The sequence below is a fragment of the Artibeus jamaicensis genome, unplaced genomic scaffold (assembly GCF_021234435.1).
Source record: "Artibeus jamaicensis isolate MK-2021 breed Jamaican fruit bat unplaced genomic scaffold, CSHL_Jam_final contig_3126, whole genome shotgun sequence".
Lineage (NCBI taxonomy): Eukaryota > Metazoa > Chordata > Mammalia > Chiroptera > Phyllostomidae > Artibeus > Artibeus jamaicensis.
Window position 1 is genome coordinate 17,730,737 of NW_026521723.1, and position 71,823 is coordinate 17,802,559.

The following is a 71,823-nucleotide window of genomic DNA, read 5'->3' on the forward strand; positions in this document are numbered from 1 at the left end:
TGGACAGTTCAAAAACACTGATTATCAGGATGCTCCAGGAACTCACTGGGTACTTTAACAGCATAAAAAAAAAAACAGGCAGCAATGAAGGTTGCATTATGTAAAATAAAGGAAAATCTACAGGGAACCAACAGTGATGGGAAGGAAACCAGGACTCAAATCAACAGTATGAACCAGAAGGAAGAAACATTCAACCAGAACAGAATGAAGAAATAAGAATTCAAAAAAATGAGGACAGCCTGAGGAACTCCCAGGACATTTTTAAATGTTCCAATATCCAAATCATAGGGGTGCCAGAAGGAGAAGAGGAAAAGCAAAAAACTGAAAACTTATTTGAACAAATAATGAAGGAGAACTTTCCCAATCTGGCAAAGAAAATAGACTTTCAAGAAGTCCAGGAAGCTCAGAGAGCTCCAAAGAAGTTGGAGCCAAGGAAGTACACACCAAGGCACATCACAATTACAGTACCCAAGATTAAAGATAAAGAGAGAATCTTAAAAGCAGAAAAAGAAAAGGAGGCAGTTATTTACAAAGGAGTTCCTATTAGGGTATCAGCTGATTTCTCAAAAGAAACCTACAGGCAAGAAGCGGCTGGAAAAAAGTATTCCAAGTCATGAAAGACAAGGACCTACATCCAAGATTACTCTATCCAGCAAAGCTTTCACTTAGAATGGAAGGGCAGATAAAGTGCTTCCCAGTTATCTGGAGTAAGCACTTGACTCCAGGTCAAGTTAAAGGAGTTCATCATCACCAAGCCCTTATTATATAAATGTTAAGGAGACTTATCTAAGAAAAAGTAGATAAAAAATATGAATGGTAAAATGACAACAAGCTCACAGCTATTAACAACTGAACCTAAAAAAAAATGAAAGCAAAAACAAAGTAAGCAAACAACCAGAACAGAAACAGAACCACAGAAATGGACATCACACGGAGGGTTGTAAGTGGGGGAGTAGAAGGAGGAGAAAGGGGGAATAGATACAGAGAATAAGTAGCATAACTGGTGGGTAGAAAATAGACAGGGGGAGGTTAAGAATAGTATAGGAAATGTAGAAGCCAAAAAACTTATATGTACAACCCATGGACATGAACTAAAGAGGGGGGATGTGAGTGGGAGGGGGTGTGCAGGGTGGAGGGCAATAAAGGTGGGGAATGGACAACTGTAATAACATAATCAATAAAATATATTTTTAAAAGTTCACATGGAACAATTATAAAAACGACTATGAACACAAGGGTGTGTTCACTTTGCAATAACAGCATATGTATGATTTGCACAGTTTTCTATATTTATGTTAAATTTTTTAAATGTTTGTTAAAAACAAAATACTGTCCTAAAGAGAGTCTCTGGGAATTTCAAAGAAGTAATATACAAAGTTCTCTGACGATAATGCAATTAAATTAGATACCAACAATAAAAAGATAGACAAAACAAAATCTCTTGGAGAGTGAAAAATGCATTTCTAAACTCATGAGTTAAGGAACATTATGAAATACTCAAAACTATATGACAATGACACTAATAAAAACTTGTAGAGATGTAGCTAAAGTGAAATGTGCCATATTATATCCACAAAAAGTATTTAAAAAACAAAAGTGAATGAGATAAGCATTCTGCTTAAGGAGCTTAAAAAAATCAACCTCAAGGAAAATAGAACTAACAGCATAAGAGGAAAAATTATTCACTAGAGATGATTAACAAAACAAAAATACATTCTCTGAAAAAACAAGGTAGACAACACTCTAGAAAAATGAAAAATAAATGAAGCAACAAATAAAGAGTATTAGAAACAAAAAAAGGATCATCACTACAAAGACAGCGGAGATAGAAAAAATCATAAAATGAGATTAGAATCTTGATAGGAATACTGTTGAATCTACAGATTGCTTTGGGCATTATGGACATTTTAATGAAGTTAATTCTTCCTATGATATGTGCTTCCACTTATTTGTTTCTTCTTCAATTTCTTTCCCCAGTGTCTTATAACTTTCCAAGAAGGTCTTTTACATTCTTAGGTTTACTCTTAGGTATTTTATTCTTTATTGAAGCAATTGTGAATGGGATTATTTTCTTAATTTCCCTTTTTGTTAGTTTGTTATTGGCATATAAAAATGCAACTGAAGGACTTTCGGCCAAGATGGATGCGTAGGTAGACACACTGTGCCTCCTCAACAACCAAAATAAGGACAACAATTCAGAAACAAAGTAACAACCAAAACTGAAAGAAAATTAAACTGTATGGAAGTCTGACAACCAAGGAGTTAAAATAGACACATTCATCCAGACCGGTAGGCTGGGCGCAGTCGGGCGGCGAGAGGGGTCGAGGCACTGGAAGCAGTGACACCAGGCGCATGAGGCAGCACCGGGCCCGCAAGATGGCACTGGGAAGACCCTGGGCACCCAGGCAGCAGCTGGCAGACCTTGGGTGTGGGGTGGCGATTGAGAAGCAGGGCACCATGCGCAAGGTGGCTGGCTGATGAGGTAGAGGTCCCACATTCACGCTCAGATACCTCGGGAGTGAGATGGATCTCGCAACCCAGGGTCCTGTCGCTAGGGAAAAAAGCCTCAAAACACTGATTGAAAACACTTGTGGGGGTTGAGGCACAGGCAGAGACTCCCACCCTCACAGCAAAGTTCATTGGAGAGACCCACAGGGTCCTAGAAAGCACACAAACCCACTCACATGGGAATCAGTATCAGAAAGGCCCAATTTGCTTGGAGGAAGCAGCAGGAGAGACTGAGGTGCAACAGAGAGTGGAGCAAAGCACCATTTTTTTCTCTCTGACCCCACCTCCATATACAGTGTCACAACCCAGCAATTTGGGTTACCCCACCCTGGTGAACACCTACGGCTCCACTCCTCATACATAACAGGCACAAACAGACCAAAACATTATGGCTCAAACAGAAGGACAGATCAAAGCCCCAGAGCCAATACTTCTAAGTGACAAAGAGAGAGCCAACCGTTCAAAACACTAGTGATCAGGATACTCCCTGGTTGATTTTAGTCACAAATTAGATGAAAAAATGAAGGCTACATTAAACGAAATGAAGGAAAATGCACAGGGAACCAATAGTGATGGGAAGGAAACTGGGTCTCAAATCAATGGAGTGGACCAGAAGGAAGAAAGAAACAACCGAACAGAAAATAATGAAGAAACAAGAATTCAAAAAATAAGGAGAGGTTTAGGAACCTCCAGGACATTTTTAAACATTCCAATATCCAAATTATAGGGGTACCAGAAAAAGAAGAGGAAGAGCAACAAGTGGAAAACTTATTTGAACAAATAATAAAGGAGAACTTCCCCAATCTGGCAAAGGAAATAGACGTCCAGGAAGTCCAGGAAGCTCAGAGAGTCCCAAAGAAGTTTGACCCAAAGAGGAATACACCAAGGCACATCATAATTATATTAGCCAAGATTAAAATGAAGGAGAAAATCCTAGAAGCAGCAAGAGATAAGGAGACAGTAACCTACAAAGGAGTTCCCATCAGACTGTCAGCTGATTTCTCAAAAGAGACTTTATAGGCAAGAAGGGGCTGGAAAGAAGTATTCCAAGTCATGAAAGACAAGGACCTACATCCAAGATTGCTCTCTCTATCCAGCAAAGCTTTCATTTAGAATGGAAGGACAGATAAAGTGCTTCTCAGATAAGGTCAAGTTCAAGGAGTTCATCATCACAAAGCCCTTACTATATGAAATGTTAAAGGGACTTATCTAAGAAAAAGAAGATAAAAAACATGTATACCAAAATGACAGCAAACTCACAATTACTAACAACTACACCTAAAATAAAAACAAACTTAAGAAACAACTAGAACAGGAACAGAAACACAGAAATGGAAATCACATGGAGGGTTAGCAACAGGGGACTGGGAGGAAGAGGGGGGAAGGTACAAAGAATAAGTAGCATAGACAGCAGGCAGAAAATAGACGGGGGGAGGGCAAGAATAGTATGGGAAATGTAGAAGCTAAAGAACTTATGACACATGGACATAAGCTAAAGGGGGCGAATGTGGGAGGGAGAGGGTGTGCAGGGTGGAGGGGAATGAAGGGGGGAATGGGACAACTGTAATAACATAATCAATAAAATATATTTTTAAAAATGCAACTGATTTCTGGATATTAATTTTGTGCCCTGCTACTTTGTTGAATTCATTTACCAGTTCTAGTAGTCTCTTGGTGGAGTGTTTGGGGTTCTCCATGTACACTGCAAACAAAGTCCATTTTACTTCTTCCTTTCCAATTTGGATGCCTTTGATATCTTCTTCTTGTCTGATTGTACTGGCTAGTACTTTCAGTACTATGTTGAATAAGAGAAGTGAAAGCAGGCATCCTTGTCTTATTCCCAATCTTGGGAACACTTGTAGTTTTTGTCCATTGAGTATGATGCTAGCAGTAGGTTTCTCATATATGGTCTTTGTTAGGTTAGGTATCTTCCCTCTATTCCCACTTTGCTGAGAGTTTTTACCATAAATGGGTGCTGGATTTTATGAATGCTTTTTCTGCATCTGTTGATGTGATCATGTGTTTTTTACTCATCATTTTGACTATGTGGTGAATCACATTATTTGATTTGTGGATGTTGTATCAACCTTGCATCCCCAGAATAAATCCCACTTGTTCTTGGTGCATGATGTTTTTGATGTATTGCTGTATTCGATTTGCTAATAATTTGTTGAGGATTTTAGCATCTATGTTCGTCGGGGATATTGGCCTATAATTTTCTTTCTTTGCAGTGTCATCATCTGGTTTTGGAATTAGGATGATGCTGGCCTTGTGTAGTGAGTATGGGAGTCTTCCCTCATCTTGAATTCTGTGAAATAGTTCGAGAAGGAGAGGTGTTAGTTCTTCTCAGAATGTTTGGCAAAATTCACCCATGAAGCCATCAGGTCGAGAGGTTTTGTCTGTAGGAATTTATTGACTACTGCTTCAGTTTCACTAGGTATATTCTATCTATTCAGATTCTCTGATTCTTCCTGATTTAGCTTTTGAAGATGGTAACATACCATCTTCAGAATGTTCCTAGAAGCATTCTAGGAATTTATCCATTTCGTTTAGATGTCCAATTTGTTGGAATATAGTTGTTCATAATATTTCCTTAGAATCCTTTGTAGTTCTTTGGCGTCAGTTGTTATTTTTCCTCTTTCATTTCTGATTTTATTTATTTGAGTCCTCTCTCTTCTATTCTTGATGAGTCTAGGTAAAGATTTGTCAATCTTGTTTATCTTTTTAAAGAAACAGCTCTTGGATTCATTGATCTTTCGTATCTTTAAAAAAAAACTTAATTTATCTCTGCTCTGATCTTACATATTTCCTTCCTGTACTCACATTGGGCTTTGTTTGTTTTTCCTTTTCACGTTCCTTTAAAGTGAAGTTAGATTGTTTATTTGAAATTATTTTGTGTGTTTTGAGATAGGCCTGTAATGCTATGAATTTCCCTCTTGGATTGCTTTCCCAGTGTCCCACAGACTTTGGATTGTTGTTTCCTTATTTTCCTTTGTTTCAATGTATCTTTTGATTTCTTCCTTGATCTCATGGATGACCCATTCATTGTTTAATAACATGTTATTGAGCTTCCATGTCTTTCTGTGTTTTTCAGTGTTCTTCTTGTGGTTGATTTTTAGTTTCATGGCACTGTGGTCAGAGAAGATGATTGATATGATTTCAATATTCTTAAATTTAATGAAACTTGTTTTCTGTCCGAACATATGGTCTATCCTAGAAAACGTTCTATGTGTACTTGGAAAGTATGTAAGTTCTGCTGTTTTGGGGTGAAATGCTCTGAAGATATCAATTAAATTCATTTGATTTAATGTGTTGTTTAAGGCCTGAGTCTCTGTGTTGATTTTCTGTCTGGAAGATCTATCCATTGAAGTCCATGGAGTGTTAAAACCTCTACTATAGGCATATTTCTGTTGGTCTCTCCATTTATGTCCATCAAGATTTGCTTTACATATTTAGGTGCTCTTATGTTGGGGGCATGAATGTTTAATAGGGTTGCATTCTGTTGTTGGATTGTTCCCTTTATCATTATGTAGCACTCCTATCAAGATTCCAGTGATGTATTTCACAGAACTAGAATAAATGTTTCAAAAATTTATATACAACCACAAAAGGCCCCACATTGCAACAGTGATCCTGAGAAAGAAAAACAAAGTTGGAAGAATTGTGCTACCTAATATCAAACTCTACTGTAAGGCCACAGAAACCAAAACAGCATGGTACTGCCATAAAAACAGACACACATAAATGGGACAGAATATAGAACCCAGAAATAAACCCACACCTTCATATTCAATTAATATTTGACATAGGAAGCAAGCACACATGAGATAAAGATAGTTTATTCAATAGATGGTGTTGGAAAAATTGGAGAGATATGTACAGAAAAATGAAACTAGACCACCTTCTTATGCTGCAAACAAGAATAAATTCAAAATGGATCAAAACTTAAAATGTTAGACCCAAAACCATAAAAAGCATAGAAGATAGGCAGCAAAATCTCAGACATTGCTTGTAGCAATATTTTTTCAGATATATCTCCCTAGGCAAAGGAAATAGAAGAAAAAATAAACAAATGGGGCCACCCCAAACTAAAAAGGTTTTGCACAGCAAAGGAAAACATCAGCAAAATAAAAAGACAATCTACTGAATGGGAGAACATATTCACAGATACATATATAAGGGTTGAACATCCAAAATTTATAAAGCACTTACAAAACTCAACACCAAAAATAAATCGTATTGAAAAATGGGCAAAGGACCTCAATAAACACTTTTCCAAAGATGACATACAGATGGCCAATAGACATATGAAAAGATGCTTAATATTACCAAGCATCAGAGAAATGAAAATTAAAACCACAATGAGATATCACCTCATACCTGTCATAATGGCTATCATCAACAAATCAACAAATGACAAATGCTGGAGAGGATGTGGAGAAAAGGTGAGAATGAAGATTGGCGCAGCCATTGTGGAAAGCAGTATAGAGATATCTCAAAAAATTAAAAAAGGATCTGCCTTTTGACCCAGTAATTCCTCTTCTGGGAATACACTCGAAGGAACACAAAACACTAATTTGAAAGAACATAAGCATCCCTTTGTTCATTGCAGCATTATTTACAATTGCCAAGATATGGAGGCAACCCAAGTGTCCATTGGTAGATGAGTGGATAAAACAACTATGGAACATTTACACAATGGAATATTACTTGGCCATAAAAAAGAAAAAAAATTTTTTTTTTTTTTTTTACCTTATGCAACAGTATAGATGGACATGGAGAACATTACGCTAAGTGAAATAAGCCAGTCAGAGAAAGACAAATACCATATAATTTTACTCATATGTGGAATCTAATGAACAAACCGAACAAAGACCAAAATAGAGACAGACTCATAGACAGAGAGCAGCTCGACAGCATAAAATATCCATTGATATCATGACCACTTGTGAAATTGCTGCCCACTTACACTGTTCCATCTACAAATCCTAGTGCCGCCTACACCCACCCCTATCAAAATCTTGGCCATCTACTTGGAAATACCCAACCCTAAAATACATTAGAAGTATGCTGAAAATCCTGAAGAGGTGTGGAAGTTCATGAAACTGATGACAGTAATGTTAGTTAAGTGCCAGATCCACATGCAAAGTCACTAGTAAGGGAAGGAGATCTCACAGAATTGGACCAGGTAACACATGAAAAAAAGAAAATCAGCTCTGGCTGGTGTAGCTCGGTGGATTGAGTGCAGGCCTGCAAACCAGAGGATTGCGGTTTAATTCCCAGTCAGGGCACATGCCTGGGTTGCAGGCCAGTTCCCAGTGGGGGACACACGAGAGGCAACCATACATTGATGTTCTCTCCCTCTCTCCTTCCCTTCCCCTCTAAGGATAAATAAAATAAAATCTTATAAAAATCAGTAAGAATGATAATTACACCGATGATTATAAAGGAAATCATTTAGTTTTAAAAGATTAAGAGGTGGCCTTGGAAAAAGCCCTTCAAAACTTATGAAAATATTAACCCTGCTGCAAAAATCAAATTCAAAGTGAAAGGTAATAAGCTGTATATAAATAAAGTCTCCAAAAATTAATATTTGATTTATACAAATTAGCACACATTTGTAATTGTAACCTAAAGTATATTAAATATAAGATAAATTCATTTTCATATTTTTGGTTGCATTATTTAAAAATAAAGACCCAATTAAGTCTTTTTCTTTCATTCTGTAATCCAGGCCTCTGTCTTCAATAGACTCACTCTAAGAGGACCTTTTCTGGGAAAAGGAAAAGGAAAAGAAGACCTCTTGTATTCATCTCTATAGTTTCCCAAAACACAATATTGTAAGAATTCCCCCCCCAAGAAATTGTAAAAACTTCCTCTGCCAAACCAATTCTGAATCTCCACTGGCAAAAAACAAAACAAAACAAAAACAAAAACAAAACCCAAACATAACATAATAACTTTAAGGGATTCTCATGATAATTAAGCAAATGTAGGAATAACCACCTTACTGGCAAAATGATGTTTATTTGCTCTGTATCCCTCTCTCTAAACCTTAAAGTCCTTTTTGTCAGCTGGCTCGTATTCACTGTACACCTTTCCTTTTTCTTTCACTTATTTTACGTGCCCTTCTTCCTAGATCAGTGTCTAACCTATAAACAGAGTTTTTTAAACTTTATAAATGTAGTCTTTAGAATTTTTAGAATTTATAACCTGTTCCTGCTTTTCATTTTGTTTTGTTTTCTTAATATTTTAAAACACCTTTAGAAAAACAGAACATGTTTTCTTTCTCCTTTAAAATTGAGTGTGAGTAATTTGTCTCATTTCTTTTTTCTACATTCCCTCAGACTGCATTCTCGGGAGTTCATTTTGTTCTCTATTCATTTGGACATTAAAATGCCTTGCAAAGATTACCATATTCTGTCTGTTCTTTCTTTACTTCCTGACTGTCAGCTTCTCAAAGACAAAGATCACATCCTTCATTTCCCCAGTGAGTCTAGAAGATTGACTGACTAGTGTGCAGTATGCTTCATGCTGTGGACGCTTAATAAATATTTTAAAACAGTATTAAAATGTTGAATAAATTTGACAGCAGTGCTACTCCTCACCACTTTCAAGTGCCAACACTTTCCAGGTCCCTTCTCTGCCTAGCAACCATTTTCCAAACATACCTGCATGTCCCCAGACAGTTCACCCAACCTGAAGCTCTCTTTTGATCCAGCTTTTCTTTTCTGAGTTCTGGAAATACTGTTTATATGTTTTCTCCTGAGGACTATCTGCTTGGTACCCAAGACTCTGCCATGTAACTTGAAGTTGCTTTTTTCCTTTGGATAGTAGGGGAGGGAGAAAACAATAGGGATGGAGAAGGATTCATTTTCGGTTACCTTCTTTTTTCTCTCTGAATCATCTTTCACAGTAAGACATACAATGATCCTTAGCATATTTTCATATCTTCAAGGATGTTTTTCATTCTTAGCTCCTGAAGAGTGCTATGGGATTTTAGGTAAGAGGTGTTAGTGTTTTAACCAACAATGTTTCTTCAGAAGGTTTATTCCATTTTTGTCTGACTTACTACAGTCAGGCAGGCAACACTTCTCATAACCTCATTCTCCTACTAAACATTATTTCGTGCCTATGAAAAACACTCTTCTACATTATATGGATCTAATGTGGCAACGTACAGAAAAGCTTATTCTCTTTTTCTTGGCTGGAAAATTAAATTTTGCAAAGCATTTTGGCATCTACCCATTATCTAATTTAATCCTCACAATAACTTTGCTAGGTGGACAGACTACAAGTCATTATCTCTTGAATATAGACAAGAAAACTCAGACTTAAGTGACTTGTCACACAGCTTCTATGGATCCACGCTGAAACAATACTTGACAACCAGCCCCATTTCCTGTTTCTTCCAGTTGCACACAACTCGACTTCAAGTAATAAACTCTGTCACGTCAGTACAGAAGGCTGCTAGAAAGAAACAGCGAGCGATAGATTGAAAGGGCAGTGGATAGGAAAGGTTGCAAAGCGAAGACAGCACGTTGCGCATGCGCAGGTTCCTCCCGAGGGCCCAAGCAGTAAGAAGTTGAAATGGGTCTCCGGACGCCGGCTAACGCGCAGGCGCACTTCCTCGGGCTTAAGGTCACAATAAAGACGGGGATCGCGCAGGCGCAGTTGTGGCCCTGGGTTCCAAGATGTCGATCCCTGAGTACAAGCCATCGCGTCTGGCCACTTTGCCCCCTGCCCTTGACCCAGCTGAATACGATATATCTCTGGAAACCCGAAAAGCGCAAGCCGAGAGGTTGGCCATTAGAGCCCGGCTTAAAAGGGAGTACCTGCTTCAATACAACGACCCCAGGCGCCACGGGCTCATTGTGAGTGGGGGTCAACTGGGCGGGAATCAAGGGCCAGTTTCGGACGGGATGGAGCTGGGCAGCCCAGACTGGCCGAGGGGGACTTAGTGTCTTAGACACTGGTCATCGTCCAGGCCCGTAAGGTAGAGAGCCGGCCAGCTCACTAGCCCTTTGACCTTAGTTTAGTGGTTCATAGAGTCTGGACTCAACAACTGTCTGAGTTTGAGCCCCGCTTTGATCACTTCTTGCCAGGCTAGTCTTGAGAAAGTTATGCAACTCTGCTCCTTACCCTCGGTTTTCCTATCTGAATAATGGGAATAGCAATTCCTTATGAAGAAGATTAAATGAGAAAAGACACGTGAACGGCAGTGCCAGGCTTGTAATGAATGTTCAAAAATGTGTATTTTTTTAAAAGTTGTTTTCCACCTTTCAGCGCACAGTTCATAGCAATGCTGCCCTTTCCGGATGGAAATAGTGATTCTTCACTTTTTGTTTTTAAAGACCGAAAGACCCTGCAGGTTGTTCAAGCTTTGCACTTTGGAGGCAAATTACAGCGTAAGGCAAAAGTAGGCATACAGTTGCGAGTATGCGAAACACAAGTTTATTCTTTGTTTTTTTTTAACCCGAGAATGCACACCTTTATTACATGAGCCTTTTGGTTTTTTAAACATGAGTTTTAAAGAAAGGAGGGAGGAGGATTTATTTGCCTTTCCCGGCCTTAATTTCCCTCAGCTAGACCTCCAGCTCTTTGCCTTGTAGCACATGGCCATCTGCTCAGCCACACTGGCCTGGTCTTGAAGCTTATATTATTACTTGTTATTTATTGTGTTATTTTTCATACAAACAACTGAAACCTACTTTTTCCTTACCCAGTATATGACCTTGGGCAGTTTGCCTGACCCCTCTGTTAGGGGATTGGTATTACCTTCTTTATAGAATTGTCGTGTAAGAATTGAGGTAGTCTGTGTAAAATTCCCACCACATATGCCCAGCAAACTAATAGTTATTATTTAACAAGCATACTTTTTGATACTTTTCTGTACAAGAACTGTTTAACTGTTATATCAAATATGATTAAAAATACTTTTCTCAACAGTTGCATTGGTATTTGGTAGGAATTTTTTGAAGTTTGGAGAATTGAGGAAATTTACAGTGTCCCAGGCACTGTCTAAACTTCTTCTGAATGTAATTCAAATATCACAACTATTTAGACAGTTAAGCTCCATTACTATCCCCATTTCACAGATGAGAAGACAACATCAGAAAGACAAGTAGTTCATAGAGAGTGATAACTGTTAACAAGTGATAGGGCAGAACTTGAACCTTGGTCTAAGGATCAAGTTCCTGAAGGATTTGAACAGGCCCAAAGCATCTGATTAACCAGTTGGCTATACCATCTTCTGCAAGAACCATTTATTTGAGAAGAAGGTGCAGAGGGAGACATTATTATATGCATACACAATTAGGTTTGGTGTGCTAGATAGATAGTATGATATAGTGAAAAAGAATAAGGCCTTGAGCAAGACAAAGGTGAGGTTTAAACTCTAGAGTTTCTCTTTTCCAGTTCTGTGACGAGGGCAATTTCAGTTTTGTCATGTAAACAAACTTTGCTCGGTCTGCAGCTTGGTTTAAAAAGTTACTGTGTAAGATCCAGTTTAAGTAATTTAGTCCTACCAATCATGCTCTTGTTGGTTCTCTTTAAATGTTCTCCTTCAGCTTAGTATTAATACTTTAACGCTGATCTCACTTGCTTATTTTTACCTATTTGTTAATTTGAGTGAATAATTTTGTAAAATCATTTTGGAGGTTTAACTATGTGTTCGGAGGTACAGTTGTTACTCTTACGTAGTTATTTTAATATAAACATTGAAATGGACATTTGGGATTTTTCTTAATGAAGGCAATGATTTTTTTTTTAACAACAGCCTTACCCTTTCTACCAAACTATTCTAATAGTGTGAAATGTAATATTTTGCTCTTAAAATACCAGCCAAGTCAGCTTAAAAAACTTAAAGTTCATAGTTAGCCTACTTCAGTCTTCACTTTCCTGCAGCTTATTTGTAGCCTAGAAAGACCAGTGTAGGGTAACATTATAAAGGGTCTGTAAACAAAGGACAAAGCATAATAGAGCATAGGAAATGTGTTTGCTGTCTTCAGGAATACCATGTGGGTCTGTTGGTCACACTTCAAGAAGACAGTGAGGCTGAAAACAATCCAGAAAACAACAGATAAAAATGATCAAAGAGAAAAAGTGGCTTCTCTGGCAGCATTTAAAAGATTAAGATTCTGAAATCTGAAATAAATAGAAAGCTAAAGGGTGTTATAAAAGTCTTTTAAATTCTGAAGGATTTGAACAGGCTCATCAGAGAATTATTCAGCAAATACCAGAAGTGGAAGATCTTCCCTGAAGCTGTTTAGGAATATTCAGATACCTTTAACTAAATAGTAGAGAACAAAAGGAAAGCATCGCCTGTGCTGCTGCACAAAAGTCCAAATGAGATTGTTTCTCAGTGTGGCCATGTGTAAGTACCTGCAACTTTTTGTTTTAGGAAGATCCTGCTTTGGCTCGTTGGACCTATGCAAGATCAGCAAATATCTATCCCAATTTCAGACCCACCCCTAAGACCTCACTCTTAGGAGCTTTGATGGGATTTGGGCCCCTGTTCTTCTGGTATTACGTTTTTAAAACTGACAGGGTAAGTATTATTATTAAGACCCGAAGTTTAGTATTTGTGTGATAGGTTCATCCTGTGCCGGCTGCAGCTGTTTTTCTTGATGATTGCACCAGTGCGCCTCCCATCTGGGCCCTCTACTTGTCCTTCACTTCCTCTCTTTTGTCTTTTTTCCCCCCTCTTTTATCTTACTTCTTTCCAGCAAAAGATGAAACGTAATTGGAGTTGTATATTTGCTTTTATTTATGATTTCAACTCATAGCAATATGCTTTGTTAAAAACCGCTAGAGTCTGTGGGTCTTGCAAGTTAAACGGTTGCTCTAGAATTTAAAGTAATAAATTGGTCAATTTAAATTTCTGAGACTTGAACTTAGGTTATGAAAGAGTTTTCCTATGGTATTTAGTTAGTGTAAGGAAATTATACTATGAAAATTAAGCAAGAGAATATGAAAGTAACTTAAAAAGTTAATTTTTTTCTTATTAGATGTGCAGAAGTTAAACTTTCTTATTCTGATTAATTTTTATATATTTGCAAATTTTTGTATTTAGTGTTTTTAATTCATTTGTTTTAAAAAGAGATTTTTATGGAGTTAAGTGTTAGCAAAAGATATAAATCATTTAGTGTGTTCCCTATTTGTGTGAATTCTAGTTATATTGGTCATATTTTGCAAATTAATGTTAAAACCTGAATAAAAGAAAAGCCAAAGCAGTCCGTCCTGGGACTCACTGCCACTAGAGGCCTGGGTATATGATTGCAGAAAAAGCCAAGCTTATCTTTGACACTAGACCACTTTGTTACTAGAACCCCAGACCCAGCTTCCAGGCCTCGTATTGCCATCGAGACTGGAGCCCACCTGTCTAGCTCTGCCTTAAACCAGACAATCCACTCTCTTGTTAGAACATACAGATTTTGATTATCTGATAAATACTGCTTAACAGAAAGGTAGGCACACTTACTTAGAAGGTGTTTCCATTTAGCTTTCTATGTATGCTGCTTCTTAATAGGTAATACAATTTTCCTTACTTAAATGTGGGTAAGACATTTTTCAATAGCAGTAGTTTCTTACTATTCCTTTATTTTTTCAGACTACCTTCTCCTCACTCTTACTCCACAGGTTTTAGATGGTGGGGGGTTAGAATTAGATTTGGTGTGTTTCATTTCTGATTTTTAGTGTTATATCCTGGGTTGCCAGAATGCATTGTTTTTAATATTTTTCTTTTTTCCTGTTTATTCAGGACAGGAAAGAAAAACTTATCAAGGAAGGAAAATGGGATCGAACATTTAACATCTCATATTAAATCTGGCAATGATGACTATATGTATTACTGTTTAAATAAATCTATTGGTCATTAAATAGTTTCTCTTTCTTAATATTACCTTGATTAAACAAACACTTGCTGGGCACTATAGAATCCCTACTTTGTGGGAGTTCACAGTTTAATGAAGAAACAGATGTATGTTCATTCATCATTCAGCAAATGCATGCCTGCTGTGAACCAGACACTGTGCTGTATGGTGGGAATACAAGTCAGTTAGACAAACTTGGGCTCTCTGCTTAAGGAATACACACTCTGACAACTGTTTATTCGACAATTATTATTTTGGGTCCTTATTATGTGTCTGGTACTACTAAATACCTAAGTTCTTGTCTGGCTCCAGCCCCAGTGATAATGCAGCAGAACTGTAACAACAGTGTGGTGAAAAATATCCTGAAGATTCAGGAAAGTGCTGTAGGCAAGCTGAGGGGAGAGCAGTGTCTAGGGAGATGGCATTTGATCTAGGTGCTAAGGTTCACAGGGTTGACAGGGCAAAGCAGGAGCACAAGAAGGCAAGGTGTGTTAGGTATGTCGTGATTGGGGAGCACTGCAGGATGAGAGGACAAGGTGGAAGCCGTGCTGAGAAACAAGTAAAATAGTTTAGAAAAATGGGCTTTAGAGGACAGTTATGGGCTAGAACCGTAGTTCTAGCTTAATAGTTGGAATACCAGGTCTGCATTTCCCACACTGTAGCATAGAAATAATGAAGTCTGATAACATGGTGATATAAGATATATATATTTGGTTTTTGTCCCTGTTCTGGCACATGGCTTCTAAAACCCATGAGATTTCTTAAAGGATGAGAGAAAGTTTTCTTTATTAATGAGGTACCTTTAGGACCCTACCTAAGGATGGGGGTTTGTTGCCAGGAGAGTCAGCCTTGTGATTAGAGGATCAGAACTTTCAGTCCCACCCCGCTACCTCCTTGTGTTTGTACCCCTGCTCAGCCACTGACTGGTTAAGTGAGCTGGAAAGTACTTAAATTTTCTTTGTCTCAGTTTCCTTCCCTTTAAAATGGATATACTACTAATAATATTAAACTCATTACTTAACAAGTTATTACTTATATAGTTTTTAGAACAGAAAGACACATTAAGATCTCAGTGGGTGTTTACTAATATTTTTAAACCTGATAGATGAAAACTTTAATTTGCATTTTATTTATTATTGACATCTTTTTTCATATATTTTGTTCACTTATTTTATTTGCTTGTTCAAATCCACTGCCCAATTTTTATGATGTAATATGTCTTTTTTCTTAATGATTTTAGGATTTAGAAATGATAAAGATATTAGTCCTAGATCATTGCAGTCTTCTTTTATTGGAAGTTATTCTAGTATGCCTAGGTAATGAGAAAAACACTTACACTATATCTTCGGTGCCTAATCTTTGAAAGGCAGGACCCAGAGAGGCATAGTTAGAATTTTTAAAACTTTTTATTAACATTGAGAGTTATTGCAATGTGTTTTTATGAGTTTAATTTTTAAAGATTTTTAAAAGTGATCTGGCGAGAACAGCAGTTGCCACATTGAGTGCTAAATGCTGCCATGTGTCAGACTGATACTGCCAGCTCTGGGCACTGGGCTTAGGATCCCACTGAGGTACGCTGCCTCTGTTGGTCTAAGAACTCATCAACTTGTTGCAGTCACACCCACTGGAAAGCGTTCTTCAAAGTTTCTATTATCTTCCCATCATTGCTTCTGAGTCCAGGGGTATATGATTGGCCAAACCTAGGTCATGCGCCTGAGTTCTAGCTGCAAGGGATGCTGAAAAGGCAAGTACATGGCATGTTAAGCTTTAAAGTGTGAGGCTGGTAAAGACTTTTCAAGCATAAGACAGTGGTTCACATGCTGAGCATCCAGTGAAGTGGCAAGTGTGTAACTGAGGAAGGTACCCAGGAGCCTTTATACTGATGACAGTGGGAATCACTGAAGGTATTAAGCAGGAGTAGTAACGTTACTGGATTTGCATCCCTGGAGGATGATCAGTAATCAGGCTGCGTAAGACTTTAGGCCAGAAAAGATTGTCAGTTTTTGAGACAGCCCTCAGTGCAGCAAAAAGCCACCTATGCCAATCCCAGGATGACTCATTGAGATGTGAACTTGCTGAAAGCTTTATAAAAGTCTAAATATGCTATCTCTATTAGTTCCCCTTCATGCACATGCATGAGGAGCCAGTCTTCTTAAGTCCTTATCCTTGTATGACATCTCTTCCCTCTCCGAAACAAAATTTCATTTCTAACAGGCTGGCTTGTTTAATTAATATATGTTTTTTTTTACCTGTTGTTACCTGGGGTCCTGCCTGGAGAAAAAGATTACATTCATGCCGTGGCTGAAATCCCATCGTGTTCAGTCTGATTTACTTATTTTTTAATCTTTTCTCATTCCTGTGGGCACCTGACAAGTCTACCAGTTTTGGGGAGATACAGAGGACTGATTATCTACATTCTTCAGGATTGTTCATGGGGTATTCGAAGGAATTAGAGATGTGTACAAGAAACTGACTTGATAAAAAACACACAATTAAAAATGTGGATACTTTAAAATTAGTAGAAATATAATGCTGTGAGTATTTTCAAAGATTCTGTTAGAGGACCCATTTGTACCTGTAACTGTGATGGTGATACTTCCGAAAGTGTGCCCTCTGGCTGCCTTGCTTAGACAGACTCCTTTTCCTGCTGGTGCCCTTTGTGGCCTGGAGAGACGCTGAGAAGTGTCATCTATCTGGACACCTTCCCAAGAAAATTCTGTGTGCATCTAATTGCCAAGCTTCAGGATTTCAAGGATTAGAGTCAAGTTCAAAGTCTGACCTCTGAGTGTCACAGGAGATGGATGGCTGATGAAATATCTGAGATTTTTGGAGCAAACCTGTCACCGAAGTTCAAACTCATTTCCCCCATAATCACAAGAACTATTGCCTTACCAATTTTGAGTTAATTCTTCATCACCAGTTACACTTAAACAATTCATCTCTTATTTGATAGTTAGGCTACAGAACAATCTTGGGGATGGGAAAGGAGGCAACTGGCTGAAGCTGCTCCAGATATCAATAGGAGAGACTCAGGCTACAGGATGATATGAAATCGTGGGCAGGAAAAGGTGGTACAGTTTCTTGTAACTGCATTTGCACAATTAAGCTCATCTTTTTCTTATAGTATGTGTTTTATATCAAAAACAGTTTTCTAAAGGAGGTTTTATTCATCCTTCATATAAGATGGAGACAGCATCAAAGAATATTGTTTTATATGGAGTGGCTTGGGTGAGGGAGTCGGATGTGGGGTGGTCAATTTCCCTGAAGCCATCTATGACAAGCCAGAGAGGCAACTCCTTCAAAATCACACTGCAGCAGGGGTGGCATGCAGGTGATTTGGTCCCATCAGGGCATTTGGGAAGAGACACTAATACAGGTTGCAAGGAGAACGAGCTGCTCTTGGTCTGCAGGTACCGGGGATTGGTTTCCTGGAGCAACTGGGGTACAGGAGCCTGTGTCCTATGAATAGCCATTAGGTCTCTGCCTTGATCACTTACTGAGCCCTGGTCATTTACTAAGCACTGAGGATACTAATAGGAAGAACATAACAGCTCCTTGGAGGAAATCAAAATGATGAAAATTATAGCAGTCAACACTTATTAAGCTTTTACTTGAGTTCCAGATACTAAGCTAAAGTAAGAGCTTTACACACCTCCTAACATACCTTAAAGATCCCCATCTTATGCAGATGAGATTTAGAAAAGTTAAATAAGTTGGTGGAGTCCTCTAGCTAGAAAGTGCTGAGATAGAACTTAAATCTGGGCAGCCTGACTGGGAGAGGGCATGTCTTTAACCATTCTTTGTAAGGGATAAAGGCCAGTGCTATAGGGTATCTGGTACTGAGAAAAGACATCTAATCCAGCCTGGAGGGTTTAAGTTGTAATGCCTGAAGAAGTACTATTTGGTAGTTACAAAATAGGCACAGGGAGTACAGTGAACAATATCGTAATACCTATGCTGTCAGGTGGGCCCTTGAATTACTGAAGGGAACACTAAAGTATAGGAACAGTCTGTCTGCCTGTGTCTTACACCTAAAGTGAATACAAAATAGTGTTGAATGCAAACTGTAATAAAAAACAAAACAACAAAACACCTTCAAGAGCAGGGACTCCCACTTGCACATTTAGTGTTTCTAGCACATTCACAGGTACGTCAGTGTTAGAACTGGAAAGATCTTTAAAGAGCTGCTATTCTTACAGCCTAATTCTACAGGAAAGGTTTGGACAGGAGAAATGACTTGTCCAACTCTAAGGAGCCCTGCCAATTTGAGGGTTAGGCATGCAGGTTGTAATAAGAACTGATCCGATGGCCCCGGCCCATGTGGCTTGGTCGGAGCGTCAACCAAAAGGCTGTGAGTTTGATCCCTGGTTCAGGCATATACGATGCTTCTCTCTTCCGTTGATGTTTCTCTCTCTTCCTCCCTCTCTAAAAGCAATGAAAACAATGTTCTTGGGTGAAGATAAAAAAAGAAAGAACTGCTCTGATGGCCCATATCGCCTGTTTGTGATTAGAAATGAGACTGTTGGGACGACCGAAACAGTTGCTAGCCAACCTCCTTCCCTCATACATAGTAGAGACTTGAAAAGTCATTTTAACAGGAATAGATTTGGAGAGAAATCTCTCTCCATCAAACATCTGAACGCAGATGTTTGGAGCAGTTTCAGTGTAAAGCAAGTATTAGCAGATTTGTTTCTTGGGGCCCATGAGAGTGAAGATATTAGATTCAAACTGAATGCTTCCTAGATTATTTTTGTCAAATTCTCACAGGAAATACCCATGGTGGGCACTAGCTGTTGCCCACTGATACCCCCTCTTCTCTTTCCTTTTGATAGAACCCCATTTTTTTAAGGAGACAGGTGGAATCCCCTTTATCTGCACCCTGCAATGGAATGATGTCCTGTCCAGGGCGGGGCCTGCCTTGGCCCTGAGCACCTGCATCAGCTCCAGCCACCCAGACCCAAAACTGAAAAATAATAATCTTGTTTTATTGATCTTTATTAAATGTATGTATAGCTCACATTTATTTTAATGTTTAATATAACAAGTATTTCCGGTCTTTCTTTAGACCCAAAGTTTGGTGATATTTTTGTGACCAGAAATATGTGCTGTAGGAACTTAACTTGTTTACATCATTTAGCCTACAGCAAAATTGGTTCTTTACACATTATTTTGTTTAAAATCAGCTTCCAAGAACCTACTGGTGAAGTTAAGTGGGGACTTACTGTACTCATATCCAAGCCACTATTTATTTTTATCTTTATTGTTTTTTTCCCATTACCATTTAGTTCCCTTACACCCCTTCCCCCACCAATCACTACAGTGTTGTCCATGCCCATGAGTCCTTTTCCTTTTTGCTGCATCCCTTCACCCCCTAACCTTCCCCCCCACCCCACCCAATAGCTGTCATCTGGCTCTTTATGAGTCTGTCTTTGTTTTGCTTGCTAGTTCAGTTTGTTCTTTAGATTCCACATATGAGTGAAATCATAAGGTATTTGTCTTTCTCTGACTGGTTTATTTTGCTTAGCATAATGTTCTCCAGGTACATCCATACTGTTACAAAGGGCAAAATTTCCTTTTTTATGGCTGAGTGTATTCCATCGTGTAAATGTCCCATAGTTGTTTCATCCACTCTTCTGCTAATGGACACTTGGGCTGCTTCCATGTCTTGGCAATTGTAAATAATGCTGCAATGAACATAGGGGTGTTTATGTTCTTTTGAATTAGTTTTTTGGGCTCCTTCAGATACACTCGCAGGAGTAAGATCACTGGGACAAAAGGCAGATCCATTCTTAATTTTTTGAGGTATCTCCATACTGCTTTCCACAGTGGCTGCGCCAATCTCCATGCTCACCAACAGTGCAAAAGGGTTCCCTTTTCTCCACATCCTTGCCAGCACTTGTTGTTTGTTGATTTATTGATAATGGCCATACTGACAGGTATGAGATAGCATCTCATTGTGGTTTTAATTTGCATCTCTCTGATGATTAGTGACGTTGAGCATCTTTTCATATGTCTATTAGCCATCCATATGTCCTTTTTGGAGAGGTGTCTGTTGAGGTCCTGTGACTATTTTTTAATTGGGTTGTTTGTTTTTTTGGTGTTAAGTTTTGTAAGTACTATATGAATTTTGGATATTAATTCCTTATTAGATGTTATCAGCAAATATGCTCTCCCATTCTGTGGGTTATCTTTTTATTTTGTTGGTGTTTTCCTTTGCTGTGCCAAAACTTTTAAATTTGATTTAGTTTCATTTGTTTATTTTTTTCTTCTTTCAAAGCCATTTTAGATTCTGTCTTAACTTTCACTTTAATTGAGTTATTAATATGCATTGTTAAAGTCTTAAATTGAACTTCAATATAGTTTTCTTGTTTTAAGACCTAAAAGATGGTAAAAAGGAGGCAGTACCTTTAAATTTTTCATACTTTGAACTTCTGTTATTCATTGCATTAGAAGGGTATGTGCCTTAATCTTCAGCTAAATGCTAGTTTATTTGGGGACAAGGACCTTTGCTTAACTCATCCATGTCTGCTACAGTAAGTGGTATAGTAGCTCCTTTGAGTCACTATAGCAACAATAAAAAATAATACTGAAAATAGTTAATATTTGCCTGTGCACACTCTGCCAAAAGCAGTGTGGGTGCCTTTAAAGCTTGGTCTCCTTTAACCTGCATCAAATCCCTATTAAATCCTTCTTTCAAATGAGGAAAGTGAGGCTTAGAGAGGTTAAGTCACTTGTTCAACCTCATTCAGCTATGAAAGTGTGGTCTGGACTCCTTAGTTACTATGCTTCCAAACAAATTCATGTCTAATGACCATTATATAAATCAGTATCTAATAATTATACTAAAAACAAACATATCAAGATCAAAACACCTCCAAAAAAGAAAAAAAAACTCTGAATAATAGCTACTTGCCTTTCAGTGCTTATTATGTGACACGTACTATTCTAAGCAATTTATCTACATTGGCTCATTTTATACTCACACTATCACTGTGAGGTAGGTACTGTCATCATCCACATTTTACACCTGAGGAAGCAGAAGCTCAGAGAACCTCTGTGTAGCTTGGTCAGGGTCACACAGCTAAGAAGGGATAGAGCCTGGATCTGAACCCAGGAAGCGTGGCTCTAGCACTCATGCTCTTAACCATGCAGCACACTACCTCACGAACACAAAAATAAATCTGGACATACTTCAGATTAGTGATGCAATTACTGAAGTCGATTATATAGACTTGAAGTCTAGCTGATCACTAAATATAAGACATTTAAATGTCAGCTCTCAAACTTTCTTTTTTTTAATTTTCATTTTAGTTATAAAATATCTTCCTAGAAGGACAAAGGCCCAGAAATGAAAACTCTGTCATCACTCTAGAAACCCACAACATGGAAACTGCGCATTAACTTGTAATTTCTAGACAGTTCACGTCTAGGCCTTGGGCTTCCTAACTTGCCTCTTCTTCTCCCCACGCTCCCTGGGCCCCATCTGGGCATCCTTGCTAACCTGGTGCTTTCCGGCAGGAGGCAGTGCCCCTCCCTACTGACTGTAGCCTGCTTTGCCTCCTGAGTGGTCCCTCACCATACATCCCACCCTATTCCACGTTTACCGGAACCTTGGGAGCTTTAGGGATATTTCTTCACCTCATTTCTGGAGACCCTAGGAAATCCTGGTTTGGACTAGGATCTGAGGTTGGAACGGAGGGTGTTTGGGATACTGACTTTAAGGTAATTTCTAAAACATTGGTCCTCAGTCTTGCCTATACAATTGTGATCACCTGAGCAGTTTTTTTAAAAATTATTATTTGGGTTCCATTCCCAGTGTTTCAAATTGAGTTGGTCTGAGATATACCCTGGGCGCTCGGAGCTGCCAGGAGATCTAATGTGCAGCTGAAGCTGACAACCACTGGGTAAAGAGCAGGGTGTCTCAACTTCAGAACAATCGACATTCAGCACCAGCTAATTCCTTGTAGAATAAGTTACTCCAGATAATTCCCTTGTAGAATGTTTACCTGCATCCCTAGCCTTTACCTATCAGATGCCAGTAGTACTCTCCTCAATTGTGACAATGAAAAATGCCTCTAGACTTTGCCAGATGTTGGGGGTGGGGGTTGCAAAATCTTCCCTGTTGAGGACCACTGGTCTACAGCTGTTACTAGTAGCCTTGGATGTGAGAGAAGTCTCTCAAAAAGAAAGAAAGAGAAGCCTGGCTTCTATTGCAGCCTCTCTAAGAGGAAAATATATAAAGATGCCGAGGGGACCTGGCAGAAAGCCCTCCCGTCATTGGAGGAAACCTTATCAGGGTGCCTTCCCCCCATTTTTATAAAAGTTTTTCTATTTCTAAGCAAAGAGATATATTTTGGGGGAGCCTGGCAGAGGAAGGTACAGTAAGTGCTCAGTTAACATTGTCAACAGGTTCTGCAATTGGAAGTGACACAAATAATTAAACCAATTTCACCAGAGGCTAATTGGTATAAACAAGAGCTAAGTTCCTATGGCATCTCCTCAACATTATAACAAAACAGCATCGAATGAAATGATGATATTTGAGATTAGGGAATTAAGGAAATGTTACAGATCTTTCTAGCTGATCTGAAGCACAACAAAACTAAATCTTCTTTTAATTAGTGGGAACAGCCTGGCTTGGGTGAAATACTGTGTCTGGCTGACAAGTTTCTGCCAGCAGTGGAGACCAAGTACATGGCTTTGCATGCTAAATGGATGTAAATCCAGAATTTTGCCTTAGCTTTGCTGCCAAACTGATGATAAAATGAACGTAAAGAGGTGAGAGTCTAGGTATGTATAACTGTAGGGTTAGATAGAGCTCATTAGGAAAAGGCCAAGTTTGGGAATAAAGTGTTTTAGTGGTTGTCTTTGGGTTGTTTGGGCCCCAGAGGAGAGTGGGGAAGTGAGAGGAAAGGAAGCTAACCATGTCGTGGGCACATGGAGCTTAATCTCAATGGATGTTGCAGGGAGCCAGGGTCAAATGTGAGCCTCCAAGGTACGGGGGAGAGAGTGGGTGTTTTTAATCCACTGATTGCCATTGTCACTGGTTGAGGGCTGTGTGCAGGTCAGTTCGATCCTCAGCACTTTTGCCAGGTTCCAGTTTGGGCCTCAGGCAGAGTTGCCCATGTGGTGCTGGCAACCGGAAGCACTTAGTTGGCACTGGGTGGCGATTGCTGGTGGAAGGTAGGTCGGTGGGCAACTGGCAGCGCCTGCTACAGTGATCAACTTTAAATTTTATTTTAAGGTATTAGCTTTTACTAGTTAACAATCTTGAACTTTTAATAAAGATTTCTTTATATTAAGGAACATTGGGAAGGCACACTAATCTCTGCCACCCTCAAAGATACCTTCATCTTATTGTTTGAGACCATGAAATACTGTCAGGAAACCAGCAGCCACCAGACTCCTTCTCAGCTCCTCTTCCCCTCACCCCTTATATCCAGCCCACTAACAAGTTCTTTCAGGTTTACTGCAGAACACTTGGGAATTCCTCTGCTGCCGCCTCATTAGGACAGTGTTGTCTTTTCCTGAACCATTGCAACGGCCTCCTGAGCTCCCCAAATCCACTTTCCTTTCAGTTTCTTGAACCCACAAGGCTTCTTGGAATTCTCCTCCTCCAGACCCCACTTGAAGCCAACTACACCCTTCCCATGACTTCCTTCCTTTAGGTCTGGCTCAATGTCACTTCTTCATTGAAGCCTTTCCTCTCTAGAGAAAGATGTCCTGCCTTGGCTTGTGTGTCTCAGTGGTTTGTGTGCTGGCCTGCAAATCAAAAGGTCGTTGGTTCAATTCCCAGTCAGGACACATGCCTAGGTTTGGGCCAGGTCCCCAGTAGGGAGCATGCAAGAGGCAATCACATATTGCTGTTTCTCTCCTCTCTCTCTCCTTCCCTTCCCCTCTCTCTAAAAATAAACAAATAAAAATGCTTTAAAAATCTTCCCTTCCCACCCATTATTTTCAACTCAGTATCTGTTTGTTTTCTTCTTGGTATTTTAAAAAAGATTTTATTTATTTATTTTTAGAGAGAGGGGAAGGGAGGGAGAAAGAGAGGGAGAGAAATATCAGTGTGTGGTTGCCTCTTATGTGGCCCCCTCTGGGGACCTGGCCTGCAATTCAGGTATGTGCACTGACTGGGAATTGAACCAACGACCCTTTGGTTTACAGGCCTGTGCTCAGGCTGTAGGCTTTGAGCTGGTATAGCTCAATCCACTGAGCTATACCAGCCAGGGCTCCTCTTGGCATGTTTCACAATTTGTAAATGTGTTGTTTATCTCACATGTCTCACCCTCTAGAATGTAACCTCTGTAAGAGTAAGGAACATACAGGTCTGTCAGCTTGACCATCATAGCCTTCATAGGCTTGCCATATTTATTTAGCAAATAAAAATACAGGCTTCCCAGTTAAATTTGAATTCCAGAGAAATCCTGAATAGTTGTTTTAGTATAAGTATGTCCAAAGGACATATTCAATTATTCAGAGTTTATTTGAAATTCAAATTTTACTGGGAATCTTGTATTTTATTTGGCAACCCTAGTTTCTGGGCCCTGATACATTGGCTGACACTCACTACATATTGTTGAATAAAAATCTGGTAGCAGCATATCAAAACTGCTACTATGGCAACAAAGTGGGGGCAATGCGCTAAACCTACAGAACTAAAGCGACAAATACCACTTCCCATTCCTTTCTGTTCTGATGTGACTGTCTCCTCATCCCAGGAGAATCCCATCAACTCACCTAAAGTCCCGGGCAGCCCAGTGTTCTGGGGGGGACGGGCCAGGGGAAGGGAGGTGCTAGGAGCAGCTTTCCTGCCCAGCGCTGCCTCTGTTTTGTTGTGATCTGAGTACAGGGGCCTTCGGGCTTCTTTGGCCCAGATCTCCCCAGACTGTCAGTCAGCTCACTGAGGGAAGAGACAACTTCTTTCTTTTCAGTCATTCATCCCCAGTACCTCACTCTGTAGCTGGACTCATAGTAAGAACTCAAATCACGGCTACCTAATGGACTGATAAGTGAGAGAATAGTAGGGTTACTAACTGTCCTGCTTGTGTTAAGACTGAGGGAGTTTTCTGGGATGTGGGGCTTTCAGTGTGAAAAAGAGGCCAGTTGGTACCCTCAGTGAATGATGCTCACTCAGTGGCTGGGCTTCTTTCATTATCATTATATGGTCTGCTACATGACAGCTGGCTGACCTGGATGCCCATCTGTTTAAGGATGACATTAGATGTTTGAAGCCCTGCTGACCCAGTTTGCTTCCGTATGCTTGAACTGACTCCTGATGCCTTTGCCTTGGCTTCAGCCTAAACTCATGGTCTTTATGTTGGCCTGTCCTTCCTTGTGATGTTGTTTTTTTGGTCTGTGGTAGATGTCCTGAACCCGCGCTTCTAGAATAAAGGCACTCAGGTGGACTGTGCTTCTAGAATAAAGGCTAAGCATACGCAGATGGATCTCGGTCCAGTTGCATGGACTCTAGTCCTGGCTATTACAGGTTCGCTGTATGAAGTGCTGATTATGACCAGTTGCCACTTCCATACAATGCCAGCAAGTATTTATTGAATAATTAAGCTGACAGACATATAAATTTCCAAATACATTTCTACAAATGTTTCAATCACTTGACAGTAAAAAAGTGAGTTCTCATTTTAACCCGCCTCCTCCCCTAATAGTGCCTGAAGTCATGAGATTTTAAAGGAACAACTATGGTAGCAACGCTCCAGTCTCAGTTAGCTCCTGCTGGGTTCCTGGAATTGGGTGTGAAGCGGCTCTTGAGAGGCTCCCAGCACTTGTAGTAGTTCTCATCCAAACCAGGAGAGGTCTTGAGCCCCCACTTAGTGACGGCCATATTTAGAGAAGACTCAAACATAAATGCCTGTAGGGAATGACAAGAAAGAAGAGGTGAGGAGGATAACATAACGCATTTGATTAGACGTCTAGGGAGAAGATGGGAGCGGGTAGATCTTTGGATAATAAATCATGTGTGCTGGCATGGCAAGGGGAGCAGGCCCACACCCTGGGTTCTGGCTCTGACCGTAGGGTCTTCCACTTATCGGTGGAAGATACCTTGTGCAAGACCCTAAACTTCTCAGGGCCTCAAGTTTCATTCTATGAAATGAAATCAGGCACGTAAGCCTCGCATTGTCCTTGCAGCATTATGGGGCTAAATTTGCTAGATCCCAGGGCAGAGGTGGGAGAGTCCTAGTAATACTCATCCTCTCAGGGGCAGTCACTTACTGTGGCTACGTCCTGGAGAGGGAGGCCACAGCCCTCCCTTTGGGAGGTGAAAACTAAGTGTCAGAGCTGGGAATTGGCTTATCCGAAGTGATGGTAACAAGAAGTGGCAGAGCTGGGATTTGAGTCTTTCTCTTTCAGGACTCTGACCAAGAAATAAGCTGGGAAAAGGAAAAGGAGGTAAAGAGAGAGTGGGAAGGAAGAGGGGAGTAGGAGGCAGGAATGGCTGTAGCCGTTTTAGAAACCCTGTTCCCGAGGGCGTGGAGGGCGGATGCCCTGCTGTGCCCGGGAGGTCTTTGAGGTCTTTGTCTGCAGCAGTGAGCTTGTGTTAAGCGCTGTGTGCATTGTAGACATTCCGGCTTCACTGAGTACCAATTTTCCCACAGCAGTGGAGATGAGTGTCCCTGCCCAACTGCCCACGACAGGCTTGCTGTGAGGACTGGACAAGATCATGTGCAAGTGCCCTCCACGTTATAAAGCACTATACCGATATTCAGGTTGTTATCATGGCCATTATTGTTGTCTCTTTGCTGACAGCTTCTCAGGAGACTGGCTGTCTGACTGGAGTAGGAAAACCCCATCCCAGCTGAGCTATGAAGTATTGTATGAAGTTAATTCATTGCAAACTGAAACATGGATGAGACATGTAGATGGGCTTGGATTCAAATTATCTAAAGGGAAACGGTGAGGGAGGCCCAAAGTCAGGGCTGCATGAAGTGCTGGGCCCTCCACCACCAGGTAGCACGGGCTTCCTGGCTGCGCAGGGCTGTCCAGCTCCCAAGCCCCCACACAGAAGAGCTCTTTCTCATTAGTGCTCTGAGCCCTAGGCATTACCCAAAGTCTTGCTCTCATAAAAACAGCTCTGGCCTGTGCCTCGCTGTGGCAGAACATTGCTCTCTGGCCACACTGACTATCCCAAAGGTTACTGAGTAGTAACTGTGGAGTAGCCTGTGCATCCCCATGAGCCTTCAGAGGCAATAGCTTAACTAAGGTTCTCAAGCCATGTCTCTACAAGAGCTCCGTAGAAGCCCTTGCAAGGGCAATGCAGCTGACGTGAAACAGATGGGACTCTTCTCAGCCTTCCCCTATAAACCAGCCCTCCCAACTCTGGCCCCAGGATTTGGACTGAAAGCAAACTGCACTAGACAGAGGGGCAGACAATGCTCTGTGCTTAGTTAGTTTGCAAACTGGGCATGGAGTCAGGTGGGTCTGTGCTATTGATTTTAAAGTCAGGTAGCATTGAAGGCATTTGTTTAAAAATGTAATGCAAATTTGCATATAATTTAGTATAAAATTACTCCTGGTGGTTCATAAACTCTACCTCCAAGAATGCAAAAATAAAATAAAATCAAGTACCACAGCCGTCTGCAATTGTGTTCAGCCTTGATGTTTACAGCCTGACACAGGAGGAATACAAAACAGGTTTTAAATCCCATTGGTTTCATCCCAGGCCAAAGGAGAGCAGAAGAAAATGAGCAAAGAACAGAGAACTGCTGCTCACAGTCCTGACTGCAGTGATGCAAACCCTTCCAGACCCTCCTTGGTTTGACATCCCGTAGGAAGTAACATCCTGCATCCTCTGCTACTGTGGCTCTAGATGAGGATCACGTCAGAAAGCAGGAACCGACTCAGACAAAGCATGTACACACAGGGCTACATGCCGGTAATCAAAGACCCTTCTTCCCATAGTATTAATAATAGCCCCTCCCTTACATTCAAACGGTGCTGGGCGGTCTGTGAGGTTAAATTATGGCCCCCTGCTGGCTTGGTTACCATACCCAATCTACAGATGGGGAAAATGAAGCAGAGAAGTTAAGTGACTTAGTCAAAGTCACACAGAAACTAAGAACTGGGATTTGAACCCAGGCCTGACTCCAAGTTCAAACTCTTTCTACACTCACTACATTAGGAGTCTAGTAAACACGCAGGGGTGTGTGAATACACACATGGGAATAGACACACAGACACACACTCTCCTCTCCTGACTCCTCCTCTGTGACTTAGAAAAAGTGAAAAATAAACAGTTCTCTCAATAAGACTGGGGAGTCCAGAGGCCACCAGGGCCTGGCATTGAACTTGCTCACCATGGTGCCATCAGCAATCCTCTCAGGTGCCAGCTTGGCTTTGCTGGCCTTCTCGAAGCAGTCGGCATCGGGCCCATGGGGAGTCATGGCACTGTGTAGGCTGCCTCCTCCTGGCAGGAAGCTGCCTTGCTTTGCCTCATAGTGGCCTTTGATGAGCCCCATGAATTCACTCATGCAGTTCCCTGCGAAGGTTGAAGCAGTATTATTTTTATTATCCAAGGCAGACCCGTAAACATTAAGACCCTTCAAACATTATTTCTGCGGAATGACAAGAAGATAAGATTATCTGATACATTTTATTAAGATTAACAAAGAATACAGATTGACAAAAAGCAACCCTAAAACATTCATTAGTGTGGAATTCTTGGTACGCTCTACTCCCTGGACGTGTGGATTAGCAGAGGTCTTCTATTCTACTGCCTGAAAGAACTTAGGCTATATCTAAAGAAAATCAGACCTCAGAAAAGAATTTTTTAATTAAAATGCAAATTATCATAAAGAGCCAATGTAGTCCACCATTTAGTCTTAACGAGCATCATATCAAAAGTATCTTCTTCTGTGATTGGATGCCTCCTCACACAGCCCCATGGTAGGACACATGTCACCACTTCTGTCACCATGTCATGGTCCAGAAGACCGAAGTGGGTGCGTGGGTGGGTGGGTGGGTGTCAACAGAGGGGGATGTAATAGATGCTCTATTCCAACAAATACTGTATTCTATATTCTATATCTGAATCTGATATCATCTTATTCTTCCAACCTTGAAAATGGCTGTTAGATTCATTCTTTTCTATTTCCATTGACCCTATCCTCATAGAATTCTAAGATCTTGAAATTGGAAGGGATCCTAACTTCTACTCAATACAGAAGAATTTTCTGTATCGTTGCTGGCAGATTATCTCCTGTGCTCTGCTGGCAATGCTTCCTGTGAATGCAAGCTCGCTACTCAAAAGAGCTGCCTGAGCTCTCAAGTACCCAAGGCCTCTACTTAACAAAGCTCAGGGTGTTAAAGAGATCTCTCATATTAAATGGAAATTTGCTGTCACATAAATTAAATACATTGGTCCTAGTTGTGTTTTCTCGAATAACACAAAATTTGACAAAAATCATGTTGTTAAGTCTTTCAAAAGTATATTTCTAGTGAAATAAAACTTTTTGTTAGAATAGCAACACATTTAGAGCAAGAATTAAAGTAATGGAACACCTGGGTAAATTTAAGTGACTTTCCATTCATCCACCTGCCTACTCATCCACCCTCCCACCCCCGCATCCATCTGTCTATTCATCCATCAAATATATATATAATTGGACACTGTGCTAAGTACTGATGGAGATGCATAAGAAGCATCCTGTCTAAAATTACTCATATTCTGTTCCAAGACAGGGCTAAGAGTACAAACCATGAACACAGAAGAAAGATATGGCAGTGGCAAAGCCACACATTTGACATTATTAATGCCCCACCCCTCTTCCTTGCTTGTGAAGTACGGCCAGACGGTAAACTGAGCAGCCATATCCACCCTGCCCGACAACCAAATGATGCTGCAGGCCCCTGCAAAAAGGTATGGCCCAGGTCATAGCTCCACATGTTTCCCCATGAAGCAGAAGCAGAGGAAGAGACCTGTCTGTGAGCATCAAGTGTTTCTATTTTAAAAGCTCATGACTTAAATATGTAGCTACACCCCTCATGCTAGTGTGTGTCCTCAGGGTCACCTTCATGGCCTAATTTTAAGAAGAGAGCAACACAGAGCTCAGCTTTGATTTAAATATGAGTTTAGGTAGCAATGGGCTTGGTGATGACACTTCTATATCATTTTCTGTGATTCAAAGGGCTGTGGGGTGTAGACCTTGCCTTTCTGAGTGGTACCGAAACCACTTGACCAAGGCACAAGAAGATAATTGGAGGCAGTATTTCTGCACAAACAATTCTCCACTTCTCTTCTAAAGAGAAGATGGTACTTCTCTTTGTCACATCAAAGTAGCAATGATTTCGATTCTTGCTAAAGCAATATTTTAAATACCACCAGTAAAAAATCATTTCTAATTTGAGGTTCTGTGGTTTTGCCAACTAACTTGGGGCAACCATACATTTCCTGAGATCTGTCTATCCAGGGCCCAATTTATCTGAGACTCTTTAAAAAAGTTATTAAGAAGCATTTCACAAGGCCATTCGTTTCAGGCATTCTGAATGACAACCCGAGGTCAAGGAGTGGGTTGAGAGCTGTGGCGCAGTAGCAGCCTTGCCCAAGTCAGACTTCTCTGTCACCCCCTCCCGCCGTCTCCTCACGTGCGATCCGTACACCCTCCTCTCCCACCCACATCAGAATTCCTTGACTTATAAAATGCAAAATGCAAATTCTGAGATTCCACCTCAATACTGACTAATTAAATTCTCTGGAACTACACACTGAAAAAAAAAAGGCATTCTAAGTGATTTTCATGTCCCCCAATGTTCTCAAACTGGGTCCCTGGAACAGCAGCATCAGCTTCATGTAGGAACTTGTAATAAATGCAAACTGTTGGGCCCTACCCTGAACCTTCGGAAGCAGGAAGCATGAGGGCGGGCCCAGGGACATGTGTTTTAATGAGCCCAACGGCATGCCATTCCTTCAGGCAGGGAAAGGAACCTGAATATAAGAACTCTGTGAGACAGTGAATGACGAGGACTAGCTCATGAGGCACAGGCTCTCAGCCAGAGCAGCTCTCTTTCCTGGACCACAGGTTCTCTAGAGACTAATTTACGGGAGAACAGTGATGGACTTGACATTCTTCAGAAAGGACATAGTTTGTTACCACTTTACTCACGAAGCCTCTGGGGTCTTTGCAGTGGTAACTAATTGTATCCTTTTCTCAATCATCATGGAGTCACCTGAAAAGGTGCTGGGATCTGACGATGAAGTGGCCTCTGTCCTGTGGACCTCCACATATGCCTAAATTATCCCTTCAGTGCATCTTTCCATCCTGGTGAGCCCTGGCACCCAGGGGCTGGTGTTATGAGAGGAGTCTCACACACACAGATCTGAGATTAGTTAAGGAAAGGATTTTTAAAAAATTTTTTAGATTTTATTTATTTATTTTTTGAGAGGGGAAGGGAGGGAGAAAGAGAGGGGAGAGAAACATTGACAATGAGAGAGAAACATCAATTGGCCACCTTTCAAATGTACCCTGATTGGGAATCAAACCAGAGAACCTTCCCTTTGGGGGATGAGGCCCAAATCCACTGAGCCACACTAGTCAGGGTGACAAGGATTTGTTTTTAAGAATGTTTCAGCTCAGCATTTTTCCAGAACTCTATGTACAAAAATGTACTCTCCAGGAGGTGGAATTGTACACTGACCTTTAGGTTGCATTTTCAGCTAGCTACTGCACAATTAAAAATGCCAACCTCACTAGGTACAGCTATGAGGTAGCTTATTCTTGTGATGAATTCAGTTATTAAGTCAGTATTTATTAGGTGAGTATTGTGCACCAACCCTGTGCTGGCCACCTCAGTCCGTGGTCATGAACGTCCGCTCAGGCGTCAGATTGCCTGCGATTAAATGCTGACTCTACCACTTAACTAGCTGTGTGGCTTTGAGCAAGTCCCTAACCCTTCTTGTCTCAGTTCCATCCTCTGGGGAAAAAAGGGGATAAAGATACTACCTATCTCTGATAACTGTTACGAAGACTAAATGTTAATACTTTTATAGAACTTAGAGTCATAAAAAAGCCAATAATTGTTAGCTGTTAGTAATAGTAATATTAAGAAAGTGGATTTCATAAAATTGTGCTTTAAACAACAAACACTTCACAGAAACTGCTTCCAGAATAGGGTCCATCCCCTAGTGTGGACTGGCATCGGCTTTACCCTGCCAAAACCACTGAAGAAGGCACATACTCCTGGTTCATGCACCAGATCTAAGTAAACAACAAATTAACCAGCATTCCCCCTCCCCCAAAAGAAATATCTGAAACATAAAGACATTTCTCCCCTTCAGCCCTGAATGGAGGGTGCTGGGGGGTGGATGGGTCGAGTGACAAAGAAGAGAGGAAGAATTCGTGGACATGAACGACAGTGTGTTGGTTGTGGGGGAGGGCTTGCGGGTAAGTGGAGGTGGAAGAGGAAATAGGCGGGATAAATAGTGATGGGAAAAAAATTTGAAAAAAAACCCCAACTTTGTGCTTCATACTTTATCAGGCTTTCTACCTCTCTTCAGGGCAGGAGGAACTGGGCTTCAGCAATTACAAAGTGTTTTCTCCTCAGAGTCAATACAGTGCTGTCTAAGCGGCTAAAAGACTGGGGAGCAGCCTGATCCGGAGCCTCACTCAGGAGGCAGGATCTGGAACTCCAGCCAGGGCAGGGCACCCAGAAACACCTCCGGCTGTGTTCCCAATGGGCAGCGCTCACTGTTTTGCTGTCTGTTTGGTTCTCAAATGTGGCTTGGCAAAGGAGAGACTTACTGTGGTAATAAGGAGGCCTGAAGGTCTTATCAGCAACCCCCCATCGAGGAGGAAAGATGACAAAATCAGCGATGGCCACTCCAGGGCGGAGAGACTTGGCAGTTAATACTGTGAAAATGGATGGGTCCTGTGAAAGTACAAGGAGACACTGAACACGCGAGGAAAGGGAGGTGACCGGACAATCTCACACACACACACACACACACACACACACACACACACACACACGAGGGGGCTTTCAAGAGACACTAATTTCTGATCAAATCCCACAGGCCGGGCTCAGAAGCCTGGGCTTGTCAGGGAGGAGCAGTAATCACTCCTCTGACTTCCCCTCTTGCTGTGCTCGAAGCAAAATGAATTAACACCAGCAAAGAGGATTCTGAGCTGCTTTTTTATCCCGCTGAGCCCATTTCACATAAGCACTACCCCGTGGGCCTGAGGGGCAGTGGTGCCTGCCTCCCACATTCTTTTGCTTTCTGACCCTTGTTTGACTCTCAGATTTAAAACACACCACCTACGTCATTAGTCTGGGTGGTGGTGGTATCGAAGGGAGTAGGTCGGGGCCACTATAACGATTTTTGAAGAACTTTACAATCCTTTCCGTGGAAAGGTTCAGGTGCAATTTAATTAAAATCAATGATCCATGTTTGCTTTTGGATGCCACTGCTAAGGTCTGAATTCAAAGATGATTGAAATCTATTCCCCTCCCCTTTAGCATTATTGGTGGAGGGGTGAGGAAGGCGGACTGGAGGATTAGTAGAACAGGTGCATGAACAACTGATCACAGCAAGGGTCCGAGGGCAATCTAGCTGTGTCAACAGAGGTCCAAGGGCGTGCAGAGAAGGGGTGCCTACCTCTACCCAAGAGGATCAGGGAAGGCTTTAAAGAGGAGGTGACATTTGAGATAGGTTTTGAAGGATGAAAGGAGAAAGAGAAAAAGAGAGAAAAGGAGGAAGGAAGGAAAGGAGAAAGGAAGGAAGGAAAGCAAAAGGTATTTTAAGCACAAAAAAAAAAAAAAACCAGGAAAGAGATTAAAATGCACACAGGTTTTATTAAGGGGCAAGAAAGCTAAAGCCCAGGTGCACTGGCAGAAGAGAGAGAGGCAAGAGGAGGCACTGGAAAAACTAGTCCATGGCCAGCTGACAAATACCACACTCCGGAGCTCAGACGTAATCTTGAGCCACAGGGAGCCTGCAAAGCTTTGCTAATGCGGTGGTAGAATGATCAGACCTGAATTATTTGGGACAAGAGCTACTGCAGCAGTGCAGAGGGGAGGAAGCCTGAATAAATGCAAGTCAACAAATCAACCCTCTTTGCTATGAGAGTTAACATTTCTTTGTCTGTCATGAGAAATGATTTAAAACTGTTTAAGGACAGTGAGGCTCCAATAATGCTGTATCAGTGTCTCAGGGTCCTTTTCCATGCAGTTTTGGGCTCGATGCCTCATTTTCTTTTCCCTTCGATTTTATGCAGTGTTGCTGCTCTTCAGAAATGTAGTTTGGTTCACTCAGAGATACGCTGAACTGGCTCAGAGTAATCTTTCTGTCTTTGGTTCCCCTCCTTCGCTCTAATTACCCCTCTAACTTGTGCATTAAAGCTGCAAAATGAACTTTTCCCCAGGGCACCAGGGGAAAAGTTCATTTTTATCAAGAATGTGGGGCCTCAGGGGCCTGTACTGTAGTCCTGGCATGTCTTCGGGGCCCCTTAATTGAGTGAAAAATACGACCAAGTTCATACTCTAGAACTTCTTTGGTTTAAATTCAAGCACCGAACATTATGAGTAACTTTATAAGCGAGCCGTCTGCTCCACTGCTGCTGGAAACAGCCAGAGCGGAGGCGCCGCAGCCGTCTCCAGAGCAAGTCAGCCCTTGGTATTTGAGGGCAAGATGGAGAACATCCCAAATCCAGAAATGTTCCTTTCTTATTGCTCCATCACTAACACTAGCAGCTGGTTTTCTTTTGGGGATAGACTTTCCATGAAGAAAATAAGTTTTTAGCCATCTATGGTGACTGCTGTATGCAGAGAATGGAGCTGCGTTCCCAGGTGAGTGTGGAGTGTCTGGCCTGGCTTCCTCAACAGCTTGTTATTCTCCCCTTCACCAAAGCCTTGCTGCAGATGATTCAAATTCCTGTAAGCACAATGACAAATGACTATATTGCAGGTTTCCAAGGGTGACACTGGAAATGTTAAATCTGTGAATCTTAGGGGTCTACTGTAAACCCTTCTCAACCACAGGTGGCCTGCTTCTCCAAGGACCCTCCAGGGTCCAGACTTACTGCGTGGTCAAAGGCCACTGCGTTGATGACCATGAAGTTCTCCAAGTTGTACTTGTAGGGGGTGTAGTTCCCATGCCAGGCGATGACATTGAATGGGGAGACGTCCTGATTGCAAAAGAAGCAGAAAAGGGCCATTGTAGCACCTAATGCTTTTGTAGCTGTGATTCCAGTTTGTGCTTGGCATTACTCTCTCTTTTTGGATTTGATTTTGTTCTCGTAATTTAATAATACCATCCTTTGGGAGAAGTATAACCCCGAACCATTCTGTGGTTGCTTCATACTCCCTCAAAGTATCCCTCGTTTATCCACTAGCCCTGCTTTTTTAGTTCATAAGCTGCAGGTGCCTCTGGTCACATGTGCAGAAACATAAGCATGGCGCATTCTCTAAGCAGTGCCTTTTCAACAATTTTTAACACAACTGTGAGAATCTGTGGATGACAGCAATTGTCAGACCATCTGGGCCACCCTCTGGGTTTTCTGGTGCAAAGGGCAGGCACTAGCTATGGCTGTTTTCCAGGTAATTGCTGCCTAAAGGAGCTTCCAGGAGACACAGTGCCTGGGTGGAGTGCGGGAGGGTGAGAAGGTCTGTAAGAGTTCCAACCCCAGGGACTGGAAATTTCAGAGCAGTGCTACGGTGGTGCTTCTTGAGCCTGCCCTGGGGTAGGAGAGGATCAGTGTTCCATCATAGGAAGGGTGCCCTGCGGCAGATATGAGTCTGTGCTGGAAACGGCATCCAGTTCAGAATGTTCTAAGGATTTTACTGGAGGGACTACTCACAGAGGTGTGACTGGTGTTAAGCGAACTGACTAGAAGTGGGTAATGTGGTGTCTGAGCCTACGAACAGTGGGAAGACATTGCCATTCCTAGGCCTGTGGGACATGGGAAGGAAATGTTACAGGATTCCAGTAAGAGCTCAGAACCATGAAGAAGGTCTGCCCGGTGGTGGGCTGGTAAATATTTTACAACCAGCAATCTGGGAAAAATATAAAAACTCCGATTTCTGGGGTATCAATACTCTTACCATGATCATTTTTAAGCTACTGATGTGATATTGTTAATATACCACATCAAGCCAAGCCAGCATAAACTGGCTCCAACACGCCTCTGGGGCTGCTCAGCACCAGCTGAGATTGTGGAAGGCTGCAGATCCAAACAGGGAGGAAACTTGAAGAAAAACCCCAACTTGTCTTTCCTCTGCCCTGCAGTTTCCTGTGAGGACCTCCCACTAGTGGGACCCGACCCCAAGCCAGCTGGCAGGGAAGCCTGCGGGACACTGTCCATGTGGTGATCGGGCTCCCAGGACACAGATCATGGCAGAGAAGGGAGAATGGATCCCTGGCGGCTCACACAGAGGAAAACCAGCCCGGGGGCCACTCAGAAAGTGGAAACTCCTGGGGCTGCCGGCTGCCTCTCGTATGATGGTTCTCCATCAGTTGCATGTCAACAGTGATAAGGGGAACATGCTTGTAATGAATGCAGATTTCTGCACCCCATCTACAGAGATGATCGTTTTTGCCAGGCTGGAGTAGTATCTAAGGAACTGCATTTTAAAGAAGCCTCCCTGATGATTTGATTCAAATGGCCTCTGAACCACACTTTTAAGAAATCCGGACGCAGAGGGTATGAGCGTAACAATGTATCAATGAGGGTGACCGTTAACCCTCAGGGGCTAATTTTAAGTGCCAAACTAGTTGGCCTCTGCTGGTTAGCCCGTCTTCTAGATGCTGTCCAGTAACATGTCTTGGCAAAATAGGTGAGCAGTAAGTCAAATGGGCAAAAAATAGAGCAAACAAACAATGGTAAGCAGAAGAGATCTTTGGATCATGCTTGTTACATAATTACTCTATACTAATACATTATGCAATCAGTATATTAAGGAATAATATATACTAATTATATGCTATGTATTATATAAAATATGAATCATGCACTCTATATTATATAAAATATATACTAATATTAATATATTATACATTACATATTATGTTACAATTATTTTTGTTGTTATTATCTATGCCTTCGCTTATCTCCTGAGTTTTACCAGGCTGGTGGAGTAAACCAGATCAAGCTAATTCTACTTGTTTTGTGTGAGCCATTGCTAGTATTTTAAATATGGTGGCCAGTGATGTATGCAAATCTTGGATGATCTGCTTGTTAACTCATTTCCCTTTTTAGAACATATTAATCTGTCTGCAGATTATGTTATCGCTTGGGTTTTCATTACTTGGTGAGAGGAGAGAACATGACCGACAGATAAGGTTCTACCATTTACTGTGACATTTGGTAAATTACTTGTCATTATCTGGCTTGTTTTCATGGCTACGAACAGGGCAAATAGGACTTTATTTGTAGTGCCTTAGTGGTGTAGTAAAGATGAAAGAATACAATATGTATAAAATATTTAACACGGGCCTTGGCAATTAGTAGGTGCTCAATAACTATTCATTCCCTCCCCTGTGTACTGACCGCCCCCCCTTACCTGTTTGGCAGCAAACAGTTTTCCTTGGTATTTATTAATCACAGTGTAACCACCTGGCACTTGGCGATCTTCATACCAGGCAACAGGTATCAAGAAATCACGAGGATTGGCCAAGCCATTGGCTCCTAGAATACAATGACCCATAGTTTTTTAGACACTTTCGAAGTCACATAGGAAAGAGGTTCATCGCTGCACAAGGAGACAGGGCTTTCTTCTACACCAAGAGCAGCTCTACAATTCACTTGCACCATCCGAGGGCTCACCAGAGACCCAGAGTGGTGCCTTTTTAAGAGCAGCCAAAGAACTTGATCAGGAAAAAACAACCATGAAAGTCATGTTCCCCGTCACCAACATCATCTCCCAAAGTGGTAGCGAATATGGTTTCTAAAGCCACTTTACATCCACTATCTCATCACTGCAGGAGAGGGGAGGAGAGAGAAGGAAGAGGCTAGAAAAGAGGAAAGGGGAACAGCTAATAGAAATACTAGACCATTTCATTTCCAAGAAAACCAGGGCTCACCTGCAGTCCTTGATCTATAAGGACTGAGAAAGAAAGGGGTAAGTACTGTTGCCACAGGCAATGCCTCTATGCCTCACACAGAACTCAGATTCAACCCAGGTCTGTAAGACTGCTCTCCAGCCTGACAAATCCATCAGGGAGAAAAGTATTCAGGACTTCCCTGCTTGCCTTTGTTTTGCAAGTGTTCCCTCCAGGGAAGGAAAACAAATTAAAAGACCCAAAATGAAAAGTGTAAGTGCAAAAACATAATTTAACTCTGAGAGGAGAAACGCGGGGAGTGTTTTATCATTTCCAGTTCCTAGGGTTAAAAAAAATAAGCCCCCAGCTGGTTAGAAAATCACATGTATTTTCCAGAGGGTGCAAGTTCCACAGAACCTGGAAGCTCCGTGGACTGTACAGCAGCAGGAAGCCAGACCAGAGTGGGAAGGGCGGGTGGTGAGCAGGACAGACGGCCCGCCAGGACTCCAGCTGCCTCTCTGTGGCCTCCCACCCTCCTCTGATTATTAGGATCCTCCCAGGGGAGTGACCAGAAGGCAAACACCGGCTTGTTCCTGTTTTGCTCTAAAAAAGCTGGTAAGGAGGAAGAGAAGAATTGGGAGGTGCGGTTGCCACCTTCAGCAAACACGCCCAAGATGAAACCAAGGGCCAAATTTCTCGGCCACTCTTTTCACTCCAAGAGATGTTTTGAGGACAACGCCTCCTACCACCTTCAATTCTCTCCTGCTTGTTCAGCCTCCAGCTTGCCAGAAGAATCAGGAGTGGGGGAATCTTAGTTCACTTTTGAAAGTTTTAATCTGCCTCAGGAGGCTGTGGTTTCTAGCTTCTTCATAGTACTGTGTGATGTACCTTTTGGGACTGTTAAGTGTTTGGATTTTGTGGAGTGTGTTCAGTAGGACTGTGAGGTTCATAGACTATATGCCTGTCGGTCTGTTTCTCCTTTCCATAGGAGCGTAGCACCTGACATTTTTATGGCTTCCCCACTATATTCTCTACACACAAGTCATTGACTTAAGAAAATGATATCGTTTCTATTCCCAAAGCTCATTCCCTCTTGTGTGCTTTTGCTTAAGCTGTTCTCTTTCTTCTTTATTTTTCCTCAACTTTTCATCAAGAATTAGCGAAATCTCGTCTCTTCTGGGAAGCTGTTCCTTGTGACCAGGCCAATAGTATCCTAATCTTCTACATCCTATGGGGTGTACACAGCTCTCCAGTGGTCTATATATTCTTCTAGAGAGAAATTTATATGGGTTATACTGGGTCACTTTCTGTTACGCATGTCATGTGCCTGTGGGAAGATGCTGTGTTATTCTTGATGAGCTTCTGTCACTACCCTCAGCACAGCATGGGAGGTGAGACAAGCTGATGGATGAACACCCAGATGAGCTAATAAATAAAGACTTCATTTCTCAGTAGGGTCAACCATACTACATGGAGCCTCTGAATTTAGAGGTTTGGAAAGAAAGTCTGGCATTGCTCAGGGAGTTCTAATGGGTTTCTAAAATTCCCAACTACTCTTGGTCTTAGAGAAGAAGTTGTCTAGAGGAAAGTTAAAGTTTGAGTGAGATAATGAGGGAGAAGGATGTTGAACTCTCATGCAATTATTCATGTCCTGTATCTCAAGCCAGGCTTAGAGGCTTGTAGTGACGATTTACCAATTGGTCCCAGGTCGGGCAACTCGAAGTGGATGCCATAGACCTCCAGGATGTACCCCCTGGTCTCCTCGAAGACATCTACGCTGAACCGCATTCCTCTCTGGAATAGGAAGCAGAAACTTGTGTGCACTCCCAAATAATACCTGTGGCAATAAAGAAGCCCCAGAGGCACAGCCAACTCCCACATGCTAGGTTTGAGAGACAACCAACTCAGATTAGTTGGTTGACTCAGATGAGTCAGAAAAAAAAAATTAAATCCTAAACATGTCTGTGCCAAAACAAACTCTAGTCTATCCTTTTATTTGGTTCAGAGATAACAGTGCCCAGATTTGGCCACATTTGTAAGAAATCCATCTTCACTGCCCCCCCGCCCACATCCAGGGCCTTATCCAGAGTGTGTACAGCTATTTAGGAAAGTGAGCTGACATTGCTCTTTGCTTTGGGATTGTGTGCTATTTTAAAACAATGCAGGCACCCAAGCCTGCTTACCCTTCTGCACAGGAAGCCTTCTGTGTAACTCAAACTCTCCTCCGCCCCCATTGCCTAGTCATAACAGAGAAATTCTAGAGTTGGAAATAGCAGCAGCTGCAACATCTGATTGCTTCCAAATTAGAGAGAGGCAGGGAGAAGGGGATGCATTGCTCACCTGAATGACGCAGATCTCATTGGGCTGCACAAGCATCTTGCCAAACTCAGTGTAAATGAGAAGTTTCCCTTTCTGGGGAACTAACAAAAGACAGGGCAGCAGTATTTTCATGCAAGAACCACTTCATGAGGAGTAAAAAGTTTAAGGACTGCATTTACTTTTTCATTCCCAATGAAAAGAGCTTTAATGAATTTCATAGGGAAAAATGTATGACATCTTAGGTTACCTATTTTATTATCTAGAAGAATGTGAGTGAAAAAACTGAGTCTTTTTTTTATTGTCAGGTAATGAGCTTGTATATGCACAATTCTGTGGATTGACCAAAAAACGGCAGCTGAAATAGGGTAGGAAATCACCTATTTCTGATACTTCCAGCAGAAGGCTGTCATTTGCATGTCTAATGTTTATCCCAAACTGTTTACTCCAAAATATTGGCACTAAAATCATCAGAGGGAATGGGCAGACCAGTGAAATCTCAAAGAGACGTTCCATTTTTGGTGCTCTCATGAAAATCTGTATTTAAATTGCAGATATAAATGACAGTCTTTTCTTGGGAGAGTATGTAGGCAAATAGAGTTATCTTAATAAGTTAATCACATCTTGGTATTACTTTTCTTTTTTTTTTTTTTTTTTAGCTGCTCAGATCTACCGTATTAGAAGGACCCTACAGAAATGGGCAAAGTCAGAGACCAGAACATAGAATAGGGCCTTTGAGGTATAGTAGGAATCTTTTCCAGACCATCAATTGTCTTTAGACCTTAGTCTGTAGATTCCACTAAATAAGACAGATTGAAGGATGAAGGAACACAATGTGTATAAAATTAAAAAGCAGCTTGTGACTAGGGCTAAATTCACAGTGAAGGGGTCTGAACTCTTCAAAACTCACCAATCAAGAAGTCCCCATCTGAATTGTAAAGGCATCTGAAACATACAGAATCATTCCTGCGATTTTCAGTGTTAACACCATCAAGACAAATTAATTTACTGCACAAATGATTGTTCAGTACCCACTCTGTGCCAGGTTTATGCTAGGTATGAAATGGTGTACAAAATGACCCAGTCTCTGCCGTCATGAAGCTTCCAGTCTAGTAGGAAGTCAGACAGCAAACAAACATTTACACAACGGTATCATCGTAAACTGTAATGGCACCGTCAAAGTCAAGTCTAGGAGAATGAAAGAATAATGAACATGATCTAGCTTGAGGAGTCAGCAAAAGCTTCCTTGAAAAAGGTACATTTGACCTGTGGTCTGAAGGAATCATCTAGGCAAAGGTTTCAGGAGGGAGGAGAACATTCCCGGCAGGAGAGTAGTGCAAATGTTTGGAGACAGGAGGACTCACGGCAGGTTTGAAGAACTGGGTGTGGCTCAAATGGAGAAGAAGAAGTAGACACAGGGGACAACTCCTGTGCCTTGTGATCTTGGACTTGTTCATGGCTCAGTTAAGTTAAATGACTCGTCCAAGGTCACACAGCCAGAAATAGTGGAGTTGCCTCTGGACACAATGGTCTGGTTCAAAAATCATTATGACATTCTGATTCCTAAAGAAAAGGCAGGGATGCTATTCACATATTGAAGATCACTTATTTATTTATGATTTTATTTATTTATTTTTAGAGAGGGGAAGGGAGGGAGAAAGAGAGGGAAAGTAACATCAATGTTTGGTTGCCCCTCATGTGCCCCCTACTGGGGACCTGGCCCACAACCCAGGCATGTACTCTGACTTGGAATGGAATAGGCAACTCTTTGGTTCACAGGCTAGTGCTCAATCTGCTAAGCCACACCAGCCAGGGTGAAGCTCCTGTATTTAGAAACCTTAAGCTTATACAAAGTCTGTCAGCTTGACCTACCAAGTGGTTCTAATGACCACTGACAGACAGTCCTCACGCAGTGTGACTTTGGGCTCAAGAAAAGCCCTGGGAACCTTAGAAATTAAGAATATTCTACCCCAAACTGGTTTAAAGTCAAAATGCCTCTTGGACTACTGCTTCCCAGTGTCCCATCATCCCTTTTTTATTTGCATTGTTATGTGACATTCTTTTGTTTTTTTTTTAAATAAGGAAATAGTCTTGCCTTTTTAAAATTTATCTTAGAGGGGAAGGGAAGAAGAAAGGGAGAGAAATATCAGTGTATGGTTGCCTCTCGTGCATCCCCTCCTGGGAACTGGCCTGCAACCCAGGCATGTGCACTGACTGGGAATCGAACCACAGTTCTTTGGTTCATAGGCCCGTGCTCAATCCACTGAGCTACACCAGCCAGGGCTTGTTCTTTGACATTCTTGTTTATGCCACAGGAGTAGATCAAGGTAGAACTACTCACTTATTGTCATTATTAATAGATGCATACCAACATTGCTCTGGGAGGAAAAACAAGAACAAAAATAACAACCCAGAATGTACCCTCTGGTCAGCAGCTTTTGGGGGGCGGGGATGTCCTGCCTGAGCACTGAGCCACTTACCTGTCCTTCATGGAGGTGTTGCAGAGGAATATGTGGATGGCAAGCCCATTGTTAGACCTGATGTCTCCAGCTCCACACAAGGTGTGCAGGCCCTGGGAGAGACCCGCCGGAGAGGGAAGGGTGAACGTGAACAGTGAGGAAAAGGCCATCATTCCTCCTGTTCACGAGGGCCATGAGACAAAGTCCTAGTACTAGCATCTTCCCTTTGGGACCAGTGGGACATTCCAGATCCAAACTGCCTCTGGGGAGCCCAGAGTTTATTGATTTATGTTTGGTGGGTGGCAGCTCACCCCAGTTGCCAGTCATGGCCCTAGATCTGAATTGTCTTAATGGCTGCATTTAGGTGAACCTGCAAAGTATCAATTCATTACTTGGCATTATATCATTTTCTACTTATGATCAACCTGAAGGAGAGTTTCTATTGGACGTAAAATCAGGTATCCAGGTAGTGGCATTAGGGACCAGTTAATGCCTCTCAAATACACCATACCATGTGGGCAGCCCTCTATTAATGAACAGGGTCAGCCCTGATCTCTCCAGAACAAGGCAAAGGGAGTGCTTTGACCAACTATAATCCTCTGCTGACCACTCACCATCCAAGAAACCAGAACATACAGGCCTTCTAAAACAGCCCTCAGGCCCAGACCAGCAGACTGAGAGCCCAAAAAGAGAGAGTTCTGCTCATCCAGATATCCATAATTCACACAGGGTGGGGACTTCTTCTTGCATTTGAAGGTTGGGGTTCTATTTAGATGAGTCTACACAGGATTTGGAGTACTTCGTATGGATAAGGAGTTCAACATGATCCAAACAATTGGACCTGCGGCTGAACTCTCCCTAAATAAACCACAGACTGAGGTCGGTCTGCAGAATCTTCCACTAGCTTTCTTGGGCCCCACCTCTTTATAGCTCCTCTCCTGTTCCCCTACACACTCCTTGCTCTGAGCACAGATATTCCTATACTCTCAGCACCTATTACTACCAAGCAAAACTTCTAATTAGTGTTGTACTAACTAGAGTTGCCAGCCTGAGTTGATCCTATTCTAGCCCAGAGATCCATTTCAGGGAGTTCCCGAATTTAGACAAGAAAAATGATATATTTATTTTCACTAATCTCTGATGGAAATTTATCATTTCCTTCAATTAATGTGAACATAAGCAACAAACTACAGGAGTATTAGAAGTTTTTGTAACCTTGACATTGATAGAAACCAGGGATATTTTTATATCACATTATAGTTGTTATAGATATCCCCAAATGTAATTTTTGCTCATACTTCTAATCAGCAGAGCTATCAGACTTTCTCATAGATTTTGTGATTTAGAGCATTAATAAGGAAGCATACATGTTACTATAAACCAAACCAAATTTGTTGTTTGAATATTTTTATCATTGCATTTCAATATAATCATCTTCTTTGTAATTTTATGGCATTTGATTTATGCATTTAAGAACAAAGGCTTCATCAGACTATGAAAAGAATCTTTGTTCCAAAAATAAAGGAACCCAGGAAAGTAAAAGTTCAATTTCCATTGGCTTTTCGGAGACATAGTAAATAGCTCACCAGTGCCCTTTGGTGTCAGGGGTGAGATGGCACCTAGAAGTAAGACATCCCTCCACAGCCAAAAGCAGAGGCAGATGGCACTGTGTCAGGTACCTGCTTCTAACGCTGCTTCTGCTTGGCACTCAGCCCACAAACAGCTGGATCACTCACCACAGAAGAGAGGAGAACAAGCAGTGGGCAGGTGTAGGTAGTATTGACTTACACTCACGAAGTCCACCTTCTTCTGAGATGCTTTTGGAATCTCAAATGGTTTCCACCTAAGCTGGAAAAAAATACGTAAACAGGAAAATGATTTTGCAAGGGAAAACTATAGACTTTCTATATAAAAAGCATTGATTACACAGAAAAAGGACAGCTGCTCCCTGTGAGACTCTACTTGTGTGTTTGTTATTTTAGATTTAATAATTATCTATCATTTTCTTAAAGGGGCTCAGCTGGGTTCTCTGTGTGTGTGTTTAACCCATATGCATGCATACACACACACACACACATACACAGAGTTTTTGTCATTAACACTTTAAAACAATTCAGAAAAACGATCATTGCTTCATATTTCAGAGACTGTTTCTTTTAACATTTTGCTCAGGCACTTCAGGGAGTTTTGACTGATGCTGCTTTTAATGCTATTTATAATCAGCTCCCTTTGCTGGCCTGCCAGCCTCTCTGTGTGACACTGCAGGGCAAGGTTCTACTTCTGCTTCCAGTCCTTGGAGTTTTGAATTATTTCTTGAAGAGAAAGAAAAAGCACCCAGCTGAGACTGAATCTGGTAAATGCAGTACCGGTTTCAATTTTTTTTTTTACCAAACCCCATGTTTGTCCCCAGGCTGCCTGACAGTTTAGTTTAAATCACAACAATCTTTAATTTAATAATGAAATGATGCAAGGAAGTGGGGAGAAAAATCAGCAAGTCTATTCTCTACTCAAAGAGTCAGCCTGATGCTTATTAATCAACCTGGCAGCTGGCCTGACCCGGCCAGGCTGGCAGCTGATAAACCCAGCAGCCTCAGGACAGACCATGGAGTGGCCTACGACCCAAAGACTGGCGCCACTGGCTGCCCCATCAAGGCTGGCTAGCTAGGGCCTCCATTAAATAATCGGGATCAGATCATTCTGTCTTTCAAAGAGGCAGTCTGGCAGGGGGAAGTGAGCAGCAAGTGGGAACAGCAGCACTGGGATTTTTCTGCCTCTTTAATATACACAGTCAGGTAGCAGCCTTTACTTCTTGAAAGCAACACAGATGATCACATTCTGGGACTAATGTTGACTTGAAAAAACATTGTTGAAATCATGCTTCAGAACAAAGGAAAAGGTTAGGTCTAATGAATTAAGGATGATGTTTCTTGGGGCGGGAGGAGGAACCTTAGAGCAAGGACCTAGGAAAGGATTTCTCAACCTTGGTGCTATTGGCATTTTGCATTGAATAGGTCTTCGTTCTGGGGTCAGTCCTGTGCATTGTAAGGATTTTAGCATCATCCCTGACTTCTATTCACTAGATGCCAATAATGCCCTCTCAAGCTGTAACAACCCAAAATGTTCCTGTTGTCAAATGCCACCTGGGGGACAAATTTCCCCTGGTTGAGAACCATTGACCTAGGAGGGTATTCCCTGACATCAGGAAGGGCCGCCGCTAAGCATTGCTGGGTTTTTGAGGGGAGGTTCTGGTCTATTACTAGGTATTACCTGCTACTTTCCTTTATAACCAGCAACCCAGAGTGTGTGACCCAGGAAAAGTGTCAGGAAGATAATACTACCTAGAATCTTGGTTCCAAGAAGAGTCACCATTCTGGATTTCCCAATGGAAGAGATTTAAGTATCAGATCAATGGCTGCCTGAACAACCTTATAGGCCTATCCAGAGATTCTGAACTCTGTTTATCCATGAGAATCACATGCACAGTCTTTGAGGCCCATGACCACATTAAGTCAGAATCTGTGAAGGTGGGGCCCAGGCATCAGTATTTTATAAAAGCTTTTCTAATGTGCAGCTACAGGTTAAGGATCAGCACACCCAACCCAGAGATTCTGATTCTTGTATTGCTGAACCATGTTCAGAAAAGTGCACTCAGTCAACCAATGAACCAATCAACTAACAAATCAATCAACTAAAGTGTGGCATCTTGGGCCAGATGTGGCAGTGACATGCTAATTACCAAATAGCAAAAATATTTAAATAATATAAGTCTAATGATTTATAAAACTAAAGTAAAAGAGCAAGAAAATGAGGGGGAAAAAAGAGAGAGGAGGAGGAGGAAGAGGAGGAGGAGAAGAAGAAAAGAAAGGAAGAAAGAAAAGAAAGAAAGGAAGGAAGGAGGGAAGGAAGGAAGGAAGGAAGGAAGGAAGGAAGGAAGGAAGGAAGGAAGGAGGGAGGGAGGGAAGGAAGGAGGGAGGGAAGGAAGGAAGGGAGAGAGAAAGGAAGGAGGGGGGTGAGAAGGAAGGGGAGGGGGACAATACAGGGGAGGGGGTCCCAGTAATAAAGGCAGCACTGCCTGGTTTGTTGCACTGATACAACCCCTTTTTCAGATATTCCTGAAATTAAAATACCTGTTATAAGTAGATATAAAGTTCTGGCCTCTAGAAAATGGATTCATCTTCTTAGAGAGGGAAAGATTGAACCAGAGAGGCTGATGGGTTGAGTTGGTTAAGTTTTTAGTTCTTCAAAGTCTTCTGGAGCACATCAGACTTTAAGCCACGAGGAAAGAGAGCCTGAGGTAGCAGGTGAAAGGGAACCTGCACGATGAGAATAGAGAGTATGCCTTCAATAGGGATCACATCCTAGATGAGGCAGTGGCCTCAAAGAACTTTTCTGGAGCTTGGTGTGAGATCTTGCTGAATGTAAGGAGGAAGAACTGAGGAAAGATAAACAGGAAGAGTCCATGGAGTGAAGGATAAAGTCGTCTGCTAAATCCAGATGTGCAGCTTAATTACATGCTGTGGAGCAGCTACTGTCTGATTCACTGCCAGCACAAGGTAGGCTGTGCATTGGACTGAGCCAAGAGACCTAAATTCTGCTACTGTCTCTGTTCCCATTTACTCTGTGAGCTTAGGCAAGTCATTTTCTCTTCCTGGACTGTGTTTTTTCTTACATGTAACAATGGGGTGCTGGAGTGTTGGGAACCACTCTGCCTGGTTTCAGGAGTTGTAACTGCCCCCCATGGCTAAGGCTGAGTGAGCAACCTCCAGAATGAGAGCCACTAAGGAGACAAAGCTTGTCTCTGACAGCAACACTGCTTCTGCTTCATCCCCTGCCCTCAACGCTTGGTGAGTTAGTCAAAGATGGGTACAACCCCTCATGTGGGGGCAACCTAAGCCAGACACGATCACTTGGGAGGCCCTCAAGGAAGGACTGGGGGGACTGCAACAAAGGGGAGTGATGGACTCTCGCCCCCCGGATATTCTGACATAGTCCGAGCCCCCGTTTCCATCTGGGAGAAGCGCTTCCTGGCTCTAATCCACTTAAGTCTGAAAATTTATGATGGAGGAGGCAGTACAGCCCCTTGCTGGCTAGAGTGGGATCTGGGGTGATGGGGCATAAGATAGAATTCACAAAGTCCTGTGTAGCCTGCTTTGCTAAGAGTGTTTTCATTCACATGATAAGGGTCGGAGCAGGAAATGAGTATGTCTCCCAAAGTTTTTGCAGCCCTCTTACCTGACAGACACTGACTCAGACTAAGCCCTCGGATTTCTTTAAAATGTTATCTACTGTTTGATCCTTGCCACCTGACATTGATTGATGAGCTTTACCTGTGATTAAATGAGGATGGTCTGCCAGATGCATTCCTAACCCAGAGTGTGGGAGAAAAGGTAGTAAAATGGTATATTAGCAACCCAGGCGAAACTCAAGGACAAAGTGAAGAAAGGATCCTTAGGTTGGTTGTACAAATTGTGTTCTAGGCTATGGCCCTGAACAGCAGGAGGAAAAAGAGGCAGGAGCTGAAAACCCAACCTTGTGTCTTGGCAGGGCACTGTGTGGCAGGGCTGGTGGTTGGAGCGGGCACTGACTTTTCCCAATATGCTCACAGGCAATATACAGGCCAGTGGAAAACTGGGAAGGATGGGTACTTCATGCATTAAACTTCGCACAAGTGGAAGTTGAGACAAAATATCCTGGTTTCAAAATGGCTGTGAGGTGGATGACATTTGAAGTTGTTAATTCACATCTCCTCCCACTCTGAATGACTCCTTTTCTGTTCTTGATGGGGGAGAGCGAGTAGCATTCAAACAGTACTTAATCCTCTGAGATTTCCGTAACTAGGGAAGAGATGGAGCAGAGCAGGAAGACTATGAATTATTCTGGTTCTTTCTACAAAAACACCTAAACACTTAGGGGAAGAAGATTTGTAGGTACAGACAAATTGTCTTGGTAAGCCAAGGGGAGGCAGCAGATTTTCTTGGGCTTTGGAAAGGGGATGGAGGGAGTAAAAGAGACTGATTGTTTTGTGTGGACTTTGGTACAGAGCAGGGTTCTTGAAGCTGTGACCTGGCAACTCCCAGAAGGAGGGAATGGCTGTGTGGCATGTCCAGGACGACAGGACCACAAGTGGTCTTGCACATGATTCCACGACCAAACCTGGCATAACAGCAACAGAACAAGGGTGTCTCAACACTATCCAGTGCATAGGACCAACCAGCAAGGCCCAACTCCCACTCCTACTTTAGCATCCTTTACCACCAACAATTCCCAGCCAAGATGAAGATGAAATTGTTTTCTGCTGGTTTGGCAGACAGGACCTCAGAATAAAAAATAATGTAAAATGAAAAAACAAGTTTATCTAAAAATAAATTTTGCAATTCATAGGTAGTACCACTGCCTTCAGGTAAATATATCAAATGGCTGTGGGCCAGGTGCTATTTGAAGCACCTTCTCACCAGCTCTGTTACATACTCTTCATAACAGCACTGCACAGCAGGTTACCATACCAATTCACAGGGAAGATACCATGGCTCAAAGACACAGCAGGCACTAGAGGCACAGGGAAGCAAGCCTAGGTCTGTTTTTCTGCCTGCACTATACTATACACATTATCAGTGAGATCTACCTAAACTCAGGGACAAAGGGAGTACTAAGGAGTTCTCAGAAGGAAAACATATGTATAGCCTAGTCCATTATAGTATTGAGTCAGTCTCATTACTGAAAGCAGGGCACATAAATGCTAATGCCCCGAGGAAAAGCCCTCTGGTCACTCAAACAAAAGGAGGAAACTTAGGCAAGAAATGGAAGTTCCTAGGTCTGCAGAGAATGTGACAGCAATCTGTCACCACAATAAATTTACAGAATCCAGCTATAACAACAAGTCTTTCATCTGTATATCAGAAACCCTTTTCCAGATATGAGTACTGAATGTGTTTTCTATGTTCTGTGATAAGTTTAGATTAAAGCAAACAAACCAACCTATGGGTATGTAGATATTTTCACTAGCTTATATAATTTTCATTCATCTGACTCACCTTGGCACTCCTGCCAAGTCTGAACCACTTCTGTGACTACCTAGATGCCATTAGGCTAGAAAACACAAGTTTATACACACACGTGCATTTACACAATTACTGAAATCCAAAATTCCCATCCAAGTTTGAAGAAAAACAACAGATAGTTTAATATTTATTTTTAAAAAAACTGTCTAATGTCTCAAAGACCCAGGCTTGACTTAAATATTTATATTCAAGGCTTTGGATAGATAGTACGTTCCAATTCACAGAATTCAGTTACCTGGTTAGGATCAGGATCAACTTCATCCCAGCTGTTAGTGACATGGCCTTGGTCAATGGACTCAAAGGGCTTGTGAGAAACTGAAGGGAGAATCCTATACAGCCAACTGGGAGGAAACAAGGACACATGTCTTAGGGAGATGTTATGAGTGAGATACACACCGGGTCAGAAAGTACCACTGATATGGGAAGCTTTGAAGAACCTTTGTTTACCCTTTATTTGCCCAGGCCCCAGGCGCCCTGGGGAGAATGATGGGGCTGTCTGGGATAAGTAAACAATGGTGCATTAGTTAGGGCTGAGATTAGCACCCCTGCTGTTAAAAACTAACCTTCAAATTTAGCCTTTGTACTTTACTCTCGCCTGGTAGCTAGGACTAACTTCTGCATTCCTGCTTCTGTATCTTACTTTACTACCCCAAAGGCTATATTAACCTTTGTTCAGGGCTCAGAATTTGGAGACTGACTCCTCTGGGCCCGTGAACGTTAATAAACCTCGACGTACTCCAGAAACCCTCGGTGTCTGGTTGCTTCATTTTCCTGCAACGCCACCAGGAAGATTCTCAGGTCAACAATGATCTGTGGGCTTTAAAAGCAATGACACAGCATCACTTCTTAACAACCACTGCCCCCCATAACCTGGCCTCTTCTGGCCTTTCCACCCTACCCATTACCCTTCATATTAAGGCTCTGGCTATTGGTTATTCCCATACTGACAAAGAATGAACAATTGTCTTTCCCAATGACAACTATAAAGGAAAAGGAAGTACTTTGAAGGTTATATGTATTTAAAAAATCCATAGAAAAATATTAGCATATATATGTTATTGGATACCAATCCTTGCTCTGGAAGGTGATGACAATGAATCCTTCATAGATTGAGAAGATATGGCTGGTTTCTTTGTTTTATTTTCGAAACATAAATCAGTTTTCTACTTCAAAATTATAAACATAATATATGTTTATATTATGGTAAATATAATTCAAATGGTAAAAATAACTCAAGTATTTCAAAAAGTTCTGAAAGGTAAATGGCTTTCTCCTCTAGTTTCTTCAGGACCAGTCCTCAGAGGCACCAGAGCTCAACAGTTTTCTTGTATATTTTCTCAGATATGTCCAATCTGTATATGAGCAGAACCGCTAAGTCATTGTACAACTTTATCCTCAAAACAAAAATATGTGAAAGTGCCTAACCACCCAGCTCTTCACAAATATGGCATACTATTGATAATTTTTCCATTGCAGGCAAAACATGTTTCATTTTGATTTTGAATTTTCTTTATTATGAGTAAGGGTGAGAATCTGTATGTTAATCGGACCTTTGTGATTTTTCTATGAATTACTTGTACAAGTCCTTTACAATTTTTCTCTTGGGTTACTTGTCTCTTTGATATTAATTTGTAAGAGGTTTAGGAAATTAACACTGCTGTACTCCAAAATGATAAGACCATCTGTCCTTATTTTCTTATAGATTTTTTCTTCCTTCCTCCCTCCCTTCCCTCCTGAGTTTTACTATCTGTATATATCAAGGTCTGAGCCAAAGATCTTCCTCAGGCTTCAGAAGGAAAAGAAGACTCTGATAAAGAAACCTTAAAGGACACCAGGAGGACAACCCTCCAGAAGTTGAGAGGGAGACTAAAACACAGTAAAAGGGACTCAAGTCTTTTCAGAGGCCATTGCCCTGACAGAGTACAGAAGGAAGAGGAATACTAGTTCTGACAATTGAAAACCAGAGAAGCTTGAACCCATAGACTGTCCCTTTAAGCACTAGGACACTCTACATCAGAGGGTGAAGCTGGCCTGATTGCACACTGAACCATTTGAGAGATAAAAAGGCTACATTTGTTCAGTTTCCATTTGATTTCTCCAGCTTTAGATAATATGACCTCAGACCTTGGACTTTGGGGCATGAAAAACTAAACTTCTCTGGCTTTTGGTAGTCTATGGAGTTGAGAGTGTGAGTGTATCTTAGAACCAACTGTGTGATTGTGGGCAAATTAAAAAACTTTCTTGACCTCATGTTTTTCATCCTGATCTCCTAGGGTTGTTGCGAGGATGCAGAATTTATGTACCTAGAATGCCTGGTCCTGGTGCACAGTAGGTGCTCAATTATCAGAGTCATGTGGAATTGTCTGTGAACCCCTAATCATCTGGGTTTTTGTGATAGTCCAAAATTTCCACATTCCCTGTTCTAAGTCTTACTTTCTCAGGACCTAAGGGATCTGTTAACTGATATGAAAAAAATTAATCCTCAATAGATAGTTTCATGGGGCTTCTGCATTCTGTGGTTTCCATGAGTAGTGACTAACTGTAAGGATTTTAGGCTTGCTCACCTATTCATAGGACTGGCTCCATCTTCCCACTGGGAATTTTTTATCATTTTCACAAAATTCTTATGGATATCGTTGAAAAGTTCTAAACAGATGGGTGAGCCATGTCTAGTGTCCCTTGTTTTTTAGCTGAGTTTATAAAAATCCCCGGGCGGCACTGCACTGTGCTGGACAGAAGTTTAATTCTGATTTAGAGACTGGTGCCAGCTTCTTAATGAATTGCCAACAGCTCATTTTCAGCCCCCTGGATCAGAGCTTAGCTCCTGCTGGCTGGAGATATTGCTGAATAATAGAGGCAGGCAGCGGAATCCAGAGTCCAGGTGTCTCATTAGTGGGTGGGACAGGGAGTCATAGAGGCCAGGTTGTCATAAATTAGATTGGATAGGAATTGTCTATGTTTACCTTACTTTGACTATGTGGGCTTACACAGAGAAGATGAAATAGGAATTAATAGAATTAACCCCTGATTTTTGACAAGTATGGGAAACTATTTCTTCCTCCCTCTGTATATGTGTCTATGGAGAGAGAAGCCATATTGGTATTGACATGGTAGCAACAGCACCTGCCGTATCTCACACTGAGTCCTCCGATAGCCTTCTCAGGGATACCCTGCATTAGAGGAAGAAAATCTGCCATGATGGCAATAATAATGATCATCATAATTAATATTAACTGAGCACTCATCCTGTGCCAGGCAATGAGCTAAGCACTTTATATACGTTATTTCCTTTTAACCCTCATAACAATTATGAAATAGGTACCATTATTGTCTTTTTGACAAGTGAGGAACCGGAGGCTCTGAGAGGGTAGATGACTTACCTAAATTCACACAGCTGAAAAGAAAAGGAGCCAGGATTGAAACTTAGGGGGCCTGACCCCAGAGTGGACATGATTAACCACTAAGAGGAACAATATATCATTGTTCCTACGTGGTCCATCATGTTTCTACGCTCACTATCTTATTTGCTTCTCAGGAGGACTCTGTGGAGATAAACCCCGTCCCTTCCATTAAGCAGTACCAGATCACCTGCCCATCTCCCCAGTTCTCCAGTATCAGTAGCAGACCTCCTCACAGGTGCCCTAGCCTGAAATTCCTACAGTAAGACACTGCATGTTTAAGTCAAAACACTTACTGCCTCCCCAAACCACAACAGTGACTGCATCCAACCTGCATCTAACCTGCCCCTTAGGAGTTCATCAAAGGAGCGAGCTCTCTGACCTGCTTGCAAGATTAGGGTAAACATGGAATATGAATGTGCTGGTTTCCAGCTAAGGCAAATTTCAAAGAATAAAAAGCTTACTAATTCAAACCACAAGGGGTCTTAACACATGACCCTTCAATAATCACGCTTGGCTTATCCAAATTCATCATGCAAAGAAGATTCAGGTGAGGAAGATACTGTGATCAATCTATAATTTTGAGGTGATCATTATAAAAAACAAAAAAGTGAGCCAAAATCCAAAACTTAATTAAACAATCCTTAGGGGAAGGCCAGACCATTGGGAACATTTTCTTCTGAGTACGAGCGAGAATTTGTAAATGGCCCTGGACACGTGTGTTTCTAGGCTCTGTGCATCCGCTCTCTCAGCTTCATCCACCAGCCGCTGTAGTCAGAGACCAGGCCTGTCATCCTCCGACTGTGATCCCGAGCACAGCCTGTGCAAAGTAGGGTCTTAGGCAGCCCTGTGAGGCTGTGGCCAGGGTGAGGAGGCAGCATTAAGTAGCAGTCATAAATCCCACAGTCTGAAAATCGGGATTAACCTAATTCTTTTACCTTCTCTTATTGGTGCTCCGAGGACAAGTAAAAGCTGATCCTGAGAGCTGCTCAGCATACAAATTGTAGGGACAAACTTGAGGATTGTTCTAAAACAAAGAAGGTAATACATTACATCACTCCAACCTGAAATGCATCTCACCTTCCCACAAACAACTAATGGGAGGATTCTGTGCTGAATGGCGATGCTCTGGGCCGCTGCATATGACCATCCCAACCCATACATACTTCCTGTAATAACTTGTAGGTGACTTTTTCCTCTGATTAGAAAAGTAATATATATGACATATAACCCATTACTTCACCATCCAGAAATAACCCAATTTTGGCATATTGGTATATTTCCTTTTATTCTTATCCTCCAAAATGGGGGATCTTATGATATATAGAGTTGTGTAATAACCAGGACTTTTTAAAGAGAGGAAACCCTATATTGGGAACATTTTTCATTACGTAAAATATCCTTCAAACTTAAAAAAATAATTTATAACCAACCCTAGTGTGAATCAACACTAGTGTGCATACATTTTTAGGACTAATTATTTTGTCATCATTGTTATCTCTTATTTTGTACAAGGGAACTACAAAAAAGTTCCCTTAACCGTGGACCCAGGGGATCTTCCTGAAGGTCCTACAGTTAGTGTTTTGGGTTGGGTGCTTTGCCATAAAATAACCACCATCCAACTTTATTTTTTGTATTGTCATTGTTCTATATTGCAGTTGTCTTAAGGATTTGTTAAACTCCAAGATGCTTTACAGGCTAAACTACAAGAGCTATGATGGGCAGAGGTGCTTTGCTTAAGAGCTGGTCATTCATTCCTATAATACAGAGCTCTCTAAGCTAGTATTCTATTTACTCATACCTGTCCTTCTGGCAGGGCACCAGGGCAGCGAGGGTCCTCTGAGGCACATTCGTTCCCAAATCCAGAAATGTACTGCATGTGACAAAAACACAAAGACCACCGTCAGTGGAACTTAAAGAGCATTTGCACAAACTGACAGTCTACAAAGGTAAGAGTTTCTATATGAATATGTGTTTGTGTATGATTTTTTTATACATAATGTGATTTTCTATGTTTTGGCATGTGAACAATTTAGAAAAGATAATATGTTCTGTGTGAATTTTAAAGACTGCCAATTAATTGGGAGAGAAATTCTGAATATTGACTCCACCCTTCACTATACTTAGTCAATTTATGGGCTTGTTCATAATTACCCTGCTCCAAGAACAAGTTCTTTAATTCTGATTCCATGAGGGATTTCCTGATGAGGGAGATGGTTCACATATCTCCTCATCCAGATTATTAGGATCTTAGATTACAACCTCCTTGAGTTTGGGGAGCTCCACTCCCTATTCATACTCTGAAATAAGCAACTGTAGAGAGGCCTGTGGATCTACTCTGAGAGCAAAGCCTTTGAGAGAAAGCTCTCCAAATCATCCTCACAGGAAGAAGACTACTTTTATCTGGCTCATCTATGGGATGTATATATAAGTGAAGTCTAAAAATATGGCTGGCTTGCCGGAGAAGTGACAGACCAGAATGCACCCACCATAGCAACATGGAGTCCATCTTAATTGCCATTTGTTTGCACCCAGAGAAAATAAAGTTAGGGAGTTTCTCCACAAAGTAAAATATGTGGAGCCCATGAAACTCACTGTTACACTTAACACACCTTTGCTTATTCTCCGACTCATCTGCTAGTTTATAACCTCCATGAAGTCTGAGACTATGGCACCCCTCTGTACCTCCGTATGCCCTGTGCCTGGTGTGTAGAAGGTACTCAATAAATACCTACCGTCTGATTTAGTTGTCACTTAGATCTTATCCAAATATGAGTATATGTTTGCTGTTGTGAGGTTAGGACCCCCTTTTTTCTAACTTCAACATTAAAATAAATGGCTATTTTTCCCCATAGCTGTTCCTAATAAATGTACTTAATTTTAGCCCAGGAAAGTACAGCCTTGCTCAGGAAGTGAAATGCCACCATCTGAGCACATGTCTTTAAGAGATATAAGAAGGATGTAAGTGGGTGGAGGGTAAGCCCTCCAGACTTCTCAGCAGCATGGAGAAGGAAGGATGAGCTGGATGCAATGTGCCTGCATGTGTGAGCGATGATCGGGCCAACAGCTGCGTATTTGGAAGGAATATCAAATGTGAAGTGTCGTGACCTACAAAGCAATGGAAGTGAAATTCTTTTTGCCTCTAGACACATTTTTTTGTATATTTGAAAAATATATCAGCACTAAAAACATCGAGTTCTATTCTACACAGATTGGTTAACAGCAGTGGCATGCAGTTTGGAATGGCTTTGTGGGGCAGGAATGGCAGAGACCATCCAGCATTCTGACTCTGCACTGAACACAATTTTCTTCTCTGTAAGTGAACCTCACGCTCACCATCAGTGGGATTGAATCTGAGCTGCTGAGAAATGGTAACCACCCCAGATTTTGCAAAATGGAATTTTATACCAATCTGTGACTGAACCCAGAGAGAGTCACAGTGCCTTCATTTTGTTCAGCTGCCTGGTTGTTTCTCTCCTCCAGAGAGGCAGGAAAGGGTGAGTGCTGAGGAATGCAGCCCATCCATGTGGCAGGCATATGTCGCTTTATTCACTAGCTTTCCCCATTCTGTGCAACTGCTGGCCTCAGAACGGAGTCCACCATTAGATATATTCAGAACAGGGAAAAGATTGCTTTTTAAAATGAGGGGAAAAAGTAGAAAAAAAAGCTGGTGGTTTGGAAGGGAGCCACCCAGCTCCCAAAGAGGTGTGAGTCCTGAATCACTTTCTCAGTCTTAGCTGTGGTGCCTTGGCTGGAGGGGACAGTGGAAATTGCTGAGTCGCCATCACATCAGTTGGTTTTCCTAATCCTCTGGGAGAAAAATTACAGACAAGTTTGTTAGAGCTTTAAAATTCCATGTCCCTCACTGCTGAACGTATCTGAATTAAGGAAGCTGTTTTCTGCAGCTGCTTTCCAGAGGCTTTTGACATCAAGGACAAAATCTAAATTCTGCTTTTATCTGCTGAGAAAATCCAAGCCTTCAATTCCAGCTGATTCAGTGACTAAGTACAAATATACCTTATACCAAAAAAAGTCTGACATTTAGCGAGTATGTTTGTATGTTTTCTGCAGTCCAGATTTCTGAATAATTTCATCCAACAGAAAAATGATTCCATTTTATTCCAAGAGAATTACATGCATCCTTTCTAAATAAAAACAAATTATGAAGCTCTGTGTTAACTTCAGTACCATCAGTTCTTTGGCAACTCCCCTGTATATGGCTTTTTAATTTTCACCTTGTCCCCAGGATATGATTTATTTGTTAAAAGTAGTTTTATGAGGTGTCTTCTACTGACTCTGATCCCAGGTAACAAACACCCTGATGGGATGAGCAGATGGTGCACCTCATTTCCTTTTACTGGGCATGCAGGAGAGAGAGAGAGAAGTCAGGGTAGAGATGGAGCTAGAGCTACCATTGTTCCTCTGTAAAGAGTCCAGTATTTCTAATTCACCTTTTTGGGAACATAGGTTGTCAGGAGAACTTGCAGATTATTGCAGCAGGCTGGCAATGACCCTCAAAGATATTCAACCTTAATCCCTGGGATTTGAGAGTGTTACTTTATATAGCAAAAGAGATGTGATTGTTGCTGACATTATATTGCAGATGTGATTAAGTTAAGAATCTGCATTAAGTTGAGATGGGGGAAAAGCATACTGCATTTTGAGGGGCATGCCCTAAATGTAAGCACAAGTGTCCTTACTAGCGGTAGGTAGAGGTGGGGGGGGTTGACTACAGAAAAGGAAAGGCAATGTGTAGGAAGCAGAGTTTGGAGTGATGTACCCTGAAGATGAAGATATTAGTCAAGGGGTGTGGGAAGCCTCTAGAAGCCGGAAAAGGCAGGGAAATGGCAAGGCAAGAAGCGGCCTTGCCAACACCTTGACATTAGCCCAAGGAAACTGATTTCAGAGTTCTGACCCAGAGAACTGTGAGAGAATAAATGCATAGTTTTAGGGCACTAAATGTGTGGCAAGTTGTTACAGCAGAAACAAGAAACTGATCCAACAATTAGGTTAAATCAGTATGACCTGTCTTTGGCTAATTGTTGGGATCACCCCAGAAGTTTGCTAAATGCAGACCCCCATCTACTGAATCGAAATATTTGGTGAGGCCCCAAATCTGCAACTTAAAGCTCTTTGTTTTAAAAATGAGGAAAAATCAAGACGTACAGAAGTGAAGCAATTTAAGAACATAGTGGTCTTTTCAATTTAATTTTCCTGTTTATCTTTTGAATTTTCTCCCCCTACTTGTGCTTTTATGTAAATGTGATTTTACCTGAGGCTTTGTGTTGACATATCCATTAAAGTGAAGAAATAGAAGCTGAGAAATATTTTAAAACATAAAATGCTTATTGGTTAGAATGATGCAATCTGGTTTTCTGTGCTTGGATTCCTGATCTCTGCAACTAACCTTTCCTCCCAGAGATTAGACAGCAGGCCAGGAAGAACGCCTTTGAAACTGAGAACAAAGGCCAGCATGCAATTTACATTGGTGTGCTGGCTCTGTGCATAGTAAGTTGTTTATAGACTTCAGCAGGATAGGATTTATATATAATTTATTTATAAAGGGTAAGGATGTTTCCAACCCCTGCTGAACTCCCCCATAGGATTTTTATCAGGAAACAGTTTTTATGAACTCTCCTTCTTCCAAGACTTCAACTACACTTTTGCTATAATGACCTCCCATATCTGTTCTCCTAACCTTACCCACTGCCCCGAGATCCGGATCCATACATCTGACCACTTCCAGGGGAATCTCAACTTGGCTCTCCCGGCAACTAAAATTTAGCTGAAACACTCTTGGACTCCAGAACATGCAGGGTTCTCTGTGTGTGCTGTGCCTTTGTACATAACCCACACATATTTCTCATTTGCACATTAAATGATAAAAAAGAATGATTTCTTAGAGGAAGTGCTAAGACTTCTACTGGCCCAGGGATGCTTGTGGGCATCAAAATAACTGAGTAGATTAAACATATCTAATTAGTCAGCCAGAGGCAGTCCAGAAGCTGCAGCAACAGGAAGGTGCTGAGAGTGAGGGCCTGGGAGAAAAAACCGCAGTGAGAAATCTATCGACCCATGGTGGGAGGGAACCCTTTTGAGATCTACTGATTCCCAAGACAATATTTGAAATGAACAAAAGCAAAAGACTGATAATAAGGGCTTCATGTCTCCCCCATCAACCCCTCCTACCGCCCCCAGACCCAGCCATGTCTATGGACATCACAGTGAAGACAGGGGCTTGGACCAGGGCTAAGTCCTTTCTAAGGAATTCACAGAAGCTTCTGTAAGTTCTGGCTGAAGTAGCCATAGCAAACTTGGTAGTTTCTTACCTTCAATTCTGCCATTTTCCTTCCACTGCACGTGCGGTGATTTCAGGGAACTCGAGCCCAGATAGGGTATGAAGCCAAAATGCTTCTGTTTCTTCTTCAAACCACTCTCTGAATGTTCTTGTTCTCACTACTTTGCTGTGCTCACTGGTCAGCAGGTCACCCAAAACTAATGACAAGAATGACCTAACTGGTAAAGTAGGGAGAAAGTCCAGCATGCTTATTTTCAACTAACTGCTTACATCATCGCCTTTGTTTACTGACCTCAGGCTGTTTCCAGAAGAGTTTTCAGAAGCTTGCCTCCTCTTCTCCTGAGGTTAAGGTTGGCTAATGATTTATCCCAGTTGAAAAATTGCTTCTCTTAATTTCCTAAATTCTTAAAAATTTTAAAACAATCTTATTTCCTAATACCTTATTTCTCTGAGAATAGACCAAGGGGTTACTTCCCGGCCACTTTTCCCATGACTCCCTTGTCCCTCATCGGGTATTGACTTTGTGGCTAATTGTATTCAGGAAGGAAGAAACCATATATTGAATGTGTGTTCTTGCCAAATTTTTCCATGGACATGACCTCATTTAATTTCACAAAAACAATCTTGTGAACTAGGCTTTATTATTACAAACTCAAGTGCAACAGGCCAGGCAGGAAATGTAAATGGGTTAAGCAGTATATAGGTGATGTTTCCAAATGGAACTTTTATACGACACTCCAATTTTTAAACACTGGCAACTAAATAAAACCAATGTGGTAGATTGCAAAAAAAATGTCCACCATTCCCTTCCATCCTTGTATGCGTGCCCCTTTGCAATGTGACTTTTATGCTCCTCCCATCAGGAGATGGTCTCTCTCTCTCTCTAATTTCCTGGGATCTTACTTTGGCTGATAGCAAACATGACACAAGCAGAGGCTCAAAAAAGTGTTGTGCCTTACGATTTGTCCATTTCTTTCTACTCGAGACCACCACACAATGGGCTAGCCTCCATGAGAATGCGAGACCACATGGAGAGAGAAGTTCGGGCAATAGCCCAGCACTAAGTACCAGGCATGTGAATGAGGGAATCTGGCTGCCAGATGACTGCAGACACATGAGTGATCCCAGGTGAGACCAGTGGTAGAAACAGCTAACCCAGTCCCAATGGCTGACCAACAGAATTGTGAACAAACAGAATGGTGCATTTTATGCTACCAACCTCTGGGGTGGTTTGGTAAGCAGTGATAGGTAACTGATACAATTACGTCAAAAAACATGCATATAGGTTTGACGTGGCTATGGGCTGCCAGTTTAGACCCTCTGCTTTAAATGAATGGGTCTAAACAGCATCCAGAAGAGGTCCCTAGGCTCTAGCATAATGCAGTAGCAGCAGAATGATTTGTCTGTGTATAAGGTGTTAGTACACAGAGGGCCAGACCAAAGGGACTATGGTGATAGAAACAAGTGACAGGTTGCTAGCAAACTGTGTGGATTGATACCTGTGGACCAGGCAGCATCTAGGACATCTCAGCATGTATCAGCATAAACAGATGACGTGTGGTACCACATAAAATTCTCTGGAATTTATATGCAAGCCTTTGAAAAAGGGGGCTGAAGACCCCAGCTTTACTGAGGCTGAGTTTTTATATTTCCTTTGGTATGCAGACACAAAAGTAAATTCAAGAAAAGCCAAAAATAAATTCAAGAGAAATATTTGTTTCCAACTGAGTTGAGTACATTGGATCTAAGTGTAGGATCTCTATTGATCCTAAAAGTTAGCCTTCGGTGGTTAGAAAAATAAATGGGAGCCAATAAAAGACAAAGGAAAAGCTTTTCTGCTTTATTTTTCTTTAAACTTTCTCTGCTTTATCCACTGACGCAGCTTTGAAGGCAGATTTCAGAGGTGTTTCAGTTCCTCCTAAGGTGTGAGAAATTTCCTGAAGAGAGTGGTAACACATCCTTGACTGGATGAAAATTACTTAGAGGGGCCTGAAAACACTTAAAATTGAATGAACCTGTCATGAAACTTTAGGGGTTTCTCCCAAGTGGGTTAACTATTTCTTGTCTTTCTCCTTTTTTATAGCAACGATTCAGTAAAACAAGCATTTGCATTGTAACTACCATGTGCCTGGCCCCGTGCTAGATATGCACAGGGGACATAAGAATAAATATAAGTTCCGACTGGCTTTCCATTTTTTATGTAATCACACACTCATTTCTTTATTTTACAACTACCAAAGACCTGCTATGTGCCAGCCTCTGTGAGATGTGGGGGACACAAAGATGACCTTGACCTGTTCTCTAGCTGGCAGTGTACTGGTGAAAATGACCAATACATGGGCCATTACAACTGAGTGTCACAAGTGCTGTGACAGGTAGAGGCCAGGGTGCTGCAGGAGAGATTGGGGGGCCACCTGGCCCTGACCAGGGGGGCACAGAGGGCTTCCCAGAGAAGATGCCTGAGCCAAGTCACGTGGAATTAGAGTTGAATGGGGCGCTGAGCAGAGGGAAGAGTGTGAGCAAAGACAGAGGGGAAACGAGGTGCATTTGAAGAACTGTGTTTAGGGCCGTGTGACTGAAATAGTGGGGTGGAGGGGTCAAGTGAGGGAAAGCTTCCAGGAAGGGAAGAGTTTGGGCAGATATTTGAAATAGGGGAATAGGGACATCTTCTGGCTTGGGCATGTCTTTTAGGGTTCAAAGACACCCTGTGGAAGTCGGTTGTGTGTAGGAGCAAGGCAGACATATACTGGACCAGAACAAAGTCACAGCATCAAAGTGTTCAGCAGAAAGAACAAAGATCCTAAAAACCAGGTAGAGGAGGATGGATTTGGTGAACTGACATGGGAAACATGTGAGGAGAAGAATTTGAAAAAGACTAGGAATTGGAGACACCAGGTACCTGCTTCTCCCAGATTCTAGCACAAGATGGGGTTACTGTTCACAGGAGCTCTAGAAGCAAAGTCAGAGAAGTTTCAGACATACAAACACCAGGGAGTGGGGACCAACACCAAGTGTGACAAGTGATGATGAAACCGCCAGCCTCCTCTTCCCGGTGCCCTTCCAGCATTCTATCAGCAAGCGTTTTACTGCCCCCACACAGAAGACTAGAAGACTTTTCTCTAGGACAATGGTCTATAAATACTATACATTTTATTTTATTTTATTATTATTTTTTTAATATTAAATTTTATTTAGTTACTTTTCATGTACATTTTTTTTTATCTATTTCTCCCATCCCACCCCACCCCCCGCCCGGTCTCCCCCCTCCCTCCCATTCCCCCCCCCCCCAGTCCTCATCTCTGTGTCTTTCATACTTGTTCCTCAAAATCCCTTCCCCTTTTTCCCCTTAAGTTCCCTTCCCTCTCCCCCTCTGGTCGCTGCCCACTTGTTCTCTATTTCAGTGTCTTTGTTTTTATTCTGTTTGCTTGTTTGTTTTATTCTTTAGCTTCCTGTCAAAGGTGAGATCATATGGTATTTGTCCTTCAATGCCTGGCCTATTTCACTCAGCATAATGCTTTCCAGTTCTATCCATGTTGTTGCAAAAGGTAGTAGCTCCTTCTTTCTCTCTGCTGCATAGAATTCCATGGTGTATATGTACCACAATTTTTTGATCCATTCATTTACTGATGGGCACCTAGGTTGCTTCCAACTCTTGGCTATTGTAAATTATGCTGCTATGAACATTGTGGTGCATAGGTTCTTTGATATTGATGTTTTAGGATTCTTGGGGTATAATCCTAGCAGTGGAATTGCTGGGTCAAAAGGCAGGTCAATTTTTATTTTTCTGAGAAAATTCCATACTGTTTTCCATAATGGTTGTACCAGTCTGCAATCCCACCAACAGTGAACTAAGGTCCCCTTTTCCCCACACCCTCTCCAACATTTGTTGTTTGTTGCTTTGTCTATTATAGCCATCCTGACTGGTGTAAAGTGGTATCTCATTGTGGTTTTAATTTGCATCTCTCTGATAGCTAACGATATTGAGCATCTCTTCATGTGTCTCTGGATATTCTGTATGTCCTCTTTAGAGAAGTGTCTGTTCAAGTCCTTTTCCCATTTTTTAATTGGGTTCGATGTCTTCCTAGAGTGGAGTTGTATAAGTTCTTTGTATATTTTGGAGATTAAACCTTTGTCTGAGGTATCATTGGCAAATATGTTTTCCCATACAGTTGGTTGTCTTTTTAATTTAATACTGTTTTCTTTAGCCATGCAGAAGCTTTTTATTTTGATGAGATCCCATTTGTTTATACTTTCCTTTATATTCCTTGCTCTAGGGCACATATCTGTAAAAATGTTGCTGCGTGGAATATCTGAGATTTTCTTGCCAATGTTCTCCTCTAGGACTTTAATGGTGTCATGGCTTATATTTAAGTCTTTTATCCACCTTGAATTTATTTTGGTGTATGGTGTAAGTTGGTGCTCAAGTTTCATTTTTTTGCATGTAGCTGTCCAGTTCTCCCAACACCATTTGCTGAAGAGGCTATCTTTACTCCATTTTATGTTACTGCCCCCTTTGTCGAATATTAATTGACTGTAGAGGGTTGGGTTGATTTCTGGGCTCTCTGTTCTGTTCCATTGGTCTATGTGCCTGTTTTTATGCCAGTACCAGGCTGTTTTGATTACAGTGGCCTTGTAATACAGTTTGATATCAGGTATTGTGATCCGTCCTACTTTGTTCTTCTTTCTCAAAAGAGCAGCTGCTATTCGGGCTCGTTTATGATTCCATATAAATTTTTGAAGTGTTTGTTCTATGTCTGTGAAATACGCCATTGGTACTTTAATAGGTATTGCATTGAATCTGTATATTGCTTTGGGTAGTATGGACATTTTGATGATGTTAATTCTTCCAATCCATGAACACGGTATATGTTTCCATTTGTTAGTGTCTTCCCTGATTTCTTTCTTCAGTGCTGTGTAGTTTTCTGCATACAGGTCTTTTACCTCTTTGGTTAGGTTTATTCCCAGATATTTTATTTTTCTTTTTGCTATATCGAATGGAATTTTTTCCTTGATTTCTGCTTCTGCTGATTCATTGTTTGTATACAAAAATGCCTTTGATTTCTGGATATTGACTTTGTATCCTGCTGTTTTGCCAAATTCATTAATTAGTTTGAGCAGTTTTTGGGTAGAGTCTATAGGATTTTCCATGTACACTATCATGTCATCTGCAAACAGTGACAATTTTGTTTCCTCCTTTCCTATTTGGATGCCTTTTATTTCCTTTTCCTGCCTGATCGCTGTGGCCAAAACTTCCAAAACTATATTGAATAGAAGTGGTGAAAGTGGACATCCTTGTCTTGTTCCTGATCTTAGTGGAAAAGCTTTTAGTTTTTGTCCATTGAGTATGATATTGGCTGTAGGTCTCTCATAAATGGCCTTTATTATATTGAGGAATGTTCCCTCTATTCCCATTTTGCTGAGTGTTTTTATCATAAATGGGTGTTGTACCTTATCGAAAGCTTTTTCTGCGTCTATTGATATGATCATGTGTCTTTTGTCTTTGCTTTTGTTTATGTGATGAATTACATTTACTGTTTTGCGAATGTTGAACCATCCTTGCATCCCTGGGATGAATCCCACTTGGTCAGGGTGTACAATCTTTTAGATATATTGTTGGATGCGATTTGCTAATATTTTGTTGAGGATTTTAGCGTCTATGTTCATCAGCGATATTGGCCTGAAGTTTTCTTTCTTTGTTGTATCTCTATCTGGTTTTGGAATTAGGATGATGCTGGCTTCATAAAAGGAGTTAGGGAGTTTTCCATCCTTTTGGATTTTTTGGAATAGTCTGTGAAGAATGGGGGTTAGCTCTTCCTTAAATGCTTTGTAGAATTCTCCTGTGAATCCATCTGGTCCAGGGCTTTTGTGTGATGGGAGTTTTTTGATTACTGCTTCAATTTCTTTTGCTGTTATTGGTCTATTCAGGTGTTCTACTTCTTTTTCATTGAGTTTTGGGAGATTATATTTTTCTAGAAATGTGTCCATTTCCCCTAGGTTCTCAAATTTCTTGGCATACAGTTCTTCATAGTAATTTCTTACAATCTCTCTCTATTTCTGTGGTATCAGTTGTAATCTCTCCTCTTTCATTTCTGATTGTGTTTATTTGTGTCCGTTCCCTTCTTTTTCTTGATGAGCCTACTTAAAGGCTTGTCTATTTTGTTTATTTTTTCAAAGAACCAACTCCTGGATTCATTGATCTTTAGAATTGTACTTTTAGTCTCTATGTCATTTAGTTCTGCTCTGATCTTAGTTATTTCCTTCCTTCTACTTGCTTTGGGCTGTTTTTGTTGTTGTTCCTCGAGTTCTTGCAGGCGTAGAGTAAGGTCATTTGTTTGAAATGTTTCTGTTTTCTTTAGGTAGGCCTGTATTGCTATAAACTTCCCTCTCAGGACTGCCTTGGCTGTATCCCATAAGTTTTGGGTTGTTGTGAGATCATTTTCATTTGTTTCCAGAAACTTTTTTATTTCTTCCCTAATTTCATTCTTGACCCATTCATTGTTTAATAGCATACCATTCAGTCTCCATGATTTTGGGTGTTTTGGGTTTTTTCCTTTGGGGTTGGTTTCCAGTTTCAGTCCCTTATGGTCAGAGAAAATGCTTGGTATGATTTCAATATTCTTGAATTTGTTGAGGCTTGTTTTGTGCCCTATCATGTGGTCTATCTTTGAGAATGTTCCATGTGCATTTGAAAAGAATGTGTATTTAGCTTCTTTGGGGTGAAGAGCTCTGTATATATCAGTTAGGTCCATTTCATCAAGGGTGTTGTTTAATGCCGCAATGTCTTTGTTGATATTTTGTTTGGAAGATCTGTCCATTTTTGATAGTGGGGTGTTAAAATCCCCCACTATAATTGTGTTGCTGTCTATATCTTTCTTGAATTCCTCTAAGATTTTCCTTATATATTTTGGTGCTCCTATGTTGGGTGCATATATATTTATGATGTTAATGTCTTCTTGGTGGATTCTTCCCTTGAGTATTATGAAGTGACCTTCTGGGTCACTCTTTATGGCTCTTTTTTTGAAGTCTATTTTGTCTGATATGAGAATTGCTACCCCAGCTTTTTTTTCTTGTGCATTTGCTTGGAAAATTTGTTTCCAGCCTTTCACTTTTAGTCTGTGATGGTCTTTTGTACTGAGGTGGGTCTCTTGTAGGCAGCATATGTGTGGGTCATACTTTCTTATCCATGACGCTATTCTGTGTCTTTTGATTGGAGCATTTAATCCATTTACATTTAAGGTTATTATTGATAGGTACTTATTCATTGCCATTTTTGTACCTGTGTTCCTCTCTGTCTGTCTCTTTTCCTTCCTTTCCTTAAAGCAGACCTTTTAGTATTTCTTGTAGAGCTGGCTTGGTGGCAGCAAATTCTTTTAGACTTCTTTTGTCTTGGAAGCTCTTTATTTGGCCTTCTATCTTGATTGAGAGCCTTGCTGGGTAAAGTAGCCTTGGTTGTAGGCCTCTGTTTCTCATTACTTGGAATATTTCTTGCCAATCTCTTCTTGCTTGGAGTGTTTCCATTGAGAAGTCAGTGGCTAACCTTATTGGGATGCCCTTGTATGTTATTTCTTTTTTCTCCCTTGCTGCCTTTAAGATTCTCTCTTTGTCTTGGAAGTTTGCCATTTTAATGATGATGTGTCTTGAAGTGGGCCTCTTTGGGTTCCTCTTGAATGGGACTCTGTGTGATTCCTGGATTTGTGTGACTTTTTCTTTTGTCAAATTAGGGAAATTTTCTCTCATTACTCTTTCAAATATGTTTTCTATCCCTTGTTCTTCTTCTTCTCCTTCTGGTATTCCTATTATTCGGATATTATTACGTTTCATATTGTCTTGCATTTCTCTTAATCTCTCTTCATTCTTTCTGAGCCTCTTTTCCCTTTCCTGTTCTTTCTGTGAGATGCTTTCTACTTTGTCCTCCAATTCACTAATCCGATCTTCTGTTTCATCCACCCTATTTTTAATGCTTTCCACTGTGTTTTTTAATTCAGAAATTGTATTCTTCATTTCCTCTTGGCCCTTGCTAATAATTTCCATTTCCTTTTTCATGTTGATATAGTTCACAGTGAGATCATTGTAGCTTCCCTGTAGTTTCTGGTAGCTGATTGTGAGCTCTTTGAACTTCCTGATCACCAGTGCTTTGAATTCAGTATCTGATAGTTGACTTGCCTCTGTTTCATCTAACATTCTTTCTGAGGATTCCTCCTTTCCTTTCATTTGGGGATTGTTTCTTTGTCTTCCCATTGTTTGTGAGACTCTTCTTGTTAGCCTCAGCTTCTTAGATTAATCTGTTTTGACACCCTGGGTTTATGGTATGAACTTTTGTGGTGGAATGCCTGTGAATTTCAATGGTGCAGCCTCTTTTGGTTATCCTGTTGTTCTCTGCTTCCACCTACTCAAATATGCAGCAACTTGTGGCTTCTCTCCTACAACAATGTGCAATTTGTCTCTGTGACTCTACTATTGGGAGGCCTCTTCTATGGGTCCAGCTCTGGTCTTTTTATATTTTCAAGTTGATTGTGACTCTTGTGGGTAAAAGAAAGAAATGATAAGGAAAGAAATAAAAGGAAGAAAGAAAAAAAATGGTAGGGGAATGGAAGAAAGAGCAATAAGTTTAGAAAGAAAAGAAAAAGAAATAAAACAGAAAATCCGGGAAAAGAGGACAAAAGTGTGGAAAGATGAAACAGTAATAAAGTTTAAAAGAAATAACAGATTACTTTAAAAAAGCAAAAAGATAAAGAAAAGGAATGGAGAAGGAAGAAAGGTAAATAAAAAAAAAAGAAAGAATAAAAATAAAGTAAAAAAACAAAAAACGCACAAAAATAATCTCTCAAAAACAACCTCAGAAAAAGGAATGTCACTTGTTGGCTTCAAACTAGCCGAACTGGTTTTTCTGGTTGCAGTTGGCTGAGGGTAGATTGTTGTGATTCTTTCAGCCAGCCCCTCTCAGGATCCAGACACTTGGCGCCTCTCCCCCAGCTCCCTACAATGGGGAACTAGGACTTTCTGGCTGCACTCCCCTCCCAGGGGTTACTGCCATAGTCTGGTTTGCTGTGTTTGCAGGCACCTGCACCGGCCTAGTTGCCTGGTTCCCTCCGGATTGAGCACAGGCCTGCCCCCGTTCAGTTGGGAGGCCCCAGACCCTCTGCCCAGTCCTGGGCTCGCTGCCAAGCTGGGTGTGAAGCAGACCAGGCTGCCGTGTCTACTGGATTCAGAGCCCCAGGCTGCACCTCTGAGTTCTCCTGGGCTGGCAACCACAGAGTCTTTGGTTGGGGCCCTTTGTTCTCCACACCCTCTCTGTAAACTCTATCAAACAAGTCTCTCCCTGGCCCCCACCTTGCTTGGCCAGAAAGGGAGGGGGTTGAGGGTCTCAGCTCTTTTCCCAGGACCCCTCAGCGTCCCGGGCTTCCAGATAGTCTGAGGGGGGTAGACTGGAAGCCGGGAGCCGATCTGAGGACTGGGCGCAGACCTAGAAACTCTGTGTGCTCGTCATGGCACGCTGCGTGGTGTGTATCCCTTCTGCTCCTGTGTTTGTCTGGGTCCCCTGGCCAACCTCTGGCAAAAAAAAACAAAAAAACAAACCCTAGGGATGTAGCAGCACCACGCCGGGTGCTGGACCCAGAACTGTGTGCAGGCTGAAATCTCCTCTGCTCCCCTCTGGTTGGGTCTCTTGGCCGGTCCGGGCCCAAAAATCCTAGGGAGGGAGCTTTCCGGGCGCTGAACGCTGTCCCAGGCGCCTTTAGGCACTCTCCCAGACACAGTTCCCACCAGGCGCTGAACCTCCGAGCTATGCACAGACTGAAATCACCTCTGCTCCCCTCTGGTTGGGCAACTTGGCAGGTCCCCGGACCAAAAATCCTAGGGAGGGAGCTTTCCGGGCGCTGAACGTTGGCCTAGGCGCCCTCAGGCTCTTGCCCCGACACACTGCGTGTGGAGCGACTAGTTCCCCAACTTGCACGCAGGCTGAAATTTCTTCCACACCTCTTTGCCTGGGCCACTCGGCCTGCCCGGCAGAAAAATCCCAGGGAGGGAGCCGTCCGGGCGCTGAAGGCTGTCCCAGGAGCCGTTGGGCTCTCTCCACAGGGCGCTGGTTCCCCTACCCTGCACCGGCTGTTTCTCCCTGCTCCGTCCCAGAGACTACTGTACCGCTGCTGTCTCCCTACCGTCTGGTTCCTCCGTGACCGATGAGGTTTCTGGTCTCTTATTTTCATATATGCTTGGCAACTGCTGGCTTGCTGGCCTCACCTCCTCTGATCGGATAGGTTTCTGTCTCTTTTGTACTAGGAACTGGTATCTACTCCGTCCTAGTCCACCGCCATCTTGAAACCCCGGACCCTATACATTTTAAAAAGTGATTTGAAGACATGAGGGGAGGCATTGATTTGTTGTTCCACTTACTGATGCATTCATTGGTTGATTCTTATATGTACCCTGACTGGGGATCGAACCCATTACCTTGGCGTATCATGATGCTGCTCTAAATGAGCTATCTGGACAGTGGCTATGTTTTGATAAGTAATTATTAAGTATAAAAGATAAAGTCTTTCTAGAAATGATTCTTTTTAAAAAATATATATTTTATTGATTATGCCATTACAGTTGTTCTATTCCCCTCCACCCTGTACCCCCCTCCCCCACCATTCCCCCCCTATAGCTTATGACCACGTGTCTCAAGCTCTTTAGATTCTGTATTTCCCATACTATTCTTGCCCTCCCCCCTATCTATTTTCTACCTACCATCTAAGCTACTTATTTTCTGTACCTTCTACCCCCTTCTCCTTCTCCCACTCCCCCATTGGTGACCCTCCATGTGATCTTCATTTTTATGTTTCTGCTCCTGATCTAGCTGCCCTCTTGGTTTGCTTTTGTTTTAGGTGTGGTTGTTAATAAGTGTGAGTTTGGTGTCCTTTCACTGTTCATCTTTTTTATCTTCTTTTTCTTCGATAAGTCCCTTTAACATTTCATATAATAAGGGCTTGGTGATGATGAACTCCTTGAATTTGATCTTATCTGAGAAGCACTTTATCTGTCCTTCCATTCTAAATGAAAGCTTTGCTGGATAGAGCTATCTTGGTTGTAGGTCTTTGGATTTCATGACTTGGAATACCTCTTTCCATCTCCTTCTTGCCTGTAAGGTCTCTTTTGAGAAATCAACTGACAGTCTGATGGGAACTCCTTTGTAGGTGACTGTCCCCTTATCTCTTGCTGCTTCTAGAATTCTCTCCTTCATTTTAATCTTGGCTAATATAATTATGATGTGCCTTGGTGTGTCCCTTCTTGGGTCCAACTTCTTTGGGACTCTCTGAGCTTCCTGGACTTCCTGGAAGTCTATTTCCTTTGCCAGATTGGGGAAATTCTCCTTTATTATTTGTTCAAATAAGTTTTCCACTGGTGGCTGTTCCTTTCTCCCTTCTGGTACCCCTATAATTCTGATATTGGAACGTTTAAAGATGTCCTAGAGGTTCCTAAGCCTCTCCTCCTTTTTTTTTGAGTTCTTGTTTCTTCATCCTTTTCTGTTTGGTCATTATTTTCCTCTTTCTGGTCCACACTGTTGATTTGAGTCCCAGTTGCCTTTCCATTCTTATTGGTTTCCTGTGCATTACCATTCATTTCAATTAGTTTAGCCTTCATATGTTCCTCTAATTTGTGACTAAAATTAACCAGTTCTGTGAGCATCCTGATCACCAGTGTTTTGAACTGTGCACCTGAAAGTTTGGCTATTTCTTCATTGCTTAGGTTTATCGGCTCTGGGGCTCTGAGTTGTTCTTGAGCCATGTTTTGATCTGTTCTGTTACTTATGAGGAGCTGAGCCTTAGGTGTTCACCAGGGCGGGGCCACCCAGTTTGCTGGTTTGTGACGCTGTATGTGGGGGCGAGGTCAGAGAGGGACTATAGCAGTCCCCTCTGCCGTTTCTCGCCACTGGGGCCTGCAGGGTC

At 41.7% G+C, this 71,823-nt stretch overlaps 2 protein-coding genes across 2 annotated transcripts; one reads left to right on the forward strand and one right to left on the reverse strand.

Annotated features, from left to right (window-relative positions):
- The first annotated feature begins 10,161 nt into the window (after positions 1-10,161).
- Positions 10,162-14,388, forward strand: NDUFB4 (NADH:ubiquinone oxidoreductase subunit B4). Its single transcript, XM_037139808.2, has 3 exons — positions 10,162-10,382; positions 12,911-13,057; positions 14,270-14,388. The coding sequence occupies exons 1-3, from the start codon at positions 10,203-10,205 to the stop codon at positions 14,330-14,332; spliced, it is 390 nt and encodes a 129-aa protein (XP_036995703.1). The 5' UTR covers positions 10,162-10,202; the 3' UTR covers positions 14,333-14,388.
- Positions 14,389-25,909: 11,521 nt separating this feature from the next.
- HGD (homogentisate 1,2-dioxygenase) lies at positions 25,910-60,124 on the reverse strand. Its single transcript, XM_037139809.2, has 14 exons — positions 59,925-60,124; positions 55,397-55,468; positions 54,534-54,622; positions 50,433-50,538; positions 44,928-44,987; positions 43,161-43,252; positions 41,591-41,625; positions 40,705-40,784; positions 40,059-40,158; positions 37,887-38,011; positions 35,408-35,512; positions 33,131-33,257; positions 28,691-28,872; positions 25,910-26,247 (listed from the first exon to the last, which is right to left on the reverse strand). The coding sequence occupies exons 1-14, from the start codon at positions 59,937-59,939 to the stop codon at positions 26,098-26,100; spliced, it is 1,338 nt and encodes a 445-aa protein (XP_036995704.2). The 5' UTR covers positions 59,940-60,124; the 3' UTR covers positions 25,910-26,097.
- Between the last annotated feature and the right edge of the window lie 11,699 nt (positions 60,125-71,823).

Excerpts from the sequence above, each read along its gene's own strand:
- HGD (XM_037139809.2), bottom strand. Across the intron at positions 35,513-37,886 it reads AACTGTTTGCTGCCAAACAG|GACGTCTCCCCATTCAATGT; the intron begins GTAAGGGGGGGC and ends TTTTGCAATCAG. Across the intron at positions 28,873-33,130 it reads CAGGCCTCCTTATTACCACA|GGAACTGCATGAGTGAATTC; the intron begins GTAAGTCTCTCC and ends CAACCTTCGCAG.
- NDUFB4 (XM_037139808.2), top strand. The coding sequence starts at position 10,203 with ATGTCGATCCCTGAGTACAAGCCATCGCGTCTGGCCACTTTGCCCCCT. Across the intron at positions 10,383-12,910 it reads CCAGGCGCCACGGGCTCATT|GAAGATCCTGCTTTGGCTCG; the intron begins GTGAGTGGGGGT and ends TTTTTGTTTTAG. Across the intron at positions 13,058-14,269 it reads ACGTTTTTAAAACTGACAGG|GACAGGAAAGAAAAACTTAT; the intron begins GTAAGTATTATT and ends CTGTTTATTCAG.